Below are 72089 nucleotides of genomic sequence, written 5' to 3'. Positions count from 1 at the left end.
AAAAACGAACACCCAACCCAGACAAATATTTACAAACAATTACTCCTGAAGTTTCTGCATATTCTATATCCTTCATGTAAATTATTGTTCTGAGGGTGACTTGTATTACTGTATTATAGTACATAAATCTAAAAGTAAATTAAACAAAGGATATAAACTACAAGAATCACAATTATTCAGATAGTCAGTAGAGGTCCACACTGTACCAGGTTTAAGGATACTAATGCTAACAGGTCTGAAAAGTAAAGAAAAACGTATTTCTTTATTTTAAAAAGCTGACTCACAGTTAAATGATAATAGCTGTGAGGTGCCAGACAGACTTCCTTGAGAAGGTTATTATAAAACTGAGGACCCCTATGTGAAATGCTCTTTCTTTCTTTCAGTTGGTCTCGAAAGATGCTACAAGATCTCTCTACATACTGAGGTCATTTGATATCACTTAATTTTATTCACATTTTCATCTCTGACAACTGCAACAAAGAAGTGGGAAAGGACTGATTTACCCCCAGCTGAATCACTGAATGAATGCAATGAAGGCTGCTATGGTATCTGTGGATGTGCAGCCTTCTACCTTGTTCACAGTTGCATAGATCTCAGGCAAACTCTTGTATAAAAGATTAAAACAGTACTGTATAAACAATCACACTCTTGATTAGCAAATGCAAACATAGAACAGCTTCATAAGTCACAATTCTGATTTATTTGTTCTATTGTTTTTCTAAGGCTTCAAAGTTGGAATCTTCATTAACTTGGTCTATATCAGGGACGTGTCAGAATGTCTTCTTTATAAATAAGATGGGCACCTTAATCTGAATGCAATGGCCAGAATCCTACTGGTGCACTATGCTGGAGAAACTATGCTAGCATAGGTGCGGATGGCAAGAGGGAAAAGGTCATGGGTGCAATGGCTGTGAAGGAAATAAGGCACTGGAGAAGACGGCTGCTCATTGGAACTGGCAGATTTTATCTCCATTTCCAATCTGGAAAAACTGCAACCACTGACATAGTAGTGAGGATTCTAGTGAATTTTATGCAGTGAAGCAAGCAGTTACCACAAATGGCAAGATGGTTTTGCATATGGAAGGAAATGTCCATTAATGGGATGGTCCCTTCCATAAATGAAAACCTTTTTTCTATGAAAGAAATTGCCTATGGTAAACATTTAGAATCCAAGTCCATAACTGTTTCTAGGCTATTTAAGCTCTTAAGTATTTGAGCATTCAATAACATACTGTACTTTATACAAGAAGCTGAATTCATTAACTTGCCATCTCCTTTCCTAAAAGGCTTCCACACTTATTAGGAGTCAGATTTGTTAGGGGTTTTCTCCCTATAAAATCTATGCTGTCTGTTTTCTCCCTATAAAATCTATGCTGTCTGATAGTGGGTTGTGACTCCAAGTTGGCAGTATGAGCTTTTGTAGACTTCAGTCTACTTCCTCCTCAGTTGTTCATCCCAGGCTTGCACCTAGGCTGCATTATTACGGTGTTCTCTTGAGCGGAACTAACTACCTTTTAAGATACAATACAGATGGGAGACTGCTAGGGAAGACAAATTGCTGTAAGCTAAATTTGAGAGGAGGGTGCTGGCAAAACATCTCTGAGTATTCCTTCCCTAAGAAATCCTTATGAAATGGATGAAGTTGCCATAAGTCAACCAGTGACTTTAAAAGCCCATACCTAGCTGGTCCTTGGTATCCGCTGGGATATGGTTCTAGGACTCCCCATGGATACCAAAATCTGTGGGCGCTCAAGTTCCACTCAATACAGTGGCATAGTAAAATAGTGTCCCTTACATAAAATGGCAAAATCAAGGTTTGCTTATTGAAATATATATATATATATATATATATATATATATATATGAACATTTTCAAGCCGTGGATGGTTGAGTCTGTGGATGAAAAATCCTTGGATATTGAGGGCCAACTGTACACATATACACATAGAATGTGTGTGTATGCCTATATGACTCAATCTTGTGCTCAATTTTATTACTAAACTGCATTTAGATTGTGTTGTTTATTGGTTTCAGCACCCATGTTCTGTGTTCTACTATCATAAAAAATGAGTTGGTGCAAAAGACAGGAACATGAAAGTAGCAGTAACACCAAAATGCTGGAATGACCTAGTACAATCAATTCCCCTCTGTTTAGATGGACTGTTAAAAACAGCTTCTATTAAATAAGCAGTTTATATTTAGTGCTTTCCTGATTATTCATTCACTTTGTAACCCACTTCAGATACAATAGGATTTGAGAGGAGTGTAAAATAAATGTTCAAAAAGATGCTCCAAATTTGAGAAAGATTCAGGCAATGGAATTCTTCTTGCATAATTGGGCCTTGGGTCCTCTCCCCACTACAGCCCCTTGTGTTCTTCTCCCACTGCTGTTCCTGAGGTCATAGGACCCTCACTATTAGTATGCAGTAGAGCATAGATTGCAAAAAGTGGTCTTGTGCAGGTGGGAGAGCCTTTCATCTTGGTTAAGATTTCTTTTTGGTTCAAACTACTTTACACAGGATCCAAAGACTGATGGAATTTTTGACTGCCCACAACACTGTTTTGCGTAAGAACCATCATGCTTTTGCTTGCAAAGAACAAAGTTTAGATTATCTGTGATAATCATTTGGGGTAAAAATAAGTTTCTTTTCTAACACTTTTATGACAATTTTATCAGTTTCAGTGTGCTTCCAAATATTTACAATGCTGTGCTTGAGTGGAAAGTACACACAAAATCTCAAACTCTCATAGCCGGAGAATTAATGCTAAAGACTGTCTGGAGTACAAAGGTTATGAACTATAGGTTTTAAGGTATGCTGAATAGAAGGCCAGAGGATGTTCCTTATGAAATGAGGGGTTCTATGCCCTGATTGGGAAAGCCAGTGTGGTATAGTGGTTTGTGCTTTGGACTATGACTCTGGAGACCAGGGTGCAGACTGCAGATCCCTGCTCAACAATGGAAACCCACTTGTTAACTTTGGGCAAGTCATATTCACTCAGCCTCAGATGAAGGCAAAGACAAACCTCCTCTGAGCAAACTTGCCAAGAAACCCCCCTTATAGGATCACCATATGTAGTAAATATCCTGAAAACACACAACAACAGTGCTCTGAATGATAGCTGTCATTCGGGGGAGGAATTCATTAGACAGTTGTCTTCAATGTTAATATTGTGTTAGAGGGTGCATGAGAGTGCATAGCTGGATTTATAGCCTTCTTGGCCAACAAATGTGACATATCAATTCAAGTGGGGGAGACAAGAAAAATAATAATGAATAATTTACTCAGCTGTCATTTCAAATTTCTAAAATGTATATTTCACATCTCTAAAGCATTTGTGATCACATTATTGGTCTGATCCCAGTCAGATGTTACATTGACAGAATTCAGGCAACTCATATGAAAAACATTGTGTCCGAATGGAAAACTCATGTAGCGTTTGAAGAAAAGAGTTGTATTGCTGTTAAAAGGAAATTGTAGCTTGTTTTTATTTTTAGTTAATTTCCCCCCTCAGTTTCAAATTCTGAGGAAAGCAGGCTGGCTAACTAAGGCCTAATTCTTCAGGGGCCGCTTCATGTCTCCCAGAGACTGCCAATATCTGTTTGTTGAGTGATGCAACAGTTTGCTGATTAAACAGTTCACTGTAGAGTTTGGAACAAATACTGTGGACATTTAACCAATTGAACAATTTATTGCTGTAATTGAAGGGTTTAGTTGGTGTTTATTAACTAACCCTCCTGCTATGTTTACGAACTTATCATGAGAATAACCCTTGGGCCCTGACTTTAATTTGTAGGTATTCCATAGGTGGTGTTGATATTTCAGTTGTCAGTGGTCAAGGTCAGGACTTTACTTAATCCTGGTGGGTTTATTCCCCCAAATTCATCATAAATTGTAGTCTTTTGTTCTTTCAGTGGGTGTCCAAAAGAATGACTTTCCTTTACTTTTTGTTTTTTGCAGTGGAGGATTGTACTGTGAAAGGTAATCTAAATCATTCTGTTTTATCGTTGGAATGTGCTTTTATTTTTTATAAGATTGTCAGTGCTTCTGTCCCAATCATTATTAAAATAGACATGTTAAACAGGAGAGTGACATTACTGCTGTGCTGTACAGCAGGGGAGCCAGTGTAATGCCTGAGATGCACATCACTTCTTACACAGATCTATTCAGCGTAACAATGAGTGCTAGTGACAATACCAAGTCTCCTCCCCCAGCTGTTTAACTAGAACTAATTGGCCATTCCTAAAGAGCAATTAGCAAGGTTATTAATCTATTCTTGACAGGTGTGAAAATTGGTTTCTTCTAGTCCATTCAGCAGACACCAAGTCCAAACAACCATGGAGAAGTCCAAATTGTTTGTCCTTTAAACTCCCAGTGAATCTGTCAAAAACTGAATAGCCCATGCTTGTCTACCCTGTTTCCCCATAGAATGTTAAGCCAAGAAAAGAGAGAGTCAGAGGCAGCATAATCGGAGTAATAAAGGATGAAGACCGTTGCTGTTTCATTTGTTGTTTATTGAGACCGCACCATGGGGATAGACAGTGGTTGACTGGGTAGTACCCCATCCACCAGAGGATTGAGAGATGGGAGGTAACAGCATGAACAGATGGGATACAAGTTCTTTCTAACTTAGTTCTTATTTCATGAGGGGAAATCTGTTGGAAACCTGTCAATATAAATTAAGTATACTGTAGGTCAAGGAAAGCATTCCAGCTGACAGAGCCAATGTTGTTACAGCCATGTTTCTGGATGGATGAGTTTAAAAACAGAGTAGTGTATATCAACTATGTGATGGTGGGGATGGTGATCCTAAATCCTGAACTGTGTTATTATATACAGCAGGCAATTGACCATATTCATATATGATGCCACCGCAGGCAAGATACTTCAAACCTGGATTCAGACACATAACAGTAAATTCCTTCTCCTCCCCACCCCCTGATTAATTTAGCAGCTTGCACTTGCAGGTGGAGCCTTCTTCAATATTTCCAATTTTTCCTTTAAAAAAAAGATATTTCCCACATTTCTTCAGATTTCCCTTCCCCCGGCAAGTCTGCACATTGCTAGGGTTTATCCTTGGAACTAGACAAGGAAATGTGTATTTCCTCCTTTAATTACAAGGAACTTTCACAGTGCATGAATAAAAGAAAAATCCTACCCCAAAGACATACATCTGTTTTACATAAGATGAATGCATTTAGGAGTGTGAGAAATTGCTTAAAGATTATCTTGATACTGAGAATATGTAGTTTATTTACTTTATAATTATCTAGGGTTTTCTTTTGAGAACCTCTCTATAATTTTCACTACTCAGTCAAAGAAGTCTGCAAAGACATCAATTGCTTCAACTACCCACGCTAGAAAGAAGAAAGGAGACAGATTGTGGTGGGCTATACTAGGGCAAAACATAATTAAACATCTGCAACCATGGTATTACTAAAGGACCATAAAATACTCTAACTCCCTATCCTAGTGCAGCTTAATGTCAGAAGTAGGATGCTGTTCTCTGCTCTTTCCACTTGTTATGTGTAATGTTTCACCCAAAATCAGAAGTGAGGGCTAGCAGTTCTACTTCTCTTTCCTATTAATTGCTGTTTCTAAAAGCCTTGGGTATATCTGAGTAACTTATGAAGTTGGTCTAGTAATTTCCCCCCTATGCCTATATATAACTATGGGGGTGCAGCCCACACCAGGTGACACCCTGGAAGGGGAGTGGCAGCCAGTTGGACCCTCCACCCCACACTTTCCCATGCATCATCCTCACATGCGCTCCCACCCTCGTTCTGTCTTCTCACTCCCACCCTGCCACCCATGCTGTCCCATCCGTTCCCTCATCAGGAAAAGGACAGAGGAGCATGGGGGAGCGAACGTACATGTGCTGCTTCCAGAAGCCCTGCCACCCACACTGGCTGACATCTTGTGGAGGGATGCCACTGGCAGGGAATGTCAAGAGCACCCCCCTCCCTACTGGGTATCAGTTTACTCATGAGAAAAATGGTGCTCAGCAGGGAGGGAGGTTGCCCAGATCACCCTTCTCCCTGCTGGGTGCTGGTTTACCCATGAGTGAGGGGTGTGTCCTTTTGGCCCTGCCCATGCAAGCCCTGCCCCTGCACCAGGTGAGACTCTAGTCAAGAACGCCACTGCTACACACCTCAAGATGCTCATCACGACCGTACTCTGCACATAAATTTGCCTATCCCTCCCAGAGTTTGGGGAAGTTAAATTTTGTATTACAACTCCCAGAACCCCCTTAAGAGCCCTAAAATAATTTTGCCAAGCATTCTACTGGCATGGTTACAGAAGCCTCCACAGTTCCTAAGTGTGGTTTGTTTTCAAAATGTAATTCCACTTGTTTTTATAAGAAATGTAGGAGCAGTACATGCTATGTACTGGCTGACATGCTCCTGCATGTCAGCATGCTATCTGAAACCCCAGAACATGGGTTTCCCAAAAGTGCCCAAAAGTGAATATAATGTCCAGAAGAGCCAGGAAGGTGAGGCCCAAAAAAGCTGCCTTTCCAGCAGAGACTTGCCTGTGGCCTTCAGTATTGCCCTTTAGCACAGGATTGGAAGGGGGGCAATTCATTACCTTTCTTTACTGCTGTCTTTTGCTCTTCTGTTTTGTTTGCTTTTCCTTTGGTCATCTCTTTGCTTTTTCACTTTTTTGATATGTTTTTTGTTCTACCCTTTCCTCTCTCTGCCTGAGATTGACTTTCCCTTGCTGTCTACTTCTATTTTATTCCTCCTAAAGTACTTAGACTTTTCTCTTAAGCTTTGCTGCCCTAACATTTTTAAGTACTACATTTAAAAAAAGGAAATTTATACATATCCTGTGTTTGGCTCCCTTTCTACTATTTTGGATGCTATTTACATTTTAGCATCTGAGCACAGGGAATACTGATCCTCATTGTTGTCATTATCAGCAATCTTCATAATCCTGATCATGTTTTGAAAAGAAACATACAGACTTTAGAATCTTATGGTTTAACTGAACATGATATAAAATTAGACATAAATAGATCTTTTTATTGAAGGTACACAGCTTCTAAAATACAAGTAGCATTTGAGGAGGAGGATAGGTGGTGGACATTACTGGTAGCACATCGAATAGCAGGGTGTGAAATTCTGTGTTAAACCACTTTTTTGTTTGTTCTTGTTTTCTTTTTTATTTTGGATTACTGTGTAGGCCTACATCGATACAGGGCTAAATCAGAAAATTGAATGGCAACATGCATTTCAAATGTTATGGTGACTAGCTTAAGTAATAAGTGCTTTTTTGAGGATTTGTTTCTGAATGGCTTTTCATGCACTATAAAATAAAGTGATTAAAAAGAAGCAACTGATTATGGATACTGTTCTAACAATGTACAATGAACTGTTAAAGTTACAATGTTTAAATTCAAACTGTTGTTTCAGTAAGATGGTTGGAAAAATGGTATGTGTATATATGCACATGTGTGTATATACACACACACATATACACACCCTATGCGCACACACGCACGCACACACACACACATATATGCATAATCAATTTAGAAAATCAGAAGTGCTTTTTTAAAAGTTACTTGGTTTAAACCAGCATAGAGAAAGGAAATTTAATTCTTCCATCCCCTGTCTCAGCCATGATGAAAGTTGCTTCTTTGAATCTGATGTTTGGAGTGGAAGGAATTCTCCCATTGGTGGAGGGCTGGCTGTTTGGGGACGCATTAGATCTGTTTTTTCTATATCGGATGTGGGCTGGACTAGACTGTCTCTGTGATTCTGTGATTTTCTTTCTGTTAGCATGGAAGACCAGCAAGCATGTTACGTAGTAACAGGCTTTCTTTGTACAACCAAAGGGAAGCAGTGACTCTAAAAGTGAGAACAGAAGAGGAAAAATAGAATTCCTCTGTCCTGTATTTAGAAAGCCAGAGGAAATGACAACAAGGAAAAGCAAATGAAGATGGAAGAAATATTAAAAGGGTGAAGAGGGTTTTTCTGCACAAGGATATGGAGTACTGACTCCTAAGGGGGTCACTTCAGCTGTTGCTGGTCTTTTTGTGGTGTTTTATCAAAGGACATTTCCAGAAGATCAGTTTTCTAGAAGTGACTATGGCATAGCCAGAGAGTCTTTTTAAAATTTTGCCTGTGGGTCAGCCAGAGGTCATTGAAAAGTGAACTCTGGATCTTTGACTGGATGAGGGAATAGCAAAACTGTTATATTATGAATCAGATATGTTGCTATATTATGAATCAGTTTTGTTGCTGTTGGGTTTTTATTTATTTTTATTTTTTTGTAAAATTAGTTGGGATGTAACTGAAAAGCCCCTCTCCTTGGCTAGGAGTTATGTGTGTTTACCTCTCAAGTGTCAAAAGAAATTATTAATTTTCTGTGAAAGAAATGTGACAACAGCTTGAACTATTGTGATGGAGCAAAATGTATGGGACGTATGTTGTACATGATTGGCAAAAAGAAACAGTGGCATAATTGGAAAAAGAAATAGTATTTTCTTGTATTTTATACAAGAAATAAAGTTTGTCTACAATGAACTATCAGAAGGCAAAGGTCTCACTATCTCACCTATACATGAAAAAAGTTGGTTTTTCGAATATTTTGGATTTAAGAATGCCAGATAAGGAATTCCTAATAATTACCTAATTTTACCTGTACTTAATTGTAATAATTCTTAATGTTAAATGAGACCGTACGTCTAAGTAACTGAGTTTACTGTAACAAAAATTCCATGAAGAAATAGAAAGGTCTAAAAAATAAATCTTAGCCATTTCTTTGACCAACTAATTTACATCATGAGAAAAAGAGAATCTTGAAAATGAAATGTTAATTTTACATACTATGCTACAAAGAAGTGGCAAGCAATTGTTTTAGCAGTATAAATTGAAATTAAAAACAAAATGTAATTTTCATTTGAGGAAGAAAAAAAGGGCATGGTTCCTTGTTATTTTAAATGTTCTTTCAGGTGCAGTCATTTGTGTTAGAAGCATTTTACAAAAGTCGTAATTCCAATGCTACTATTTCCAATTTTGCCTAAAGTGAAGCATACACTGGTTGGTTAATATGAAAAAATGAAATGAAATAATAGAAGATTGACTGTTTTGATCAAAAAAGGGGAGGGCTTAAACATTATTTAGCATCAGCTGGAGGCTTGTTTAATAGGAATTGCCCAGGAAGAGACAAATTCTGTGATTGTTTTCTCTCCGGAAGCCATGCCTAGGTGGTGAAAGTTTACTATTGTTGCTTAGATAAGGTCTGAAAGCAGTTTTCCTGAATGTCTTCCTTGCCCTTCTATCAAATGTTCTTTATGAACACAGAGCTGTGGACAGACATAGTCCAGGCCCTTTGACAGTTTTTGGAGATGGAGCAGTGAGAACTCTGCAGCTGTATTTTGGATGCAAGCTGTTATACATCTCTGGCTAGAAATCTAAACTAGTGATCCAGGGGTCACAAGAGAGACATGGTTTGCATTAAGAAGTGACATTCACATTTATAACAGTGAGAGCACAACTGTTCACCAAAGGATGATATTTTTTCCAGACTATTACCTGCTGAATTAACACCTGAGGTTTTAAAAAAATCACAACAATCCTATTTAAAAAAAGGCAGAAAAAAGATACATGTCTCTGGACCAATTTAATTTGGGCTTTCATCTGTGATGTAGTAGGGACCACTTTGGTGGAACTATGCTTGTAATACAGGGGGACTGCCACAGCCACTCCAACCACAGTGCTTTGCCTTGGGGACACCCTAGACCAAGGCATTTGTAGTCTGAATGATGGAGAGAAAGCTATATGATAAGCAGTTTTTAACCTTTCCACTGCATTTATCCCTCTTCTTCCTGGCTGTGACATTTTCCTCACTCAGAGGGTAACCACTGAGGCACACCACACTGGTAATATAGGGCCCTCCAGTGAGGTGGCTGTCACTCATAGAATCATAGAGCTGGAAGAGACCGCAAGGGCCATCCAGTCCAACCCCTGCCATGCAGGAATACACAATCAAAGCACCCCATCTAGCCTCTGTTTAAAGACCTCCAAAGAAGGAGACTCCATCACTCTCCAAGGAAGTGTGTCCCACTGTCGAACAACTCTTACTGTCAGAAGGTTTTTCCTAATGTTGAGGTAGAATCTCTTTTGCTGTAGCTTGCAACCATTGTTCTGCATCCTATTCTCTGGAGCAGTAGAAGACAAGCTTGGGTCCATCCTCAATATGACGCTCCCTCAAATACTTAAACAGGGCTATCATATAACCTCATATAATATCACCTTCACCCTGCTTCTTGGGATAACTGCTCCCACTGCCTCAGGTGTCTGCTGCATTCCCCTTAATGGCAGGACTGGCCCTTAGAAAGAGTTTCAATCTCAGATTGGTTGCTATCATACACACACATATTATGACATTGCAAAATGCCGACTGAGAGTCACCCATACAACTTTAACAGAGGGTTGTTTGACTACTTGCCCCGTGCTTCTTAAAGTCCACATCATAATAGCTTGGGCGTGGGACAGACCACCCGAAAAGTGCAGTTTGCCGGTGGCATAATTTCCTCCAGAGGGAAGCCACCAAACCGTGCAGCTTCCATCCGCAAGAAAAAGAAACCAGAAAAACTGGGTTCTTTTTGCACCAAAGGTGCAATGTAATGAGTGAGACACTGGTGCACTCATTACGTAAGTGTCGCATGGCAACATGCAGGGCTTACTGTGCAGCACTTACGTAACAATGGCGGTGCCCATGTACACAGGGCGCCACCATTGTTATGATGCCATGCCATGTTAGGGTTATGTGGTTGTCATGTGGTCCCTAACCCTAAAATTGGAGCCAACACGGTGCTTCATGCCAGTTTGTATCGGGCCATATTATTCTTCTATCATTTTGGTCTGTTCAGTAGTTTATTTGTTCTATCCATCTATGACATATATGTCTCTAAATATTTCTTATTATAGGTCCTGGAAGATATTAGATGATAATCTCTTGCAAATATTATTGAAATGAGTATGATTTCATCTATATGTATCTGTTTATAAAACCAGTCAATAAGCCTTCATATAAGAGGTTGAAGTAGAGACTGAAATAGTTTGCTGCTTCTGTGTTTTTGAGCCCATGACTTCCAAAATCAAAGGCCTACCCCAATAATCCTAATGGATTGACTTCCAAAATTCCTTGGATTTGTAATACTGGACTTGTTTCTCTCAGAGGCTTAGCTGGATTTCCTGCAGATAGATTTTCAGGTTTATAAACTGTAATACCACTTAGACCAGCTGTAAAATTGTGGTGGATGACTAATACAACATTATAGGAAGGGAGCAGTTTACCTAGGAAATCTTTACCTAGGAAAGTCCTGTGTATCAAATACCAAGGGAGTAGAGATGGGGAATGGACTTTTCAATTAGTTGGCTGTGTGGCCTGATTGAACAACTGCCCTGTGGCTAACAAAGCTTTGTCTGTAGTATCATCTTGCTCTTCGTCCAACAGGGCAAATAGAGTGATTCTATGGTTGGTCATTAATGGCCTAGTCATCGGGTGGGGGTTTTGTTCTTAAAAGGGGGCTTTGTCTTATCCCTGCTGTTTAAGCCCCCTCCAAGCACTCCTCACCTGTCATATCTGTCATACATTTAATTCATCACGCTCTGTGGTCAAAAGCTACACTGATAGTATCAAAAGGAAAGGAGGGGGCTTCTTATAACTTTAGCGATCAAAGGAGATTACCAAGCAAATAAGATTTTAATGAAGAAGGCAGGTTTGTAGAAGGACAATTTACTGCATTGTGATTCAATAGCTTCCATGTTTTTTTTTAACAGCCTCATATTCCTGCTGCTGTAAAAGAAGACATGCTTCTTGTTGTTTTAACATATAAACAGCTTATTCTTTTAAATATGTACATTTTATTAAAGGATTTAAAATACATGGCTTTTGTTTCCTTCTAAAAAGAGAAATTCGTAAGAACATTTCAAATGCTGTTTTAAAATCTGATTACTAGATCTTGCTTTTTGCTGGATATTTGTTTTACCTATAGGATTAAATAAAGTTTGCCCTCTTAAATTATTTGCATGCTGTTATAACCATAAAGATTACAAATTTCAGCCATTTCAGATGGAAAGTAGATAAAATTGTCATGTGTCCTCTGTGTGTGTGTGTCTGTGTATAATATATATTCATTTAGCCAGGACCTAGATATAGGTACTTGCTTATTTATGTAAAATAGTACACTTCCTCTGTAGTAGTGGCTTACTCTAAAACATACTGACCTCTGTATTAACCCAGTCATTAACGCCAATAAAAAAATAAGCACCAATCTGTATATCAGAATGATAAGTATTCTTTTTAATTTCCATTTTTTTCTTTGGTTTTTCATTTGACGACTTAAAAACCATTGATGGATTATCTGCAACAGATGCTAATGCTGCTGAAGGTTGAGTGCAGCCTTGAATGTCCAGAGTCATGGGGAGGGGGAATCAATTAACTGCAAAAATATTGAACTGAAAACACACATAAGAAAACCAGCAATTATTTAATCTTGCTATAGTGTCCTGCCAAATGGGTAGGCCAACAGTACATTTTGTCTTAAGGACTTGCTTTCGGGGGGTGGGGGGGTGGATAGGGGTCATGAATAAAGGATCCAGTTGATTGTAAGTACCCAGGAAAGCAAATCATGTCACTTTTAATTACAATATTGTCACCAAAGTTCTGTGTGTGTGCCTTCAAGTCCCCATGAATTTCATAGGGTTTTTGTAGGCAATGGATACTCAGAGGTGGTTCTGTCAGTTCCTTCCTTTGAAATATAGCTTACAGTGTTTGGTCTTTGTTGGTGGGTTCCCACCTATACTAACCAGGGCTGGTAGCTTCCAAGATCAGACAGAATCTGTTGCCTTTAGAGTATTTAGGCCCCTGACAAAGTTATTTGTATGCTTATCCTAAAAGCTATGCTGGGCATTATTTGTCAAGTGATTGTGTGTCAGTGTAGTTAGAGTTACGCATCCAACCTTGCTGAATGTAATATCTCTATGCCAAATGTTATATGTCTATGCCAAAACTGCATTCATATTCAGGGGAGTTGTGTTAGCCATATAGCAAAGTACAATAATTTCCAAAGTCCACAAAACAGTGACACCTTCATGGCCGGAAAGAGGAGGGACCTATGTCCATAGATATCCCTCTAAAAAACATCAACACCTTGAGAAAATGCAATCCTGTGACTAACATGATCACTTTATAATTTGTTTCTCCTGTATGATTCTTAACATCTTTGCCTGAAGAAGAAACCAGTGGAGCTTTGAAAACTTGCATCATGTATTTTGTGCATTGTAGTTTTAACAAACGTTAGATTTCATGCAGAATGATGTCCAGTGGTAGTTGATAGTGCACAAATGTCTACAAAATACACCAAGATTTAATAGAAATATAATTCATTTGAGAAACCTAGGAATGTCATTGGCAACGCCTGAGACACTCTGATGATGTTGAAGGAATGTCCAGTATATGAGAGAAATCCATGGCATGACCCTTTTACACAGCACCTTCACCACCACCTCAGTGCACCACCACAAACAGCTCAGGGTTGAATAGGAAAGCCAGTTTTCAGACAACATAGAGGGTTGCAGGGAACAGTAGTGGGTGTCTACATGCACAGCATTGGCTGTAGGCCCCGATCTAGAGGTGCTTGAGAAAGCAATGTAACTGCTAATACAGTTAAGGATTCCGTTTTTCTTCCTCTCCACCACCACTCATCTTAATCACCAACTAGTTGCACCATGCTATCCTTTTCCATCACTCACCCACTCACACCAATATTTTTGCACCGTATTGTTAAGACTATCCCTCAATGTATTTTCCAATCTGTATCTTGAAGTAAACATGGGCTGGATAGGGGTTGCAGATCCTGATGGAGAGATTTTCATATGAAATGCCATCACATCCATTCAAATGTCTACTTTATTCTGACTCCCTTGTTCATTTAACTAAGGCATATCTATATTTTATCAAATACTGGATAGCATCAAGTATAAATACAGGAAAGATATATGAATTGTACTGAATTAAATGTAGTTGGTTTGGTGCTCCCCTTTATAATGCTGGCAAAGCCTTTTTTGATCTCTGTACAATATGTGTAGTAGCACCATCTGTTGTAAAACATTGTCCTTGTGTCTCAAGAGCTCATTGGCTGAGGAACGGACTGCATGAACTAACAGCCTTCTTTTAAAGTCTTACTACTTGCCAATATAAATAAGATCAGTCCAGTCTAAGAATTGGGAAATGTCATTAAAAACAACAACAAAGGAAAGCCCATATAAACACACTGAAGTCACAGGACAGAACAATCCACCTTGTTTATATGTACACTACTAAGTTTAGTTTATTAATGTCTGCTGGGAATACACTTTAAAAAATAGTTCTCCTGTGGTAAGAATCTTCCCATAAAATGCTTAGTCCCTTTTTGAAAAAAGCTAATATTGAATGCATGAAGATCAAGACACTCCAGCTTTTTTTTTAGGTGTAAAGTTTTTATTTTGAAAGCAAGGGAGCGTGCAGGTATTTGCCTTCTACAGAACAGTGTCACTGTGCCAAGACCCAAGGAATGTATCAGTGTCACTTCACAGTTTGTGATTTTTCACTGTAGCCAATATTTGATAAAAGGAAGGAGTGGGATGGGGGTGTGTGGAGAGAAAGAAACAAGCTCTCCAGTGACGCGTGCCAAACTCGTGGAAGGTAAATCCCCTAATTCATTCTATTCTTCCAGCATTCCTTGGCGGGTGGCCAAGCTAAATATTTCAGCTGGATAAAAAATGTGCTTGTTGTACACAGCCCTTTCTTGACAGGATAGATGGCTGCAGCAGAGGGGGCTTCTCCAAGCAGATAAAGAGGTGACATGTGTGTGTTCCCTTTATCTATTTATTTATTTTATTAAAAGGGAGCTTTATGAGCTGTGATTGGATTAACAGTGAACCCAGGAGAAAGAGTAAAAACAAATTGGGAAACGGGTTTAGCACCCCCACCTTTTTTGTCATCTTCTTTTAGGATTTCCTGGCTGGCTGCCACCTTGAGTCTGTTGAATGTTCTTTAGATAAATCAATTAAAAAGGCTTTAATATTTGGGTGATTGGAGCACAACATATGGGCTGTGGTGCTGGTGTCATGTGGTGCTTGCTGTTAATTGAAATGATTAATGGAGGTGTTATTTTCTTTAAGACTAATTGACAAATATAATGTAATTGAAAGCATGGCAGGCTTTTGAAAATGCTGCTAAATTCTTCCTGAAGCTAGCATTATTTAACTGTTTTCTAAATCTAGCAAATAATAATGTTTGAAAATCAGTTACTGAATGTATTTTATAAATGAGTCTTAAAATTTAGTGCATCATGTCCTGCTTGGAAGTTTTAATGAACTTGATAATCAACCCTGTAGAGAACCAACATGGTGTAGTGGTTTAAACATTGGATTATGACTCTGGAGACCAGGGTTCAAATCATTCCTCAGCCATGGAAACCCATTGGGTGACTTGTCACACACTCTCAGCCTGAGAGGAAGACAATGGCAAACCCCCTCTGAAGAAATCTTGCCAAGAAACCATAAGAGTCACCATATGTTGGAACAAATTAACGTTACACAACAACAACGATTTTGTCCTACAAGGCCCAAATCTTATTAAATCACCCACTTGAGTCATATTCGCATTACTTAACATTCAGGTAGTGTGTTCTGAGTTGTTTTTCCATTTGTTGACCCTGTGTTTCCCTTCACAAAGGCTCATAGGGCAGCCTAGAGGCCTTGGCACTTTCATTGAGAGAGAGAGAGAGAATGGTGGGTTTGTTTGTTTGTTTGCAATCTTTATGAATAGGAATGAAAGGTTTACTTCTGAATAAGCATGTACAGAGGCAGAGGATTAAGTATGACTCAGCATGTCCACCTTGTGTGCCCACTTGCCTGCACATAGGCAATTTTGCTTGTCACCTCGCCCCTGCCAAAGAGCCAGACTTTCACAAAGTAGACATCTCACTGAGCTGACTGCTGGTGGAAGTGTGGAGCTTCTGGCTGTCATTGCCTCCTGCTTTTTAGGGTGAAGTTTGGCTGGGGATCAGCTAATGAGAAATCACTTGCCTGTAGCTCCTGCAGAAATATAGTAATTTTTACCTGCAAGAACTATAGAAACAAAGTAGAATCAAACATTCTAGTTTCTGAGGTTTTCCTGTTATACTCAACCTTCTATTACAGAATTGTGAATTGAGTGCATAGTCTATTCATAGGTAAGTTCCTGACTGGATTCTTGAACTTGGCTTATGAATGTATATGTCTGCTTTTGTAAAAGATTCAGGGAGCTATTTTCTAGTCCTCTGCAAACCTGCTGCTGCGACCTTCCTGCTGCTCAGCAGTGGTAAGGGAAGGGAAGGGAATTGTGGCAATAATTTAAACAATTAGGATGTAGCTGCTTTGGGCTCCCAGGGGAAGAAAAGTGAGGATGCATTTATTCTGTGAGTGCACCCTCTTTTCTTTCCCAGTCCAAGTTGAGCTCAGTGCTAGACCATCTTTGAATTGCACCTCTTCTCCCATTCCTACTGGTAATCAGGAGTAGCAGCTCCTGAGATTTGCCCAGGGTGTGAGGGACACAGAATTGTGTTTGCTTTTGAATTTGCTACAGAATTGTGCTTGCTATAGAATTTCAGCCATGTACCCCATAATAAAAGCCAGCTCTCCTCTCATGCAATAAAAGACACACACAAATATATACACACAAAGAGAGTGACGGAGCATATTTTTATTTTAGAATTTGCAATGGTTAGATCATGTGAGTGGGACTACCTGCATTCTTCAGGGTTCCAGTTTGCATTCAAGGTTCTGTACCTGGTAGTATTTCATGTAGTGGCCAAATACTCGATCTACACTACTGAAATGTGTGAACAGGCCTTTTCTTATACAAACATGTGACAATATAAGTTGTTCTTTTAACGTAGGCCTCAAAAAATAAGGATGATGCCATTCATTCTTTGTATTTTGTTGGTTTGGTTTTTACTAAATTATATGAAATGTCTAGCAGTCTGTGGCTGGCATCCTATTAGTGACACATGCAGATATAATTTTGAGTAACACTTCTGTATCTAGTTTTTAACACCTTAAGTATCTCCTTCAACAAGACCCTATCCCAGTGTGCTGCCACATCTGAAGCGTGTGTGTGTGTGCTGTCAGGCACAGTTCAGTCTTTTCAGTCACTAATTGGCTATGGAGATGCATTCTGGCCAGTGATACCCTTGAGGATGTGTTCAAGCTCCCCCTGAGCTCTAAGGCAGCTCCTTCTTCTCTCTGCTCAAGAACACCCAGAAGAAGCTTGGATGCATCCTCCCAGCCATTCAGAGGCTGGGCAAGGAGCTGCACCTTGCACCCCATTGTTGTGGTGCACTGGGACACAGACTCTGATATCTTCCATAAGTAGACGGCCTCAGATTTAAATCCACTAGCCTAATGTAAAATCTTCACCCACACTGTGTTATTTGTAGCACACGTTCAGTTAATTAATCTGTTGCTGAATAGCATTGCTCTTTTGTGAGATGTGTGCTTGATCCTTTTTGACAGCTAACTGTAGGTTACCTTTTGGTTCTTCGTAATCAGAAATTCTGAAATTGTGTGGGTGGGCACAAAAAGACTTCTGCAGTCAGTATCAAAGTTCATTCAAAGGGTTTAGTAGATACTGTACACTCTTCAGAACAATAGATACAATTGACTATTAATATTTATCTTTAGTTGTGTCTGAATGACTGGAAAGCTAATTAATTTGTCCTATTTGTTCTGATAGAAGAACAAGATGAGAGGCTAAGCAACACAGATTTCTTTGTGGGCTTCTGCTAATGACCAGACATTTGAAATGTTGGCTGGGCCTGATGGGAAATGTAGCCCAACACATCTGTAAGGCACTAGATTGGGGGAAGTTTGTTCTAAGCGATTTATGAGTGATTCCTTCCATTCACATGTAGGAGCAGTAGAAGATGTTTGTACAATGTTCACACGGCATGATGGTCACCTTTTCTCTCTATCCCTGTGCAGGATCCATATAGAAGAAAATGTGATGCTGTTCTCAGCAGTGTGCGTTTGTGTATGCTTGACTTTTACTTAGTTCCAACCAGCAAGACTTCAATCAAGCTTTCTTCTAAATATTTTTTTCAAAAGACTCCTTACAAAACATAGAAAGTTTTTCTTACTCTTTTGGATGTCATCTCTTAATACATTTAGTAGTGAATAAACACCCTGTTTATTCAGCAACAGGGGGAGCATGTGTATGTTACCTCTTGACTTATTAGGAGATAGACAACAATTGAGTAATGTGAGGAGGTGAAGAGTAGGGTCTGTGTCAGGAGGTAATTATAGAAGATTGTGGGATATAAGGTACAATTAAATGTTCACTAAATGCAACAGGTAATATATATGGCGGATGGAGAATACCAGAGCTCTGGTTCTTAGAAACCAGAGCTTGGAAATGTTCCTTTTTTGAGTACAACTCTTAGATTGCTCTAGCCAACATGGACTTTCCAAACTCTCTCAGGAAACTATTATAAAGCTTGGCTGAGTTGAAGATGAGAGGCTTTCAGCCCAAAGTAATCCTTTGTTACGAAGCCTAGGCATCTGTGTGGTTTTGCTGATGTGCTTTGTAGAAGGTGGTGCCAATTTTGCAGTCTTCCCACACATTGCCAGTCTTCCCCCCCTTAAAAGATCCTTTTATATCAAGAAAGACTCTAACTCATGTGGGGGAAAGTGTGGCCTGCTTGAAATGATTGAAGTGGACTGTGGACGGGAAGTGGCTGTCTTCAGGATAATGGGTGTTTAGAACAATTAATTCTACAACCAGACTTCCTTGCACCCACTTACCTTGCTTAGAGGAGAATATGAGTGGAAATATTTTAGTAGTATTGCACTCTTCAAAAAAAGAAAGACTCTAATTGGTATACTAAACTACTGTCCAAAAACTTAACTTCTGCCTAACACCAAAGGAACAAAATATACCAGGTCTCTAAAAGTGATCTCAAAGCATTTGAAAGAGGATGTAATTTCCATAATCATTTAAAAAACAATTTGGACAGAAGAGATCTATTATTATAGTCCCAGCCACCAAAGACTTGGACACCTTAATAACAACAGAGATTGAGCGCTGGACATCTTTTTCTTATCATTTAATAGAACCATAAACACCACACCTACCTTTGATAATCTTTGAAAATAAGTAACAATGAAGTAAAAAAAAGAGACATCTCCATATGCAAACAGATATTGTTATAGAGATTGCTGACAAGGAGATGCTGTCGTGGCACTAAATACTGTGGGACATGCATTACAACGCCGAAAAAGAATGACAAAATAATGTGCAAAGTTCCAGACAAAAACAACACTTTAGAATTATAATTAATACTCATACACATTCAAATAAAAACAGCTGGCACCCTGTATTACAGTAACCTAGAGTTACACATAACAACAATGAAAAGTTAGATTATGGTAAAAACAAACCCATCTTCTATAAAATGTCAAAGTTACATGATACACCAGTGTATATTGAGATTTCCATGATCCTTAAAGCATTGTGTATGTCTATGTTAAACTGAGTGCCACTTTTGCAGGCCTAACTTATATGCTTGAGTGCAGACATTCCAAAATGCCATCTACAATATATAGGTGACATCTACGTGCTTCAGTAGCCACAGGTCTGGAATCCTAATAAGAAGATAGTCATTGGCTAGACATTTTAATTTAAACATCACAATGATTGGAACTGAAATACCATTAGGTACAAGTTCATTAGAGAAAAGGGAGAACTACTGGATTCATAGCCTAGGACAGGGGATCCAAAACTTTGGACCTCCAGGTGTTTTGGACTTCCGTTTCCAGAAGCCCCAGCCAGCTTGGCCAGGAATTGTGAGACCTGCAGTCCAAAACATCTGGGGGACCAAAGTTTGGGAATCACTGGCCTACGATCATGCTGGGGGCTTTATGTTTGTCTAAGCATCCAGTTGTGCAAATTGTTCATTCTCTATATTCTATAACTGTCATTATAGCTTACTTTTATTCAGAGAACTTGAAGTATATGAGTGGCTATAAAATTTAAAATATTTCTGTTTGGTTTGTCACTCAAAATAAGTACTAGACTCTTACTATGTGGGATGGGGTATTTTGGTAATATATGTACTTATTGTATATACTCGACTATAAGTCGACTTTATTTATAAGCCGAGGGAAAGTTTTGGGGCCAGAATTATGGATTTTGATATGATCCGTGGATAGGTCAAGTGTAAAACTTGGAGGCTCCTTCAGTGTATGTATATGAGCTGCAAGAGGGAAGCAGCAATCAATATGAGGCTTCACTGTTTCAGTCTTCACTCCTGAGACAGTGAAGTGCAAGGGTGGGAGAAGGATTGTTAAACAAACAGCAATCAATCAGTACCCAAAGACTATCTGCTTGGCTCAGGACAGAAAGAAACTGCATGGGGAAATCTGGAAGAGCTGCTATCAGGTTACCATACTGACCCATAAAGTTGACCTAGGATTTTTGGGTCAGTTTTTGGGCATAAATTTTTAGATTTATAGACAAGTAGAAGATAGCTTAGACCAGTGCTACTCCAAAGTGGTGGTCCATGCATTGGTGCCAGTCCCTGAGCCATTAGCTGCCAATCCCTAACACATTACCAGGAAAGAAAGAAAGAAACAGTTGTAGCCAATGGGTACAAACACAATACCAGTCCCAAGCATTGGGGGGGGGGGGGGATTCCTTGCCATCCCCCAACAGATACTTTGAGTTATACTGGCATTGTCTGAAGAGGGAATGGAGATTAATTACTGAACAATTGCTTGGGCTTTCAAGATACACTTTTCCAGTTGCATCTCCACACCTGGTATTACCTAGCATGGGGGTGGGGCTTCCAGGGGTGGAGAGTACTCTTTTCCCCCATGCTGCCCTGTCCTTTTCCTGATGAGAAAAAGGATGGGATGGTGCAGGGGATGGGAGTGAACATGGAGGGAGTGTGGGGACCGCACAGGGGAGGGGAGTGCACATGGGAAGTCCAGTGACAATGTGTGGTGGGTGGGAGTGCATATGGGGGAGCTCAGGGACAATGTGGGAGGATAGGAGCATGCAAGGGGACAGTGCTGGGGGAGCACAGAGGGAGGTCCTGACCAGGTGTCACCCCTTTCTGAGTTGTCACCAGGTGTGGGTGCACCACCACACACCCCTAGTGGTGCCACTGCACTTTTCATTTTCATCATTCTATCTTGTGAGTAAGGGGTTGTGCACACTGACCATAAAGGCCAGCCTGGGGACAGAGTTGGGGTATAGTGCCCACAGGAGGTGCCTAAGGAGTGCCTTAACACCAGGGCGCCAAGGCTATTATGCCCTTTTCAGGGTGCAAAAAGGAGCTATTTTTACGGCTCCTTTTTGCGCCCTGGAAAGGCCAGATTGGAGCAGCAGCGTGCGGTTACAGCGGCCCCAATCCACCACCCCTTGGAGGCAGTCTGCACAGCCTCTAAGTCCACAGTACAGAAGTAACAGAGTATATGCATCATTGCTGTAAATCTTCTTGGCGACTCATTGAGTAGAAAGACAAAGTAGAAATAGAAAAAAATTGTGATTATCATGCCCTCCAGATGGAGTTTTCATAAATTTAAGATTAAAGTTCCTTTGATATGCACCCACAGTTTTAGTGCATGAGGTGGGTGCACGTGTATCTCCACATATCAGGTATCCCACCTTCCTTGTCATGACAGCTCTCATGATATTGATTATCTTCTGTGGTATTCATGAAAATTTTCTACTCCATCCAATAAACAAAGAACATTGAAAAGTAACAATGCAAATGTTCTGATAGATAGGCAAACTAACATTTATTTTTGGAGAAGATCACAGAGTGCACTTATATTACTGTCTAAGTGCAAATGTACCAGCCATAATTAAGTTAATGCTCCCCAAGTGTAAATGTAGCAGTGTCCATGTACCTTTCTGTTATGATATTTCTGTGGATTACGACTTATGTTTTAGGTACAATGTGTTACAGAAAGATTGTGGGCATAGATAGCCCTTGTGATGTACTTGCGTTGTAGATATGGGGACTATTTGAAGGTTCTTTTAAATATCATGTCATTAATGTTAAAGTGGTCCAACAGTGCATAAGAAAATAATTTCCAATTTAATTCTAGCAATATACATTTTAGATAACTCTAGAGGGTCTTTATTATATATAAGATGCACAGAACCTATGTTAGGAAAGCTTTAGCGTTATTTATTATGTATACCATAATACCTTTAAAACAGTTGCATAATGTTTAATAAATAAAAATAAATATATTGTACTTTTAAAAATCTAAATTTGTGTTTTAAATATCACATTGTTTGTATAATGGAAGAGTAGATCAGATGAAAGGATAGTCCTAGTTAGTCTTTTAATTTTGTGTTAAGATAAATATTTTTGTTTATTTTTGAAACGTTTGGGTAATCAGAATTATCAGGCCAGTCTTAGCAGAGTTTATTTTGTTAATTGCTCTTGTTAAGCCTAATTACTAAATGGGGTGGAGTAGAAAGAAAGGGGAGGGAGGAATACTCAGAGGAGGAAATTCTAAAATCCAAGACTCCCATTCCAGGCAGGATTAGATGAGAGTGTCAGAGTGAGCGGCAGAAAGCATGTATGGTGTGTGTTCATGGATGCATGGGTGTGTGGTGTGTGCATGGGTGTATGGTGTGAGTGAGTGACAACAGACAGACATATGGACTAAAACCTTGGGATGTGGAAAGGAAGACTAGAAACTTGTCCTATATGGCTAATCAAAGGTAATGGTAAATATCATAACGCAATAGATTTATATTTGTGAATTAGTTAATGGCAGTTTTTCAATGGTACAATTTAAATATTTTGTATGACAATACTTTTTTATTTTTATGTATTGTCCCCATGGTTATTTTAAATACTACTCATGCATTTATCTTTCAGTCGCTGTGGGACTCCATATTTCAGTCATTTTGGCACCTCATGTTTGTCTGTTTTTTAAAAAAATAACAAGGTGTTGTTTTGTAGCAGACATAACAAGTTAGTTTCTAAAACCGACATGCCTATAATGAAGGAGCCAACATTTTTTTCTTTTTATTATTTTGAGCCTTGGACATTCTGATATATTCACAATCTACTCCTCCAGGTAGCATTGCATGGTTTTCCCATTCTTTGGCATCATCCTATAAAACCATTTTTCACCTGATAAAAATATCAGTAAACAAAACTGTACAACATAGATGGAGTTTTAGTAGTGTTATCTTGTGTGTTTATGACTAGAAAGGTTTTTTTTTATTGCTGGGATACTAACATGAATTTGCATCTTGGTTGGTTTAATTACACTTCTTTATGTGTTGCTAAAACTTTTTAGTGCTGTGCATCAAATAACACTACATTAATACACAGTGGAGAAAATGCTACTGTTCTGTGACAAATGAGTGTTTGGGTGGCATGGGCAAGTAAGTTACATGAGTGATTTTTCCTGGCTAGTTGGAGATACTGCCGAGTAAATGTGTTTACTTTTTCCCCCCCACCAGTATTTATACTAGTTAATGTGTTGCTCCAGATAATTCTGTTTCCTGAGTCCATCTTTCAGCTTGCTCCTTTCCTTCCCAGTTGACAAATGGTTTGAGTTTTGACACAGTTTTATCAGCTGGGCTCCTGCTGGGTGCTGCTTGCTTTTGCTTTTATCATGGAAAGTAAATTATTTGCAATATTCTAACTAGCAGTTGGCAGGTCCAATTTAGTATGAACTGACCTGTTGTCTTTTCTTTGCAAAGCCCAGTTGTTACCCTAAATGGAAACAAAAGATTTGGGGCATTCTTTATAACAATCTGTTCCCTCCTTTTTACAGCAAAGCAGTTCTCCATTTATTTAGTGAGCTATAGCTCCATATGCTGAAAGATAAGCTGAGATGTCAATTGGAGTATCCTCATTGGTCTCTAGAATGTTGTGCCTTGTTAAAAAGAAATGTTTTTATCAGTGGAGTGGGGGGATTACATTGATATGAGACAGTAAGGGGGGAAATCAAAACTATACTTATAATGATCCCCCCTACAGAAACTCTTTGTAGAAGGGAGACTCTGTGGACTTATTTTTAATATTATTTTTATTTTATTTTTTATTTAAATGGAGATTAGTAAAAACATCAGTTGAGGAGTGATGCTGTCCTACCACTCACAACAGCCAATCTAACAGAAAGAAACCAGGAAACAGCACCACAGGAGGTTGGGTTGTGTGTGGATGATACAAATTTAATCTCAGTGCACTGAAGAAATTGTGCTAAAATTTTAAGTGTAGAGAAGCCTGTGATAATACAGAAAATGTTAGCTATATTGTGTAGCACTTTTCTAAAAAAATTATATTTTGTAAAAAAAATTCTGGCATGATAAAATAGAGTGGCATGGGACATAGTGCAGTTCTAATAACAACAAAGAAGGAATACTGCTGACTATGAAATATATAGTAATTCCATATTTTTTGTCGAAGAAATATTCTGAAGCAAATATGTTTTCAGATTTTTTTTAAAGACAGAAGGGCATTGTTATGATCATCTTCTCTGATCTCCTGGGTTGCAAACCCAAACATCCAGAAATTATTAATCAGCCTCTACAAGAGGATTAAATATTCTGTTTTGAATCTGGTTAAACCCAGATATTCAAAGTTTCCACTCTTATTATTCATATTAACAAACATAAATAATAGTCTGTCCTGTAAAAGCTAGATATGAATGACTCGGGATTTAATATGATGATTTGCAGATTGCATAAATTGAGATTTAGACAATTAAAGTACAAGGGAGTATTATCAATATGAGTTTGTTGTTGTTGTGTGCCTTCAACTTGTTTCTGACTTAAGATAACCCGATTTTCTCATCAAGGTTTATTCAGATGGGGGGGGGGGGGTGCCTTCCTCTGAGGCTGAGAAAGTGTGACTTGTCCAATGTCACCCATTCAGTTTCCATGGCCCAGCTGGAATTGGAACCATGGTCTTCAGAGTCATAGTCCAACACTTAAACCTCTACAGGATGCTGGGTCACCATCAATATGAGAGTGTATGGATGAATGGATAGGTAGATAAATAGAAAAGTGTTCAATAAAAAAGTTAACTTTAAAAGGCACTGAGAAAATTAATACAACAAACATCAAAAATGTTGTACACCTTGTGTGTGCTAACCCTTGGATATACAAGCATACATGAATGTGTTTGCATGAGCACTGACAGTCTAATATGCCAGTTAGACAGCCAGTACCAATATAGCACTGTGTATCAGTTGCAATTTAATCACTAGGGTTGACCGTGATCAACTGTTATTTGTAGAGCAGCGTATTGCTTGGAGTTCAAGAGATATTGACCAAGGCACTGAGTTGTTATGTCTTCTCTTCCTCTTTACACTAGCTGTCCTTCCTGCTTTGGAGGAAGGTAGAGAGGGGAAGGGGGGAGAGAGAGAGAAAAGAGGTCCAGATGGGAAGAAGACAGGTCCTGAAAAGACCACATAGTAACTAGGTCAGGTACTCCAGAGATTAAGGAAGCATGCTTCATCCCTGTGTGCAGGAGGCAGGGCAAGCAGCACACAATTACAAGGAATTAGAACAGCAACAAGTAGTTCAGATTTATCAGCTTTAATTGTCTATTGTCAGGACAGAGCTGCTCTTGTAGATCAGGCTGGTGCCAGTGCCTTAATACCTCTAATGGACTCTCCATTGTGGGATTATCTCTTCCAGGGGACAGTGTCTTTCTTTAAAAGTTATTGTTTTGGGATATGCAAGGACAAAAAGCAACAAAAATAAAAAGAAAAGCAGCTTCAATCTTTAGATATTTTCTAACACAGAGGGTCACATAACACTCTCTTTCCCCCCCCCCTCCCCTTTTGACATATTGTCTTCCTAAGGAAGTAGCTCAAGACTCTGAAGGTTTTCTGTCAGCAACCTGTATTCCTTTAGTGGAACTGAGAAACACCTATTTGAACATTAACCTTCTCCTCAGTGAGCCCCATTGGCAAAACAATAGCCTGTTGATAAAGGAGAAGATAAGAAAGAATGCATGGTTCTGGGGGGGGGGGGGGGGGGTCGCCTAGTTCTCGTTGTTTTAAAAGCTTTCCAGGATTTTGCAAAACAAACATTTAAAATTTGGAAAGGAGGATAAGTTGTCGCTATTTAAGAAGAACAGATTAATTTATCATACTTATACATGCAGTTTCACTGGCTGGAAAAGGATGCAGCCATTACTGCCAGAAATTAAAATCTCCCTCCCAGGGGAGAAGAAAGAAAGTCCCTACGACATGTGGATATGATGAAGGGAAATGAAGCTAAAACAGACATTTTCTAAATATGGCTTAGATTTTATTCTGCTTAATATCAAGAATCAGATTTTGAAATGAATAATGATTATAAGTATCGTTTGGATATTGTAGCATTTCCCCCTAATGTCATTTAGGCAAAAACAAGTTGCAGTTGCACAGCCTTGCATTTTAAGGTGATCTCTTATTGTTCATCTTTAAATGCAATGGACCCACACCTCTTTAACTATCAACCCACTTCACTTCTAAGAAACTTTTGTTTCTGCTTGCCTCTTTCTCACACATACATAATCTTGTTTTAAAGCATAATGAAAGTGTAAAGCACTGAATTAAATGATGATACAATGGACAGAAACACTGAGTTTATCTTAGGTTCAAATTACACTTTATGGATTGACTTAGAAAAAAGTATTGGCAAAGCCACTCCATGCTAACCACGATTATTTATGAAATATGAAGAACTAATGATCAAATTTTAAAAATCAAAAACAAAACTGAACACCTTTGGAAAATAAGTACAATATTATTAATACTAATTATGCAGCTGTGGTATTAGTATCCCCATGCCATGTTAACTGCTGGTTCAGCTAGCCCTCTAGGTGAAGAAAGGAGATGGAAGCACCATCAGTGATAGACTTCATTCATATTTATTAACATATAGGTAACTGGTCCACCTAAAAATGATCGGTTAGAAATTTCCAGCTGCTCTTGCAAAACTCCTGTTTCCAAGTTTTCGGGGGGGTGGGGGTGGAATAAGGATTTAAAGCAGTTTAAATCTGTAGCATAGAACTTCCAAGTTAATGCTCTGAGCATTTATTAAAACATGGGCATTCATAAACTAGACAGGACATCTCAGCACTGAATAGTTCCAACAGATTTTATGTAACCTTTTCTTAATGGAATTGTGAAATAAAGGTAGCATATAAATAGCATCTATGCATGCCAGAGCTACATACAGTGGACTCTTGTTATACGCTGGGGTTTGGTTCCAAGATCCCCCGTGTATAACAAAATCCGTGTATGCTCAAGTCCCATTAAATATAATGACATAGCAAAATGGTGTCCCTTATAAAAAATGAAAAATCAAGGTAAATGTATACTTTTTTGGGACATTTTCAAACCATGTATGCTTGAATCCGTGTATAAGAAGGGCCGACTGTACTATCCTGGGTTGTAACATCTGAGGGATATAGATCCAAAACACATTGTAGAAATAATTCAGTGAGACTGCTTTAACAGCCCTGGCTCAGTGCTAGGGAATCCAGGGAACTTTAGTTTATTGTGGCACCAGAGCTCTTTGTCTTGTACTGTTTTATACCTGGAAGTGAGTCCCGCTGAATTTAATGATGCTCACTTCTGAGTAGACACATGTAAGACTGCAATGCCAGTTAACTCATATAACACCTCTTTTACAAAATGTTTTTATTGATAGGGATAGTCCTTCTATATAGGAAGACGCCTTTGGGTCCAGCCTATGAGGTAATTAATTGTGGCACTATGCATATTTAAATAACTTGAGCATCAGAATCATGGTGTTTGAGAATATTGCAAGAGCTACACTTGGTGCGGCAAAGCATAGACAAAATAATATTGGAAGTGGTATGAACAAGTTATCCAGTATGCTCTATAAGGTACTGAAAGATGGCTATACTAATTTAGAGGTCTGTAGCTATGAGGTTTATAAACTCTAAATATTTGTGTTGTTAAACAATTATAACATTTCTGGTAAATTCTAAATGTATTGCTATTTTTCCTCGAAGAGGGAAATGTCTATCACATGACATTACCATGGATAATAGCATTCTTAAAATGACATTTGAAATCTGTAGTTTGCTCTTGAAATCCTTAAAATCCGTGACTGGAGCCTTAATGTTTTCCTTTGTGAAGCATAGTTCTTACCTGCAGCATTATTTCTCCCTCACACCCCATCAGACTTGTATCAAGATTTGCAGTAATGAAGATGGAACACTTTGAATGTAGGCAAAGGGAAGCTGTCTCTTCATTGTTGGGGTCCTTGCCAGAGAGGCTCCCCAAAATAATGTTTACAATCATAAAGGTACTTATATGGAGGAAGTGAGAGAAAAGTGAAGGGATTTGTTGCTGGGATTGATATGGTCAGTCAGTCCCTGGCATTGTTTGTGTAAGGAAGGGGAGGATGTGAAAATAGTTGTGCTTTAATCACTTTTGCACTTTAACACCCCCACAAAATCTTAATGAAACTTTTCATCAGTTGAAACTAATTTCAATGCAGAATACCTCCTTTTCTATCCCCCTTTTAAAACTAACATTTATACAAAGGCAGAAGGAAAATGAAAAAGAAAAAAAACCTTGTTGCTGCTGCTGCTGCTGCTGCTGCTGAAGCCTGAATAGCATCAATGTGCTGTTTGAGCTGAAGTGGCCGATAGCATCAAAGGAAGTGGGGTTGGGGTGAGGAGAGAGTTTCTGACATCACAGCCCTGCTGTTGCCATTCATGATTTGCTGTTCGGTTAGTGCAAAGAGAGAAATGCTGACTAATAAAGTTGAGGTTTCTGTGAACAGAGGGGAAAAATGAAAACATGATTAAAAAGTCCTCTTTCTGAAATGAACCACAGTGAGACTGCAAATTCCAGATGATAGTGCCTGCAGCGATGAGAGACTCATCTGCAAAACTAACAAACTGCTAATCACTTAACACTTTTCTATAGACAAATGACATGAGAAAAGTGTGTATGTAGATATATGTAGAACACTTGGGCAACCAATAGTTATGAGCATATGTAAAGGACAAAAAAAAACTCATGGTATTTGCTACCATAGAGCCAACCTACTTCCAATGTATTCATGCTGATCTTTGCTGTAGGGCCGGTAGAGACGGCCTTTAAGACGCCCTCGACACATGTTAGGGTTGCCTCTGGGTGGTGCTTCCAGATGCCCCTCAATTTTAGCACGTGATGAGGGTGTCAAAATGGCGGTGCCCTGTACACAAGGCGGCGCCATTGTTACACAAGTGTCGTGCGACATTCACACGGCATTCGCACAGGGCCACACAGCACTTAGGTAACGAGTGCAACAGTGGTGCACTTGTTATGCCACAGCTGCGGCGTAAAAAGAATCCACTTTTTGCAGGTTCCTTTTACTCCTCAGGGAAGCCACACAGTTCGGTGTTTGCGGCTTCCCTGCGGAGAGAAAACAGGCACTGACAGGGCACCATTTTTAGGTGCTCTGTACCACACCTTAGTTACCAAAGCACCTGTGTATTGTGCCCTAAAACTGTGATTAAGTAAGACTCAAAAAGATAAAGGTAGCCCCTTGACATGAATGTCTAGTTGTAACCAACTGTAGAGGGCGATGCTCATCTCCATTACTAAGCCGAAGAGCCAGCGTTGTCTGAGGACTGCTCTGGTGGTCATGTGGCCAGCATGACTGTGCCAAATGCTCTTACCTTCCCCTCCAAAGTAGTACCTATTTATCTACTTGCATTTGCATGCTTTCAAATTGTTAGATTGGCAGAAGCTAGGACTAGTGACAGGGGCTCACCTCATCATGCAGCATTTAGGCCTCAAACTGCCGATCTTATGATCTTACGATTGTCAGCATTGGCATCTTAACCATTAAGCCATCACATCCCATAATACATTCTATGGAAGGTAACTTACATAGTTATAAAATATCAGTAGTGATATTAGAGAAAATAATTTGAACACTTTGTCTTCTGAACAGCCACAATGTTTTCATACAATTCTTACAATTTTTAATGATGTTGCTTACTTAATGACATCTATTACAATATTTTCAGGAATGAAGACATCTCTGAGACCTATTCATGTCAAAACGAGACTTACATCTTGGTACATGTGTGGGGAGAAAGAGGTGGCTTCAGTATGACTAATTGCAATGCTTTTCTACCCCACTGGGGCCAGTTCCTGTTACCTTAACATCTTATTCACTGCCTCTCTAGGGCAGCTTCCCATGATTAGCAGCAATATAGGTAGGCAGTTATCATGTAGGTTGAGTTATATGGTTGATTTCAACTTTGTTAACATTGTCCCCCCACAGGAGATCAGTAACACTGCTATGAGAAGCATCCAGTTCAAGGAAACAGTCTGCACAATTTGTTCCAGCAAATGTTAATGGAGCAATGCACAGAAACATCCTTGGCCATTCTAATTTAGGAGGTTGCAGCCAGTGACCTCATGGCTGCCATTTTAATTTAAATTGATAACATGGAAAAGAGGTCATGGGTTGTTTTGTGCTGTATGATGGAACTGAACTTAACCAATGTTCTCCCCACCATCACACACTTAGATTTCTGAGTGATCACAGGAATGTGATTCTGTACCAACTCAGAGTAAGTTTTTAAGCAGCAACTCTGCAGTTAGCAGTCATGCTACTCTTTGTCAGCATCAGTTAATTACCCAAGTCAAGGTGGCTGGATTTCTTTGCTTTAAACGAATGTTTCTTCCTAGTTTATATCCAATTACCTTTATACCCGTCAGCTTGATGCCCTTACCACCTTTCTTGTGGAATTACGTACCACTAACAGTTAAGCCAGGACACTTGTTTGGCGCTGTTGTCCTACTTATGTCCAATGGTATGAGTACTTCTCTATTAGAAGATGCCAAAGGTCTTTACACAGATATGTACTATTTTCAGTACCATGTCACCTAGAATGACAAATAATCCCTTTCACCTTCTACTCTAAGAACTTAGGCGAGTGATGGTGTGGTAAATGTGTCGGGGTGAATGATCTTTAACTTCACAGAATAAAAGAGGTGATGATTTCTCTGAGTAATATAAATTCTCACATAAACAGGTACTTGTGTTATTGTATTTTTATAGCAAGTCAAAACAGGTTTCTGCCTACGTAAGAGGAAAGGCATGATAAAAACATGTCTGCAGATGTGATGTAAAAAGGAAAAGTAGGAGACTTGTCCTCCGGTGAACTGACTGGTGTTTGTAATATTGTGAGTGACTATAAATGGAGCTATGCATCCTTGCAAGTTGTTGTGAGCTGAAGGATTTCTCAGCAAAGAGCCAGGACCACTGAAGGAAGTTAGGCATCTGGTTTGTTTGGTAAAGAGAATTAGGAATGCAAGGTCTATGTGCTTCATAATAAACAAACAGGACATTGTATGCCATCATCACAGGATGTCCTTCCTTCAAGACAGCACACTAACATGGACAGGAGGGAAAAGAAATGACAAGAGTGCATGCCCCTCTAATTACTACCCACCAATACTTTTTTTTTCATTAACAATGTGAGCTTTAAGCAATCATGTTTCATATACATTTTAATGATGGAGCTTTTCTTTCACAACTGTTTAATGTATGAGTACCTCTTTGGGAAAGCATGGTTAGGGTGGCACTTTTTGGGGTTTCTTTTTATTTTAAAAGACTAGCACAATGTCACAATTACATTTCTATACTTATTTAACTGGATCTTACTTCTGAGTAGACATGTATAGGATTACATTATAAATGAAATTCCTGGCATTTAAAAAAACATGCAGGAAAGATATTAAAAAATAAGACAAACTGGGTGAAGCTACATAACAGTATTATATTAGAATCAGTATTAGTACTACTAAAATCTTAGATGTGTTTTGTTTTTTTAGTCTTCAAAATACTTATTTCAGAGATGGAAATAAACGACACATAGAACAATTGTCTTGTTTTCTACTAAGTCCAGTGGTTCTATGTAGCAAGTGAACATTTCTAAGAAGACACAAAGATTATACCGTAAATTACACCACCAAATGTTTCCTCTTCAATAGAGGCTAAGTTAGGTGCAGGCAGAATGTTAACATGCCTAAATGTAACAGGAAAATATGTATTGGTGTGACTTGTAGAAAGGAAAAATTCCTTCTGACTGGATCAGAGTTTCATTGGATAATCTCTGTGTGAGTTACAGGTATAGCCACACCCCCTTTGTTGTTGGCAGCCGTGACTATGAGTAAATCAGAGATGAGTGGCTAATGGGAAACCTGAAACAGGGAGGAGAAAGGAAGAGTCTGTTTGGTTAACACAGACTGAAAGTATTGTATCATTCAGCCCTCCAGTGTCTCAAAGAAGTTAAAGCAGTAAGTGCAGCAGCACCTGTCTGACAGCAGAGAGAGAAAGACCAAGGGAGGCAAGCACAAGAAAAAGAGTTAACTCTCTAAGAGTGTGAGTCAGTATTACTTGAACCGAACAAGCGGAAAGCAGGAGAAATGTTTACTCTGTAGATATGTTTGAGACTTACCTGAAACGCCGTGCTGCTGGCTGGAAATATTTGTGGACTGTACCTTGGTAAGCAATTTTCTTCCTTCTTCTGAATCCAGGAGACAGATCCTTTTATCACTTTTCTGAATGAATATGGCACCGAACATGTTGAAAATGGGAAATGTTTTCTCTTGGAGGCTGTCTCTCAAGCTTAAGGGACTTTGTTTTCTGATGAGTAATTCTTTTCACTGGTAGTGGCAACTGCCAGTTCACTGGGTTTCAGTATTACTTCTTTCTCCCAGCCTACAAAAGTGTTCAGTCTTGTTCAAATCATTCCAGAGTATGTGGAGTCAGTCTCATCAAGCCCATAAGTGTTCTGTGAAAAATGACCGAAGCTACCAAAGTTACAAGATGTGAAAAAGTGTGGAATTAAAGTGACTTTATTCTTTCAAACACTTTGCCTTGCACAAAATATTTATTTGAGTTTTAAATCTGACCCTACTTTATTTCAGTCCAAAAATCTTTAATAGAATTAGTAACACCGTGCTGGAGCTTGAAGTATTTAAGTTGGAAAGGTTGTCATTTAATCCAGTAACTTTATGCCAAGGAAAACAAAGTGATAGGTTACCATTATCTTTCTAATGGGCAAGTTTGCTGATCCTCAGATGAGCTAGCTTTTAGACCGAATGTTGTGTTTATTTATTTTTCTTAGAATACTAGTACACTGCTCTATTTTAGACATCCAAAGAAAGAAAGAAAACTGTCATGCTGTTTTATTTAAATGACTGTGGGGTTGTTTTTTTTCAAAGCGGGAGACAAACAGGAATAATAAGCAGTAACATTTACAGCAACCCTTTAAGCTAGACTTTTGTTATTAGACTTGTGGAGGGAAGACTGAAGCTGAGAGACAATTGTTCCACTTTGGATATTTAGGGCATGCCATAGCTGACTTTGAACCATGGGGCCTTTTGGCCCATCCTGAGAACATGTCACCAAACAGAATTATCAGGGAGCTTCATATCTTCAAAATTAAAGTTTATTTAAGGATTTTGTCTTTCCTTCTGTAGAAAGAGTAAGAAAACACAATTCTTTTGTGGTGTGGGGTTTTCCTGATAAATGTTTCTAGTTATTTCAGAAGGCTGTTTCTGGAGTGATGCTGACAGGATGCAATCTCCCTTAGCTTTCCATGCCAGAGGATAAGAGGATGTCAATTGGGGGGGGGGGGGGGGAGGGTTGTTTTTGAAAGTTGTTTGTGTGTTGGAAGCTGGTGGGAAAGTTCAGCCTTCCCCATTTGGAAAAGGATAGGCTGGGTTCCGCTCTTCCAGCCTGCACTTTCCATTTTTAGCTCATTCAGACGCAGACAGCAGTTCCTTCCTTTTCCTTTCCTTGTTTGTGACACTTTTCTAAGGGAGATTTTCCTCAGATTCTTTTGCACACAAAAGTCTTGAGTTTTCCATTGTCTTACTCTCCATTCAGATATTTAGGGAAGTTCCTATTCATAAGTGCACGCATGTAAAATTTTGGCATTATTTTGGTGGTGGTGGTGGTGGTTGTGATTGCCAGCCGCCACCTCTTGAAACTATTACTTCAGGGAAGATACCTCAGTATATACAGCAGTTCAAGCTGTTCTGTCCCTGATCCCTTCAATGTCCTCAGTGTGACACCAGATAGCCATTTAGAACACACTGCTAAAGATACTGAGAAGAGAATGAGAAGTAAATGTGATTTTCTTTTCCAGGCTGCCACACTGTGTAGATCATATATTGTGAATCACAGAGCACTGAGAAAAGGGACAAAGTTGATAATGAAAATGGACATGAAGGATGCTGACATGACTCTATGGACAGAAGCTGAATTTGAAGACAAGTGTACATATATTGTAAATGATCACCTCACGGAGCCTGGCACAGAAGGGTGCCCTATAACCCAGGCTGAGTCTTCCTTGCCAAGGAACTTGATTTTCAAATATGCTGAAAATGGCAAAGAGGTAAGAATGGGTTCATCAAGGATAAGTGCAACCTCATCCACCCAAATCACACGCTTCTTGAAATTGGGAACGTGCTTTTGATTTCTTCTTTCATACTTGGGCACCATCGGTTTTTAAGGCTCTTCTTCAGGATCACATTAAAAATGCGGGGAAAATTCTAGCAATTCTAGTATCCTGTATTAAGAAAATTCAAACACTTCCAGACTGGCACATAGCTCCTGTCTTTGATATATGTCTGTCTGTCTGCTTGTCCCTAAATTTCTTTAAATGATGGTGAGTCCAAAAATTTCATCATAGACTATTGTAGCTTAGAATTAACCCCTTTAATTAAAGAGCCAGATATGCCTAGTTCACCATATTCTGCTGTAGAAGAATACTGTATTAAAATGAGCTGAGATATATATTGCATTATTAAACTGAGTTTTTTGCTAGCTTTTTGTATCCTTTTGGTCTTCTAAGATGATGAGCCTCTGGCCAGATCATTCTGTCAGTACCCTGTATTTATGTGTCTTCTTTATCTAGGGCAGAATGCCTTTATTTGTAGCTGTATATTTCAGTCCAGGTCTCTAGAGTGGGTGCATTCCTTGTTGTTGTTTCAAAAGGGCTGAGGGGAAAAATTAGCCTAGATGAGCAATTGGTTGTCTGTTTATTCCTTCCTTCATATAGAGTAGCTATTATAGCTAGGCGTGATGTTCAGCTGGCTAATAATGGTAGGGACAGCCCAGCATTTTTGTCCCTGTCCTGCAACTTGTGGTCGAACTGCTATAACCTGTGCGTCTACTGTGGCTAAATAAACTGACCACAGTGCTAAGGAAGGGAGTAAATTCATACCTTCTGTGTAGTTATTAAAAGTATTATAAAACAAATAACATGGAAAGGCTCCCATACAGAACTAGGACCAGACCTTCAGCTGATATAAATCAGTACTCTGTTATCACTGTTGTTGGAGTTCCCAGAAAATTTGTAGAAGGCTAGTTATCCCATCCAATAGGCCAAAGAAAATAGAAGCTTTAAAAATGTCCCAGGTATCCTGAGAAGAAGCTGTAACAGGTGATGAAGCTGTACTATTTTGTGAAATATGCTTAGCAATTGACTGATCAGCCCAAGCATGAACTCAGATGAAGCAACTTGATGATAGTGTCTGTGTGTTTGAGTGCATCTGTTTGTGCGTGTTGAAATAGTCCCTTTGTTTGGTTTAAACTTAATTGCTACGTCATAAGCAAAGTTATTTTGTGAAGTCGAAGGCTTTCATGGTTGGCATCCATAGTTTTTTGTGGGTTTTTCGGGCTATGCGGCCATGTTCTAGAAGAGTTTCTTCCTGACATTTCGCCAGGAAATGCTGAGGATGCCAGCCACAGATGCTGGTGAAACGTCAGGAAGACACTTTTTTAGAACATGGCCGCATAGCCCGAAAAACCCACAAAAAACTACCAAAGTTATTTTTTTTAATTGCTTGGTCCCTGTTGACAAATTTGTGTGTATAATGTGTCTTTTTACATTATAGCATTCTTTTGCAATGATTGGCAAGATTGTTTCAAATAGTGGCTTTGAGTTTGGGAACAGTGCTTGCTGTTTCTCCTCAAGTGTTAAATATATGAAATGTATCAAGGGAACCTCTGGGTAGACAATGCCCTCCATTTGGTTTTCTTTCTGTTTTCTTATACAAAGTGGAAAGGAAATATTTATTCTGTCTTGAATCTGTAACATTTAATTTCCCTTCAAGATCAGGATATCTATACATTTATTTATTATAACCATGGCCTAACCATGCGTTACAAGCTTTGGGTTGTTTCTGTCTTGCAACATTCCCAAGAGAATGTTGGGTAGTACCAATATTTGATGGAAGGGGAATAAATAGGCAGGAAGAGTGTGAGCTGTTCAAAGCTACTTCTCATGGCTTGATTATATTGCTGATGTCCTGCGTCAGAATCAAGGTTTTCAGTTGATTGACACTGGTTCTTCCCACTAATAGGGAAGCAGCAGTAGAAATTTGCTTTGTTTCCCTGTGTAGTATAATGTTGATCTAACTCAGGGTAGTGTACAAAGAAATGTGTTCTGATCTGAACATTTTAAGTCTAGGTTGAGGCTAAAGAATTTTGGGAAATTCTGACAGCGGAACTCTTTTTCATTTTTTTCCTTTTTGTTACGATTACTCAAACAGCCTCACATGTAATGACACAGGCAATGAGCTGTTTTTACAGAGAAAAACATGCTTATGAAATATGATTGACGTCATTAAGCAATGTATTTAGAGTAATGTTCCAGAAGCCTGAAGATCTTCCTTGTATTCTGCATGTGCACTTTCGTGTGCCTGGGTTTTGGCTTTTCTAATAAAAGGTGGGGTTTTGTTGCTTTGCTAAACCTACAACCCCACCTTTTATTGAAAAGGTAGGACACACCACAGAATGTCAAGTGGATGGCTTTTGTTAGTGATTATCCTAAGAAGCTGTTTTTAGTTAAGTAGTTACAAAATGAGTTGGCATGATTTTAAAGCTACTTATTCCAGTTCTTATTGTTGGATGTTTATTTATTGAGGGCACTCATTCTATGGTATGTGCATGTCTTTGATTTGGTTTTCACAGCTAAACCATTTCTTTCTATTGAGATATGTAAAGTACAGACCATGAACAGGCAATTGATCTGTACTGTAAATAATTCAGAATAATATTTCTTTGAATGTTTCTATACCATTATTTAGCTGAATCTCCCAAACTATTTTCCATTTAAAATAACAGTGCTCAGTAGATTTCAAAGCAGTAGGAAGAGATGAAGATGGGGGGGGGGGGCGGGATGTAGTAGAACCTTTATGACTAACTGGTTTTTACTTTTGCATGAGCTTTCATGGATATAAACTCACTTCTTCGAATGCAGTACCTGTACAGAGTATTGTCTACAAAAAAATCAACAACATTAAAACAGAGTAACAGCCAGATATAAATTAAGGCCAGGGAATGAAAGAAGATGGATGATGAAAAACACCCTATACAAATAGAAGGGTTGGCCTCAAGCAAATCTTTCTGGAGGGAACTGTCCAAACACCGGTAGCTACAACAGAGAAGGTCCTATCTAGGATCATCATGAAGAGCCTACAGAATGGTTTCTACTGAAGACTATTGGGAAAAGGAGGTCCTCTGAGATAGCCTTGTTGTTGTTTTTGCGGCCCTTCAGATTGTTTCTGCGAACCCTAAAGTCTGAGGATCCTATCATGTGGTTTTCTGGCAAGATTTGTTCAGAGAAAGTTTGCCATTGCCTTTCTCTGTAGCTGAGAGAGCATCATTTCCCCAAGGTCATTGAGTGGGTTTCCATGGCTGAGTGGGGATTTGAACCCTGTTTTCCAGAGTTGTAGTCAGATTCTAAAACTGCTACATAATACTGGCTCTTTAAGATAGCCTGGCTGTAATTATTTAAGAGCTTTTAAAAGCCTTGAATTCAGCCTGGAAATTCATGTGGTTATTGTATGATTTGGTGAGATGCGTGCAAGTCCATTTACTAACCAAGCTGTAGAAGCTGAGAGCTGTCTTCAGAGGCAACCCACATACAATACACTTCTCATTATTAGAGCTACACTTAAGGAACTGGCATAATAATTTCAAATATTCATCATTTTTAATAATGCTTAAAAAATTATCCGTCCTATCCAAAGGAAGATCAACATAAGCAATACAAGCATTCAGACAAAATATGTTTTCCCATCAGCTACACATTTACATATCTTCCCTACATATAAAAACCAGCTGTTAATTTTGTTGCTGCTTATATGTACGAAGGAAACAATATGAAAACATTTCCTCTCACTCCACCCTTTTAAAAAGAATAAATTATAGGATGTAAACCATCTTTTCAGCTGCATCATTCTTTCACTGAGTGTTGTTGAAAAACAAAGGAATGGAAGCGTGTATTGTTCAAAACAAAAAGCTCAGAACAAGGCATCATGGTAACAGTGGGGAAGTGGAGGTTAAATTAACAGGGAGCTAAAATTAAATCATTCTTACTCCAACACCTGGCCCTGAATCCAGTTCCTACTTGTCTGAGGGTTTGCTTTGTTTAATGTTGTATCGGTGTTGTATTGGTACCCTCTAAAAGAAGTAGCAGCATGTGAATTTAACTACTGTAACTCCATCTTGTGCATGTTGTCCTTCTAATAAGAAACCTTATTCAATTTGGGTATCTGATATTCAAAGAAGAAACCTTATTAGACAACAGATACCCATAGTCCCTTTTAATAATAATAATAATAATAATAATAATAATAATAATATAGAAAATGTGGAATTCTGATTCTTGTCTAGAGGCTGCAGTTTGTCAGGGTGTGCTCTGTGACAATCTAGTGACAAAGACAAATGTGGTGAAACAGCCAAAAGGTCAGTGATGCTCATAAAGCATCTAGAAAGTAGCTTCTGTAAGGACATCTGAAGCATAAGAGTGTTGAATCTTTTCAAACGTGCAATGACGTGTTTATAAAAGGCCTACAGTAGCTATTCTCTAGCAATAATTCATTAGTACTCCTGGTTAGATTCAACAGTTTTCTTCCTAGCTTTCAGAAACATGGTGTCTTTTAAAAGTTGCCTTCCTTTGTTCCTTTAGATATTTACAAACTCCCTCAACCAACCCAAGGTCGTTCAAGGTAATAAGTTAGATAAAACAATAACAATAATAAATTTAAAAACATAAATACATTGAAACAGTGAACTAAAAACAGAAATAGGTATATTCTTTAGGATGAACCATAGTGAACACTGAAATAAAAGCTTAACCGAAAAATAGTCTTTGCACACTAAGTGGCAGGTCCATGGTAAAGAGGAAGCTGATGTAACTCCCCAAGAGGCATGAACAATCAGGGTGCAGCTGTGGAAAAGACCACATTTCTTTTATTTGCCAGCCAAAACTCTCCAGGTGATAGGAGATTAACATTCCCAGGTAATAAGAAAGTTCATACAGGAGGAGGCAGTCCTTCAAATAACCTGATCCCAAGCCAGTTAGGGCTTTAAATGTAAAAATCAGCTCCTTCAGTTGGCCTCAGAAACAAGCTTGAATGCAGAAAAGCTGGTACATGGCTGGTGCCATGTGAAATATAACATCCACAATAAACAAATCTGCCTGCTGCATTTTGTGCTTGCTATAAATTCTGAATAACTTTAAAGGATAGACCCATTTAGAACACATTTTGGTAGCGCAGATGAGAGACTACTAAAATATGGTACAGCTGACATACCAAACAAAACTGGGTGAAGACAGTCCTGCGTACTGTCATCACCAGGCCTTGCAACAGCAGTATTAGATGCAAGAACACTCTCAATCTGCAAACCTGATCCCTCAGAGGAATGGAGAAGCAGTGGCATCCCCAACCTGGGTGTCACCCAGTGTGTGGCGTGCTGCTGGAGGCGGGGTAGTGGCCTCAGCTCTCTCCTTTGCCACATCAGAAGTCTTCCCATCCCATGGAGAGGCTTCCTGTTCAAGCAAGTCAGGAGAGGTGGGTTTAGGCCTCTTCTTTGCCAGCATGGTGAAGGTCTCCTTGTGAGGTGGACTCCCTGCCCCATCTAGCTGGAGGTGGCAAGCTCAAGCTTCTCCTTTGATGTGATGAGAATTCCTGCCTTGTTGCAACAAGCTGGGAGGGGTTTGGGCCTCTCCTTTGCTGTGGTGGCAGAGATCTCTTCATGAGGAGGCCTTCCCCACCATGGCAAAGCCAGAACAGGTGCACTGGGCCCTCCTCACCCTGTAGTGGAAGGAGGGCTCCACCAGGTGTCACCCCTCTTTTGGGGTGTCACCTGGTGTGGAACACAGTCCTCACACTCCCTAATGATGCCACGGGTGAGAACAGATTGTGCTTCCATTTTGGGGTGAGTTTGCCTAGTGACCCACAAGACTTTGAACTTGATCCCCATTTCATACGCTCACTTCCAGTCTGACCATATCCACTTTGCAGTTCAAGACTTTCACAGCTTACATACAATGAGAGGTAGATAGGTAGGTAGAAGGAACAGAATATTATCAGCATATTATGGTACTCAGTCTTCCAACTCTGGATAACTTCCTCCAGGGACAGGAAGTATATAGAGAATGAGTTGTAATCCATGAAGACTTAAACTACAAAAATCTGGTCCATTTTAAAGGTACTGCAAGGCTCCTTTTTCTTTCCTCTCCCTTTTCATGCTACAGAGCAGTGTCTCTCAATCTAATTCTCAGCTTCAGAAGCATATGATGCTCAATTATCTGCCCCTGAAGCACCCAGAAAAAGGGTTGAACTCCCTCTATCCAGTTCTTGTCCCAAAACTAGGCCTGAAAATAGATTGAAAGGGATCTGAACAACGAATTTCATCATAGAGTGGAGTGCAACTTATCTCCAGTGTAGTAGCAGAAAAGTAATGCATAAATTCAGCAGAGAAGCATTTTTTAATTTCTACACATAATAAACACACACACTCAAACCTCTTGCTACAGTCTGTTAGTCAAGAAAACAACAGCTTCCCTTCATTTTCTGTATGCTGGTAGCTGGCTTTTAAACCGGTTGAGAAAGGATAAAATTTATATCAAGTGAAAATGGAATTCACCCTGTAAGAAAAGACAAATAATGTCCATCAGTGGTTTTGTGTACCTTAGGTTTGTACGTTTAATATATGAAGGGGAAATTACTATAGAACCCGAACTGATATTTCCATGGGTAGAAATAAGAGTAAGAATGCATTATTAATTCTACACTGCTGTACCTTTAGTGTGGAAAATGTACTGGCATGTTCATAATTTTTGCCATTTTATGCATATAACTATACCATACCACCTGTAGGACTCATTTCAAAAATCTATTTAAAATACTGATGTGAAAATTTGAAAGAGAAGAGATGCCAAAGCAGCATTCCTAACATTCATAAGAGCTCCTGTTAGTCTTTAGAGAGTTTGCAGTGTGTTATCTAGATGTTCTAACTTCCTACAGAATCATTACAAAGCAGGTGTGCTTAATGACACCTTGTGGACAAATCTGAAATGCCAATTTATGCCTGTATTTCAGTAACCAACCACAACTCCCTTTAGAGATTTGCAGTAATATTTCCTAAACTTTGTGTACAACCAAAACCCATTATGATCACTAAAAAAGCATGGTAATACAATATTACCAATTCATCATGATAGGAATAATTCTGCTCTTGCTTGTGAATCCTGCTAACCAATCTCTTTCTAGTCTGACCTAAAACTCAAGGATGTACTGAACTTTTCTAATGTTCAGGATTTCTGCTTTATTGCTACTTGGTTTTGCCTCATAGATAAATCACTGGAAGTACAATTTAGATATAAGCATTCTAAAATACATTTGTTAAAGCATCCACTTAATTACTGTTTATGAAGTACAGGACTATCTCAACATGTTGTGAAAGAGTTGTGTGCTGTTTACAGTAAATGTCAGAGCAGTGCTATGTCACAGTGGCCAAACACGGAAGGCCCTTTCTGTTCAAGAGGTTTTTAATGTTTGGTGCACATAGTCTAAATGTTTTCCCTTAAAACTGAACTTTTAGTGTACATCTTCCCAGTCACTTGGATGTGTGTGCATTTTGTCCCTGAATAGTTGTTCCCCCCCTCACATACCACACCCAGTATTGTAAAATGTAACTTGGGATAACACCTCAGGCCTCTGCTGACTAGATCCCTTAAAATATGCCATAATAAATCTTTAAGGTGCCACTGGATTCTTGTTTTCATTTCAACAGACAATAATAGGCATCCCTCTGGAAACCGGGTGTTGTTGTGATTGCCTTGGACTATGTTACTGTATGTAGTTCTCTGATGCATTCGTTGGCTGTTGCCTGTGAAATGATTGGTAACAAGCAACACAGCCTTTTATTTATCCCCCACTGATTGTGTTCACATTCCCCTGTCCCCTAACAATAGTCTCAGAAGTTGTGAAATTTGTATGACATTTTAAAAAAGAATCTGGAAAGACTAAGCTCTAGTAACTGTGAAAGTGTACGTTCATCAGGCACAACAGAATGAGAGAGAGAGAGAGAGAAAGAAAGAAAGAACCAGCAAGTCAAGCGATATAGTTGATGCTAGTAAAGAGAAAGAACATCAGTCCTGGAAGATGCATCCCATCCATCCTCTTAGGCCTCCAGTATGCTAACATACCCATTTGCCACCTGTTCCATCCTCCCACTCACTGTACTTCATGGAAATAGGATATTACATTATAATCTTCCAAAACACTCTATTTAGAGCATAAAATACTGTTGGAGCATGCTTTGAATGATTATACAAAAATCCCCTAACCGTTTCTGTTTGACAAGTTCCAAGTCATACTGATTCCTAGATGTTCTTTAAACTTCAGCATACATTTGAATTAAACATTAAATATTGTGCCCTCTTGCTTACCCTCTTTCTCTAGGTTAAACACTATGTAAGAGCAAAAACTTACTTTACAGTCAGATGTCAAGTACATTTCATATACTAGTTGTGAACTTTTCTTGAAAGTTTAACAGAATGTATATGAAGGTAGATGGGGAAAGCTAGAAGAACATCTGCCTTTTTCACCTCTATGAAAAATGCACAAGAGTGACAAAAATAAACACAGCCATTGGACATGTTACTATTTGTTCATACTCATTTCTGAAAGTCCCTCTTCAGTACAGATGCACTGTTTTCATTTCTTTCTTTTTTAAAAAAGGTTTCAAATACCGGTACGTCTATGAAACAATTGCAGCAGACTCGCCAGTCATACTCATGGGAGACAGTGTCTTAGGTGTCAGTGTTAACCTGTGTTCCATTAAGAATTTCTCCACCCCAACAACTTAAACTTTTTTTGCAGCCCAGGCTGCCCCCCCCCCCCCAGAACACTGGAAGTTGTAGTTTTGGGAAGGAAAAGGCTGTTTGACAAAGAAACACAATCACAACTCCCAGGATTCATTGGGAAAATCATAATAATGGGCTTTTCCTAGAGATAGGGCCTCAAGAAATTTATATGTTAGACTAGGTTTCAGTGTTGTGTAGCTGAACGAATCACAATAGGCAGGGGAATGGGCTGGAATTCCGTGAGTCAATAAAACTGACTGTAGACTCGGGAAATCTAGATGCTGTCCTTTTAAATAATGGACACAAGTTGCCATACTTGGAACTATGAGATGCTCATGTTCCTGAAGACATTTTCCAGGCAAAGGAGAATTAAAAGAATGACAGGGATACATATGGTTAAATGTCACCAATTTCCCCCCCTGCTGCCACCGCCAATTCTTGCCTATGAAGTAATAATGCTTTCCAAAAATAAAATGGAAGAGTTGACTCCAGTATTCTCATTTAAAAATATAACTGGTTACTATGGCACTATATCTGGTTATTTTGTAAAATATTTCTTGATCTTTACTCACTACTAGTTGAGCTCTACACTATTATAAATATACTTCAGTAAAAGGAGGAGGTCCTGTGATGTTTTTAGTTAATATGCTTTTTTCAGACTTAAGTAGAATGGCTCCATAATGCAATTGTATCCTCTTATTATTTTGGCAGGCATAATGAAACTAGTCAGTAGTGTGAGAAGAATATGACTCATTAGCTTTAACATGAATGTTTACTAAGTCTGTGGAACAAATGTCTTCTGTTCATCCCCCACTTTCCACTTAAGCTGCAGACATCAGTCTTTTAAAGCCCTTATTCATGTTTCCTGGTTTACTAAGATACTCTGTTGTTTGTACAGTATTTAGAGCAAACTAAAATTTAGCTCACTTTTTGGCAGCAGAGGCAAGAGGTGGGGAATGCAAACCCCAATTTTTAGATAGTACAGTCAGCCTTCCATATCCACAGATTGTTTATCCACTGATTCAACCAGGCATGACTTGAAAATATTTTTAAAATATATAAATTTCCAAAAGCAAACCTTGATTTTGCCATTTTATATTAGGGGGACCATTTTATTATGCCACTGTATTTAATGGGACTTGAGCGTCCACAGATTACAGTATCCACAAGTTACACAGGCATGCATTTCTGATAAGTAGTCAACTAATGACTGGTTTATAGTCCATGATATAATAATTGGTAGCAAGGAGGAAGCTGAAGAGCCACTTTATTTTGTGGGGTTTGGAATGAAATTGTTAGTCATCAGTGATTTTCCATATTCTTCTCCCATTCCCCAAATCCAGAGGTTTTTAATGGTATGTCTTCTACTTTTTTGCATGAGGAATTACTGTTATAATTTATACTCTAATTGAACTATAGTCCAAACTGCTAAATATTATTACAGAAACAAAGCAAATTACCTGATCAAACTTTATTCGATTTTGCATGTTATTTTCAATCTATAGAATTTTGAAATACATGTCAATCTTGATCCAAAGAAAGGGGGAATAGCTACTTTCCACTTTCATGGGTTACCAGTAACATAGCCCATTCCCTCCCCCCCAATAAGAATAGTTGCATTTTTTAAATCACAGTTTCTTCTACATCTTTTAACATCTGTGTATTTTTCAAACACATGAATTTTCTTTTAAGTGGTCTAATGTTGGGCTCTTCTTTTTTCAGGTTATTGGTGTTATTAGCAAAGATATTATCCCCAAAGGAACACGCTTTGGACCCCTGGTTGGTGAAATCTATACCAATGACACAGTTCCTAAGGATGCAAGCAGAAAATATTTTTGGCGGGTAAGCAAGAGCATCATATAAATCAAGGGTGGGCAGCCAGCCTTTTTACCCCAAGGGCTGCAGATCATGGGCCACTTGGAAAGAGGGGAGAGGTGAAATTGCTGGATTTCTCTTGGCAGCAAGAAAATAGTAATATTGATAGAGAAGCACCAAATTGATGAAGGGTCCCTCCAGCAAGAGTCCTTCCAGTGAGCCCAGGAAGGTTTGGTTCTTGCTACTATTAGTAGCAAGGAATACAAGCAGCATAACAAGGATCTTTTCCTGCCACAAAAGTGGTAGGGGCTCTCCCAGGCCACTTGAGGAATGGCCAAGGACATGCATGGGAGATAAATTGCTCACTCTTTGTACAAATGTATCACTAAGTAAGCACTTATTTATTTATTTATTTTCCACCTTTCTCCCTGGAGGAACCCAAGGTGGTTCACAGATAAAACCTTTAAAATTGTTATAGAATTCAAACAAAACATGCATATATAACATCACATAAAATACACACAATATAAAATATAATATAAAATCACAAAATATACACAAGTTAAAACAGACTAAAAGGATGCCACACTTCTCTTTTGAAATTTATTTGATTAGAGGAAATGGATGGTTTAGGAGTTCCTAATAAAGGTACAAATGGAGTGCAGGTTAATGACCTCCTTTCTCCTATTGCAGCCACATTTCCCAGTCCTGCTGTTTCCCACATATTAGAGATGGACTGAGAAAGTCTGAAGTAGGTAATCCACGCAGGTAGAGTTGGTTTCCCACTTCAGAGCTCCCCATCTCCCAAGGATAGACAGTGGTGAAGACGAATGATTGGGATGTGGCTGCCAATTTGCTCCTCATTTGAATTCAGAGTGGTGGCAATGACAATTAAAGTCCTATACAGCTTGTGGCTGTAATACCTGAAGGAAAGTCTCTCCCTACCTATATCTGACTGAGGTCTGCAGGTTTCATGTTCCTCTTTGTCCAACCAGCAAGAGCAATATATTACAGGATGACCTGAGAGAGGGCATCCTTTGGTGACCACATTTCTGTAATTGCTCCACTGGGAGCAATACATTGTAGGAAGACATGAGAGAAGACCTTCACCATTCCGAAATAGTCTTTTAAGCTGTTTTAACTTGTTGACTTGTTTAATATGTTTTTATCCAGATTAACCTATTTTATTACTTTAATCTGGATTTGTTTTTAATTTTTTAAATACTGATTTATTTGTATGATGCTCTATCATCCCATTATAAAGGATGGGACAGAAATATTTTAATAAATGGATAAAAGAAAATGTGATAGCAGGCATGGCCTGTTCTTCTCACCATCACATGGTGAAGTTGCATGCCAAAATAATGGCCAGTGCTAAATGAGATACAGGTGGAAATAGGTGCATAGATGGAGAATGGCAGCGGGAGCAACATCCTTTATTTATTTCCTAATAAATAAATTATTATTATTTAGTTTATTTAATTTATAACCCATAGGATACATCTTTTACAAAACAGAATACATCTAAAAATACACAATGCAGCTTAATCTTTTTAATTTGAACTTCCACTATATCAGATTTAAAACAAAAACAAAAAATATGGTTTCTATTTTTGTACAGTGCCAATCATTTTTTCAGCACGTACCACTTCATTTCCTACTGCTATGACCTTTGCCCAAGAACAATTCTAAAACTAATTACAGTACTAGTATTTCTCAATCTCTTGCTCTGCAGTTGATTAAATGACAAATTACTTTTTCAAATGCCACACTGTTGCAAAAGACTATTTACCTTGAGCTCAATTTCAATTACAGAAATTGTTAGGGCCACTTCCTAAAATGCTGCCAAGCCTGCTGTCTCAGGATGCCCCTTTACAATAATGGTGATAGAGGGAAATAGCACTTAATGTTGGGTTTGAACATCATTTGTTGGGAAGTTATCTCTTAACTTAATTTGCCTTATGAGTTTGTTGTGACTTAAAAATGTCTTTAGACAAAGAAGATTAATGTACAGATGTTTCACATGAATAAAATATTCAGGGACCTCAAGTAGCATTGCACTGTTTATGCTGTAATATGTCATGGCATTATTTATGGGTTTCCTTGTAGAAATACAAAGAAATATCTGTACAAAGAAGACTCAAACATATTGACTCAAACATATAATAAAATATTTTCTGGACTGTGCTCTGTCTGGCCAAAGGCTGAGGAATTCTTTGCCCTTCAAATGCTAGCATATCAAGGAGAAAGTTGTTACCTGTTCTTCTCCATTTTAATGAATATTCTGTAGGATTGTGTACAAATAGTCCACTGCCTATAACTGTCTTTACATATGGTGAGAAAGGACATGAGGTTTTCTTCTGTGCATCAAGGTCCATGCTGTAGCTGTGGTCTATAAACACAACTTACTGGAATTCTGAAGCTGCCTTGTTAAAACTAGTGTGCCTGTCTTATATTAACTAGCCAGGGTAATTCACTGTAACCCACAGCTGGTTCAAACAAGCTGGGGGTAGGCCAGTCATTAGATCACTGAAGTAATTCAGAAAATCTTGGAATAGGATTCTGACTACCTAACAGGATGTTGTGCCAGACTTTCAGTGAAAAAGCTGACGTCATGCTTGTGTTACTTGCAACTGTCTTAGTAAATTATTTTGTTGATTCTTAGGATTCACACAGCCTCAGATAGAGAAGGTTCTTTCCTAAGGGCTTAAAAACACATGCAAAGGAAACTGGGGAAGATAATTTCCCACATGTCATATGAAAGGCATCCTGATGTGGCTGGCAGGAACAGGAACATCTGTTGTGTGGAAGCATAAGTGCTACTTTCAAATTATACCTTCTAAAAACAGAAGGTACAGATAGGCTGTGCAAACTCCACTCCAAGGTGATGTCGTTTCTTGTAATTGCTGCATTATGACTCAGCATAGTTTAATCTTCCTTACGTTACATGGAAATATCTAGTAAGGTGGCAAAATAAAGTTTTACGAGGCCATGAGACTTGCTGCAGCGGTGTGTGTATGTGTGTTGAGGAAAACATACAGTAAATTGTGTTAGCATTGGAAAGGTGACTGGAAGTCACTTGATCTAACCTCAAAAAGTACCATCTATCTGTAACAGAAGTGCACAGCAATGGAACGCTTGAGTTCCTGGAAGTCTGCAAATCGGAGCTAACAGACTCCTCTTGAGAGCATGATTCTTCAGGCTTTGTTCCATCCTTCTCATAACAAAAACACCACAAAATCGCTCAAGCTTCTTTGATGAAGCCACATGTATTTCCTCAGCCTCAAATGACAGGAAGTAAGAAAGTGAATCTGGTGTTTACTGCCTGTGTTAAAAGGCCAGCTTTGTTGCTATTCCCCCCCACACACACACACACACACACACTTTTTTTAATGACTTCTTGGTTGATCCTTACATCAAACAGCATTCAGATGCAACTGAATGTGCATGCTTTAAAAAAAAAAAAGCACAGGGGAAATGGTTCAGTGTTGCATTTGGACATAGGAAAGCCAAACTCAAATCCTTTCTCAGTTTAACTGGGTGGCCTTCTGGAAATCACCTGACTAACTGCTGAGAATAAAATGAAACAAGGATGTATATTGCCATTTATCCAGAGCCCTTGGAACAAGGCAGGAAATAGATCTGAATAAATCATTTCTATTTGACCATGATGATTTAGGAACTATAAATAGCCTTTGGAGATTCTGGCTATAATGTGCCAGCCTATCTCCCACAGAGCGGTTCCTTCAGAAAATAACAAATGATCATTGTATGGATACAAGACTGTGTTATCTTTGCTCATTTTCATAATCCCAGAATCACTTCATTATTTCTTCTGCTACCTGATGCAGTCCTGTGTTTTTGTAAATTTACCTTTTCATGTAGGAAAGTATTTCTCTTATTGCAAAGTCTGGCCTGATTCCAGATCTCCATTTAGTTAACAACACTTACACTTCACCTTACCGCACCCAGTCCTTCAACAAAAGGCCTGCATTCCAAGCTTGAACAAGTGTTACAAGTGGGGGATATTTGCTTTGCTTAAAACCTGGGGGTGGTAGTGGTAAGAAATGGCAAGTGCAAAAGCTGTAGTGGTGGCAGGGTAGAGGGAAACAACAAAGACTTGGTTGTGACATAACTCCACTAATCAGTCTTTACCAAAGTGACTCACTGCATTATTGCTAGCACACAGTCAGACCTTAAGTCGATAATACCATCCACTTGTTGATCAGCAATCCTAAAGTAGCTTCTTAAAGCAGAGTTACGGAATGCTCACCTTTGAACAGTGTTCCATTTCAATGCTATAAGAAAACAAAGCATTAAACAAACAAGCATCAAAAGGTTATAAAGCATTTTTAATTTAGAACAACTATTTAACTAGGAATTTCTGTTTTATGTACAGTGGTAGCCTCCTGTTTAGAAAATAAGCTGGAGAACCTTTCTATGTGTTGTATATTTAACTCTCTTCGGAAAACTTTGTTTCCATTATATCTTTCTTATCCTCTTTTCTACAGATCTATTCTGGTGGTGAGCTTCTACACTTCATTGATGGATTTAATGAGGAAAAGAGCAATTGGATGCGTTATGTAAACCCTGCCCATTCTGTTCAGGACCAGAACCTGGCTGCTTGTCAGAATGGAATGGACATTTACTTTTACACCGTTAAACCCATCCCCCCAGGTCAGGAACTGCTTGTGTGGTATTGCCGGGACTTTGCAGAGAGGTTGCACTATCCTTCCACTGGCGATCTGATGATGATGAATATCAGTAAGTAGATTTGCAGCACACTTGACAATGGGTCTTAATGATATACATAACCATATGAGTGAGTCATCTCTAACACAAATTTACAGTAGGAAGCATTTTGAAAAGAGATGCTGTTTTCTTGTTTTAAAGCAACCTAGCTTAGCAAAAGAGCCAGTGTGGTGTAGTGGTTTGACTGTTGGAGTACAAATCTGAAGATCAGAGTTTGATTCCACACTCGGCTATGGGAACCCACTGGGTAGGTAGGAAGGACTCACTTTGTGTGAGTCACACTCTCAGCCCGAAAAAAACCCATGATAGTTTCACATTAGGGTCAACATAAGTCAGAAACAATTCGAAGACACACATCAACAGCTTAACATTAGCAAGCACTAAGTGTCTATATGAGTGTTAAGAAAAAGTAGATACAGGACATTCACTTGTGTATATTCAGTTGTGTGACTTCTGTACATTCATCTGTGTGACTTTGTGGGGCTGCGATGCAGTCCTTGTAGCATTTGGGTGTCAGAACCTGTACTAATGTTCAGTAAAGGACAGCATAACTCCTGTATCTTGGCAACAGAGTTTTGGAACTGCTGGGGAAAACGTTGTACGCATCATTAAGAGACTGATGGTGTTTCACAATTTCATGGTGGCTTTTAAGACTGTTACATATTAATATATGTGCTCTCAGGATTTTTTTTTTAGTTACTTTCAATGTCCGTGTAAGATTTTGTGATGGAAAATGAAAATGTTTGTTTTTTACTTGGTACAGCAAAGAAAAGAAGTTATCTAGTATGCAAACAGGACATAATTATGCTACTTATTATAGAGTTCTTTTTGGACTGGGAAGGGCAACCCAGAATAAGTTAAAAATCAAGATACTCTTAAACTCATTACTTAAAAAAGAACAACAAAGTGAACGATTATTTCAACAATCAAAGAAATGTCATAGGGAAGCTGAAAAAGCTTTCAGGATGCATAGAAAGAGAGATATAAAGGAATTTAACGTTACGGGATGTTTTGTGTGGGGAATCCCATGTTGCCTGTCAGGTGTCTTTGACTAACTTGCCAGACACTCCCAAAGCTACCTCCTTCATTGGCCTTGTGCAACCCCATTCTCCTCCCCAGTATGGGAGCTGGCTGGGCTGGAGAAGAACACTCTGCCCCTCTTGCCAGTCCAATCAGCTTCTGCCCTTATTTATTTATTTATCTATCTATCTATCTATCTATCTATCTATCTATCTGGAAAGGGATCCAAGGTGGCCCACAAATAATTTTTTTAAAAAAACTTTGTAATAAAATTTTAAAGCAGTTAAAATCATCATGCTAAAATCATGTAAAATCACATAAAACATACAGAAGTTTAAATGTGAATAGAGCACACACCTTCTATAAAACCTCCCTGACAACGATTATATATTAAAAGCCTGCCTGAATAAAAAAAACATTTTTGCCTATTGGCAAAAGGTAAGTAGGGAGGGAATAAAGGGCAGTTCTTTCTCCATGCAGGATTTCCTCTCTGTTAAACATAAAAATGCTGTCTCAGTCTGTTAGGTATGGGCTTAGTGTCTCTACCCATGCATAGGATAACAATTTAATTTATAGCATCAAGTAAATTTGTAACTTTTTTTTTGTTCCTTTGTTTGACACATTTAGCATTGCTCATTTAAACATTAAACAGGTGTGGAATTCCAGATAGTTTTGCCAAATCAGTCTTATGTCAAATTGAGTTAGAACTTTTGGGGTTCTACTGTCTAAAACGCCACCCTTCAGTTCTTTTGAGAAAGGGCAGGATAGCACTGAAATTAATAGACAAAGAAGCTTATTTCTTACTACCAGCCTGCTCCAGAACCAACTAAAATTTGAAATATCAGAATCTAAACCTGTGCAATGTAATTGACAATAGTTCAATTAACTGGTGTCACGACAAGGTCCACAAAATAGCAAAGTTAACACTACATGTATAATCAAGGGGGTTTCTTTTTGTTTGCTACGGAATATCAAATTTCCTGCTGCAGTATTGGAGCTTTGATTTCCCATTACAATAGTAATGGTAAGCCAAGGACCTCAGCAGAGCTGCTGAAGAACACTCATGACCCACTTTAAAATAATTTATGAACTAATGTAATGGTAATTATTCGTCTCCATTCCTACCTTCTGTGGAAAACTTTTTACCTCAGAATTTATAAGTTCTTTTTCTTTTAGCAAAACAGGCATCTTATTTAGAACAAAAATGTGATTCAGCATTATTAAAATTCATCACTGAAAATGTTCAGCAGCTTCTACTCTAGAAATGACTGCATACACCCACAGCTATTTTTTGAGGTCTCAGGGGAAAGAATTAAAATAAAATCTCACAGGCAGCTAACAAGGAATACAATACATAGGAGATGTACTTCAACCTAGATTTGGATAAGAAGATATAGAAAGCCCTGTGTATGTCTTTATACTCCTTAGACACAGCATTTGTGCCCCTACACAAAGGAGACCATAAAATTTGCAAGCCACAAAAAAGGAGGCAGATAGTTTTTATAGATAGGACTTGTGCTCATAGGACATAGGGGGGTATGCGAGGCTGAATGTACAACATATTATATGCATGGAGCATTTGCAGACTCAAAGATTGACCGACCAACACCTGTACATTACTGAAGTGCGCTCTGGTTTCTATAACCTATCTTCTGGTATTATCCCTACCATTGCCATTTATCTTCTTTAAAAATAACAAGGATTCAAGTGACCATTTAAGTTCCTAATAGACTTTGCCAAACGAGCGATAGGACTGGGATAAAATAGTACTAATGTCATTCATCTAACAGCTACACTCCTGTCCCACCCCTCTAATAATCTTTTGCACTAGCTGCTTTATTGAAGAGCCAATGGATAAGATGGGTGTGGGGAGACTTTTGCTTTAGTTGCCTCCACGAAAGTAAGGAACTAATACATTTGCTGACTCAGTAACTTCACATATGCACTAAAGTAAAGGAGTGGGCAATGGAATGCTACTTTAGGGCCAGTTCCTCAGTCCACCTGAGGTGGGTCACCCCCCACCCCCCATGTGTGCCAACATATCCTCTTTTCCCTGTTTCTCCTTCAAAATGGCAACTGGTAGTTACATTGTGCCACTTCTGTCACTATTTTGGAGTAGAAAAAAGGAGAAAAGATATTTGAGAGGGGCTGCATGATTCTGAGGGGGTTCTGGTATGTTTCCACACTTTGGAAATGCTTTGGGTGATCTCAGAGTGATTTTCATTCAAGAATTATTTCTTTTTAAAAATAAAATTGAGGATTCAGTAGACTTTGGGGGATTGGTAAAAGGCTTCAGGGGACACAAAGGTGGGAACTGAGGACACACGTAGTCCACAGGCTGCACTTTTCCCAGTTCTGCTCAATGGTTATTTCACATGTTACACAGAGATAAAAATAGGTTTGAAAGCAAGTGCACAATCACTAGATAGGAAGCTGCAGCCAGTAATGGATCCCAGTGAGTTCACCTACTATGATGCATTTGTTTTCAGACAAACTTCTCTTGCACACAATATATTGTATGAAGTGGCCCTAAGAATATTGGGTGTGACTTCCTGGTTCTCTTTTTCTCATGCTGTCAATCATCTGACAACCCCCTCCCCCCCATGCTCAAGAGCTTAAAGTTGCCATACATACATCACATTAACTTCCTTAAACATCTTTGTGCCATACGTGAGGCTGAAAGAAAAAAATACTTGCTTAAGTACACACTCTCACCCATGAAAGTTCTTGCTGAACAGGTCTCCCCTGTCCCAGTCCTACCACTCTGTTATCCATTGCTCATGGTGCTGAAAAGTTGTACACTATTTTTCAGGTTCCTCTGCTAGCAACAAGTAAGGTGACCCAATTGTAACAGCTGCTCAGCAGGCAGCTGTTACAGACACAAAGTAAAAAAAGCAAGGCCACGCAAGAACATTCCAAGATGTTAAATTCAGGATTACAGAGGAATCCTTTGAGAGTCTTCTTCATAGTCCTGTTGTTCACATGTGCCAGCAAGGCACTCATTCATCTTTTGGAGTTATAGACATTTGCTTATTAGAAGTAGTCAGGGGAGTGAAGAATACAAATCTGTTTCCTTAGTAAGACATGTAGGAGGCTGCCTGCCTATCTACAGATCAGAGCATCAGGTTTTACTATATTTCCATTGAATGGTTCCAGGGTTCTGTTAGCTACTAGCATATTAGAAAAGCAGATTGGTCTTTTCTGAAGGTTTAGAAGATCCATGCTAGCAATAGAGTACAGATACAATTTACATGTGTAATGTGCAAGTTCTCTGAAGAGTCTTTTATTTTCGTATTATAATATTGCATCCTCAGTATGCATGTGATCGAACTACCTCCTAACCATGACACACATTATAGCAGAATCAGGATCATATGGTATATGGTGTACATGAGGAGGCTGTATGTCCCGTTCTCTCACCATGTATATACCACAGAAAAACACTTTGCCAAGTTAGGGCCAGTCATAACATACCACACACTTCAGGGAGCTGGGGCTAGTCATAACAGCTCACAGTGTTTCATCAGTGTATGCGTGGTAGGAAAAAAATATTTAGGGTTGACATATTACAGGATAGAAGCATATATTTGCTGAATCTTATGTATATCCATTTCTACCGTAAATGTGGAGGCATGCTTAAAATAGAGGCATATTAAATTAAGGTTATTGAATCAGCACAAGATAGAGTGGAAAAAAGGAGGAGAGATTCCATTTCATGTAATGAATGAATTAATCCACCAAAACATTGAAGAGTGTGTTCCTTTTGTAATCATTTTAAGGGGAAGTCTCTAATGCTGACTGGAACAGTTGAAGAAGAATCATCAGCATTAACAAGTAAAATAGAACATTACTAAAGAACTTTTAATACCAAAAAAACTCAAAAATAAAATAAAGGCAGAAACATGAATAAATGTTCATTTTGTGCAAAGTATAAAACGGAGTCTCAGGCCTGTTACAGACTGATGCATGCATCCTAAGAATCTGAAAGCTGCACTCCAGTGCTTAGGAATGGAGTGTGGCTTTGGCGCGACCTCCGGACTCTTAGGACCCATGCATCATTTAAACAGCATACCTGCAAAGAGACCCGAAGGAGCTTTATTTTGGCAGTCTGTAACAGGCCTCAGATTCTCAAGATTGACACTGCACATCAAGATCATTAAAAGTGTCGCAGTCAATCAAAATTACTTCAAAAAGTTTCTCTTTGACAAGAGCTGTTTTATTACCCTGTTTCAGTTGTGTTTGTAAAGTGTTCATAAATCTTTTAAGTAAACTATCTGAATTTATGTATCTGTGTTTTTTATTATTATTATTTCAGCACAAAGCGATATTAATCCAAAGCAGCAAGCTAATGACAAAGATGAATTTTATCAGAAAAATGTTCCCCGAAGAGAACATAGTGTGAAGGAAATCCTGAAAACTGATTCCAGTAATCCTAGAGGAAGGGACTTATTCTATAGCCACATTTCTTCACATACTCAAGAAAAAGACTTGGAGAGCTTAAGAAAAAATTGTAGCCCTGAGAGGCCTTTCTATCCTCGAATTGTCTACCCAATCCGACCTCACATTCCGGAAGATTACCTGAAGGCTTCCTTTGTTTATGGGATTGAAAGGCCTAGTTACATTGCCCACTCACCTATCCAGTCATCTACCACACCAAGCCCTTCAGCCAGGAGTAGCCCAGACCAAAGTTTGAAAAGTTCAAGCCCTCACAGCAGTCCAGGAGTTACAGTATCCCCCCTAGCTTCTATGACTCAAGAACACAGAGAACCTTATCCATACTTGAATGGACTCTATAACTCAGAAGGACTGGGGTCATATCCTGGATATGCACCCTCGAGCCATCTTTCACAAGCCTTCCCCTATTCCAAATTCCTGTTACCACCATATGGCATGGGTATCAACAATTTCAATCTGTTTCCAAGGATGTATCCTTTCTACAGCAGCTTCCTTGGTGGAGGAAGCATTTCTAATCATATGTTGAACTCATCTGCCCTTCCAAGTTCCTTACCGTCTGATGGGAGCCGCCAGATCTTGCAGCCTGACCATCCACGAGACTTCCTCATCCCTACACATAACAGTGCCTTCTCCATCACAGGGGCTGCTGCCAGCATGAAGGACAAGCCATGTAGCCCCACCAGTGGATCGCCCACAGCAGGCACAGCAGCCACTTCAGAACATATAATGCAACCTAAACCTACCTCAGCAGTGTTGGCTGCCAGCAGCAGTGAAGAAGCCATGAATCTCATCAAGACCAAGCGAAACATGACTGGTTACAAAACCCTCCCATACCCACTGAAGAAACAGAATGGCAAAATAAAGTATGAATGCAATGTCTGCTCCAAAACATTTGGCCAACTCTCTAACCTGAAGGTAGGTCTTTAAAGGAAGCATTATTTCTCAACTACTCTCAGATTTACAAATAACAACAAAAGGTTCATTGCTTTCTTAGAAAGGGCTGTATTTTCTTTAATATGATAGCTAGGTTAACATGTTTTTTTTCCAGGTTAGTTAACTGGCCTATCTTTTATTCCTATATTGGGATAAAGATGTAATACATTTCCCCTATATGTAATGTCTATATCCCTGCACCTTTAAAGTTTTGAAAACAAAGGAGTCAAAGAGCATATTTTCTGTAGCTGGCTTGAATAATATTTCTTTGCAGCAGCTGAGCAAGTTTTGTATAATATGAAGTGGGCATCACCCTATCACTTTCACTCTTTCAGTGCTTCCTCTTTTGCTTTGTGAGCTTTTGTTAACTATACTAGAAAGTGAACTCATTGTGACGTCAACGGCTTTCCTGACTGGCATCCGTAGTTTTTTGTGGGTATTTGGGGCTATGAGGCCATGTTCTAGAAGAGTTTATTCCTGATGTTTTGTCAGCAGCTATGAAACACCTACTGGTGAAATGTCAGGAATAAACTCTTCCAGAACATGGCTTCATAGCCCCCAAAACCCACAAAAAACTAAGTGAACATTCTTGGGTTAAACCATTCAGATTAAAAACAGACATGGCATGCTGAGGAAGAGGAGGAACTGCAGCAGCAGCTGAACAGCTAGTGGTGCCAAGTAATGTATGTAGGAAGAAGTTACCAACTCAGAACTTGGTGACTAAGAAGTCAGAAAAGAAGCTGTGGGAGCTCACGTATATGACAAGATAGTAGTTAAAACAAATATCAGATGTGTAGCTCATTACCTGTATTGCCATTGAGGACTACAGCCTGTGCAGCAGAAATATTCTTGCACAATTACTGAGACACAAGAAACAAAGCCACCATATTGCACAGGTTCTCTTCATTCACTTGAGGAACATGTTACTCTCACCTCAAAATCTAATGATGAGGGAAGAAAGAATATTCATCTTGACTAATCTATAATAATAACATGTGACTAGAAAAGTGATACTTCTCCTCAGGTTAAAGCCAGCTTTATCATAAATTAGTAATGACTTGATAAAGACCTTTTTATGCAGGGTCCCAGAAGGCTTATAACATGTAACCACTCTGAGGGAGGTTTCTCATTGAGATGCACACTGTGTTTTTAACTTTTATAATTTTTAATCATAATTTTATACTGGTTAAATGAAATGATTTTAATTCTACTTAAAATTGTATTGGTAAAGTTTTAACTAATTTTATCTTTGAGCTGCTTTGGATCCCACTATGGGATCTCTGTTGTAATCCCACCTCGATCCACAGAGAGAGGCGGGAAATATAAATAAATCATATTATATAAATAAAGTAAATAATTAATTTCTATGAGTTAAACATTGTTGAATGGTCCTAGAACCCTGGCAAAGAGTTATATTATTTTATTGCATTAATAAAAAGTGCGGGCAGGGGAATTAAAGGCTTCCTAATATAAGTATTTCAACATTTCTGCTTCGTCATTCTTTTTACAGTATCTGGTATATTTGGTATTCAGTAAGCAAATAGTAGCATTGGCCCTGTCATTTAACTACAATAAATGTTCTGTCTTCTAAAAGGTTCACCTTCGAGTACACAGTGGAGAAAGACCATTCAAATGTACTACTTGCAATAAGGGGTTCACTCAACTGGCTCACCTCCAAAAGCACTATCTGGTACACACAGGAGAAAAGCCCCATGAATGTCAGGTAGGTAACAATTTGTGTAGAGTGAAATCCTGGTTTTAATACAAGGTGCATTTTGTGTACATGATGCAGAGTTGAGGCCATAACTGGAGCACTGGTTGATACCCATTACCACTGCTGAAGAGACAAACTGCTTTTCACTTTTAGAAGAGCTAGGTTTCTCTTAGCAGATGTAAACAAAGAGTGTTGATGTTTGCCATATTCTGGTTACATGTTTGTGAACCCTCAGTTGTTAAAAGGCTGGCAGTCATAATGTTACAATCAGTCTTAACATACACATTATTCATGTGGGATTTTTAAAAAAAGAAATACAGGAACTGTATGATTTTAATTGAGAAGACTAAGGGCTGAATGATGATGGATTGCATTTTTGGAGTCATTATGCTTTTGGATTTCATGCATTAAAAATCCACCAAACACGATCCTCATCCTAACATTCTTGTCTGTTCCCCCTTAATTAGGTTTGCCATAAGCGATTCAGCAGCACAAGCAACCTGAAGACTCATCTGCGGCTCCATTCTGGAGAGAAGCCTTACCAGTGCAAGCTCTGCACTGCTAAATTCACTCAGTTTGTGCACCTGAAACTGCACAAACGGCTCCACACCAGAGAGCGTCCCCACAAGTGCATCCACTGCCATAAGAGCTATATCCACCTTTGTAGCCTCAGGGTCCATCTAAAAGGCAACTGTCCTGCTGTCCCTGCCTCCAATCTTTCTGTAGAGGACCTCAATCGGATCAATGAAGAGATTGAGAAGTTTGACATTAGTGACAGTGCAGACAGGTTAGATGATGCTGAGGACAATGTTGACATGGCATCTGTGGTGGAGAAGGAAATTCTCACTGTGCTGAGAAGAGAGATAGAAGGAGCCACGCTGAAAGGGTCATTGCAGAGGAACCTGGGAAATGGGCTCGTCTCCTCAGGATGTAATCTTTATGAATCGTCTGATATGTCAATTGTGAAGTTGCCTCATGGTCATCCACTACCTCGGGTACCTGTAAAGGTCAAGCAAGAAACAGTTGAACCGATGGACCCTTAAATATTGTGGGAAGTGCATGGACTGAATGTGTACGGGTGAGAGTGTGTATGTGCACATGTGCATACTGATGCATTTGTGTGTGAGACAAAGAAGTGATTTTTTTTAATTTATGACTTGGCAAGTCAGGGTGCCTGTAGCAATTGCTTGTACATAGTGTCAATGCTGCAAAGCAATCTTGGCTTACAGTGGTTTCCTCTAACTCCAGTTGTTAAGAAGGAACTCCAAAGTTGTATTCTCAGGGCATGAAAGGAGGCAAGGACTGTTGATTGCCTCCCCTGCTTCCAAAAAAGACAATCTTTTATCCATAATCATTTTCCAGTAATTGTATTTCATAATTTATTATGCAATTTACCATCCAAAAAGCAATAGTTAGAAAAATATTTACAATGACAGAAACTTTCATTGTAAGTGAAATACAAGTGTTCTTTTTTTTTCTTCCTGTTGTCTTGTGGCCATTCTTTGTAGAAGTTATGCCTGCACATCTGTCCAACAAACCAAAAGGCTGCAGGTGGGGGGGGGGGATGTTATATACCTATTTCAAAAATGAGGTTTTTGTTTTGCCAAAGGTAAATCCTGGAAGTCCTTATAGATGCAGCAGTATTTTGTAATTAGACAAGGTGGTTAGAAATGTGAAATTACCCCAAAATGTATGCAGCAGTTGCAGAGAGTAAGTCATACTGGTATAGAGACAGATGAGAGATTTTCATCTGTAGTATTTCACACCTTAGATGAATAGGAAATTCTCTGTCAGAAATAATGTATAAAACAAGGAAAAAAGTGAAAGTTGAAAAAAGCATTTCTCAAACCAGCAGTTGGGCATCACAAAACTTTGAATAAGAGTTTTACAATCAAATGACTTTTTCTGCCCACAACAAACAGTATTGCTGCAGTTTTAGCCAGTGGGGTACTGTGAACAAATCTGGTTTTTTAGATTATTTGGGAAAGACCTCTGGGACTTCTTTTCTCTCAGCTCTCCACCCCTCCCTCAGCTGTTTGCCCTCCTTCCCTGGTGACAAAGCTTTTTCTTATCAAACCTAATTGGTGTCCCCCCTTCTCTCCCCCCCCCCCCGTATGACTTAAAATTTCTCTCAGTATTTGTAATTAGTACATTTTGTGGTTAATTTAATTAAAAATGAAGAGGGCATTGCAAAATTGTTGAACAACAGTTACCTCATTGAGTGTGTCCAGTGGTGCAGAAAATGCTGTTTTATCTCATGCTTTGCTACTTTAGAGTACAAATCAAAATGTGCAGAGGAAATGTTTAGCATGCTTTTTTTTCTTTTTGTAAATTGTTTTATTGTGCTAAGCCCAAAGATACCATGTCGGCATACAAGGTGTAGCAAAGAATACATGTATATTTATGAATATTTATACCAATATACCCTGTGTGTGCACGCACGCATTTATTTTTATACCACTTACGTTTGTGAGCCAAAACTGTATAAGAAAATCTGTTTTACCTAGCTTGCTTCACCCTACCAAAGAGATAAATTACCAATTTCAGAACCATGATACTGTACTGGTCAGTCATTCATAAATATATATGCACAGTAATTTTTACTGACAGTTGATTACTGCATACTGTTACGTAAACAGGTTTATCCACATATTGGCTGGAATTCTTTATAACAGTTATGAATGCATAAGCTAGCGTTCTGCACACGTGACTGTTACGTATTCAGGGTCCAAACAAGAATCAGCATTAGTTTAGCGGCTATGTGGAGACTATGAAAGTCCATTTACCAGGAAACAACTACTGTAAGCTACAGGGGTCTGTCCTTATATCAGTTGGGAGCAAAGGCTTCTGTTCCCATTCCACCTTATATGATCCATCTCTAGCATGAGGCAGAATTGTGGCAGAGACCCTGATTCTACCTATCACCCTGGAGATCACTCATGGGATGGGATGGAAATGGCAGCCAGTTTGCTCCCAAGCAACAAAGGATCAGACTTCCACTGATTACAGGGGATGCTTTCCCATAAGTGGGGATTGGGCTGGGATTCACTGAGTAGCACCATGGTTAGAGTGCTTATGCATTAGTAAATCCCATACAGGATTCTGGCCATTATTTCCAATATCTTTAACAAATTCTTTGAAGATTTTTCATATGAGTTCTAGACCCTGTTATATTCTTGGTGAAGAATTTGGAAAACACACAATTCAGATTTATTTTCCTTTATTGAAAAACAAACAACCCTTGATCTCTCTCACCTATGTGTATGGCAAAGAGTAGGGTGAGCTATTTAAAGTATTCTGGGAAGTCTACCATAGTTTCCTCTGCTTAGGAAAAGTTTGCATGATCATGTAATAGGGTCCTGTGCCAGGAGAAAGGCAGAGAATATTCATATAATAATAAGTAACAAGAGAAGAAGAGCCAGTGTTATTACACTCTTTTCCACTGTGTTCTGTATATATATTTGTATCACATAATAGTCTTAAAGAATTAGACCATTTCAGAAATGATACCATTCTTAAATGCCTTCATATTTGAATCACCAAACATATCTATGGTCTAAAAGCCCGAGGAAAACTTTAAATATAGCTTTTGAAGGAAGGATTACAGTTCATTACATTTCTGCTCCCATAAATTGTGAGGCAAATATATTTAAATGTAGCAATGTTTCATAAATGTAGGATTTTACTGTAGGAGAAACCAAAGTACCACTACCCCTATCACTGGACACACACTTGCTTTTAATAATTGCCTGTAGTGCTTTCTTGTATTTAATACAAATTTTACAAAGATTTATATGCATCAGCTTTAAAGTTTGCTTTTTCTCTGTTGAATCTTCTCTCCATTTAGGAACTTCACATGTGAATGTAGCAACAATCAGTGTTTCTTCTTCTATCTTTTTTTAAAGAACAGGCTCTGACCAAAGTTAACAGGCTTTTTACTTTGCTAGAACAAACTATCCTATGTTTACGTATTGGTTTACATTGTTATTTATGTGCAAAAATGTCAAAATGTAAATTAAATATAAAATGTTCATTGCTTTACTGATGATTCTTGTCCATTTATTAGATAATGGCTGGTATTTATTTCCAGCTTCTAGTCACCCTCCAAGCCTGTACATCAATGATAGAGTCCAGTTTGCTCCTGCAATCAGAACATAATATTATTTCATTATAATACATAAAATGTACACAACTTGTAAGCCCATAAACTTTCACTGGGTCCAACTGGGACTGGATTTTAGTCTTCACGTGCAGAAGTTCTGTTTCTGTCTGTGAAAGTGTTACCACCAAGCCACTCCTTAATTTTGCTCGTACTCACCATTATATAGTCTCCATGAGATAGTGAAAACACTCTTAATACTCAGAAAAGGCTGTTTTATAATATTGACTTTAACAAGCCACCACCACCCTCCCACACACACACCAGCAAATGTCAGCTTCTCAGTATATTTTATGGGACTTACTTATTTCTCAAACATGTGGTACAGGGCCCTTTAGTAGTGACACACTTTCACTGCAACTATCCATTGCAGAATTGCGGGGTTCAGTCCAGATAAAGACAACTGTATTTCTGCCCCCAAGTCTGCCAGTCGAATGTGTATACCTCTTGTGCTCAAGCCATTTAGACTCCTGTATGTTTTAAGCATGCCTAGCTTTCCTTCAATTCCATGCAAAGCACATTTGGAAGATCTTGTATTGCATACCTTAGGGCCTTTCTGAACTTTGTCTTAACAGCAATGACTGGATTTAAGGCATGACAGACAAGTCCTGGTACCTTATAAAGAAAGCAGATGTGAATGCATGCTAACTCTAGAAGAGTAAAGAAGCTTTCTCATCTTCCCCCTCTCCTTGCGTCAGCCAGAATTAAATAATAAGGTAGACTTTTCTCACAAAGCTAATTTCATCATTTGCTATTTCTGTCATTAACAATAGATCTAAAACAGGCTAGGCCATGTGGCATCCTCTTCTAGCTGAACTGATAGCGGGGGGGGGGGGGGGGGAGTCCATTTTATATTGAGACTCACAATTCTATATGATGTTTTAAAAGTATTTCTCTGTCCTTTTATATTCATTTAAACATCTGTCTGAAGAACTTGAAAAACTGCCAACACAGAACTGTGGAGTTAAGAAAACCAGAGCACCTTTGTCGTAAATGTGCCAAATGGTGCATGTCATACTTCTATATTCTACAGAGTGCTGATTTTGTTTTGTTTTTTAAAAAAACCACACAAAAAACCCAACAACCAAGCACACACATACACATACACACACACCTTAGATTAACCGTTACCATCGTAAATTATTCCTCTACTTGGCAAAGAAAGACTTTTGTGATGGAGAGTTTATGGTCCAAGGTCACTTGTAAGCTTTAGAAGATGTTTCATAAAACACATTACAGTCAAAAAGCAAAGCACATTAGAACCAGCAATCCCCTGAAGCTGTGATGGCTCTGGCAGCTGCTGTTTCTTTTGTTGTTTTGGCAGAAATGAAGCAAATCCGCCTCAAAAAGCATTGACAAACTTACTGGAGTTTTAAGATTAAAGAAGAACATTAATGGGATGTTAGACAGAAAGAAACATGTAGTACAAGTCATAACTACCTCCAATAAAAGTGAAGCCCAGACATTACAGATAGTCTTTTAACATGGTTGAAAGGCAGCAATCCCAAACTACTTTGGGTTACTACTCCTTTTCCTCTTGGGTGACAATTCTAGCACATACACACACACACACTCAATATGCCTATTTCTTGATATTAGACCAACTATTTGTGCAGTAGCCAGCTGGTCAGAAGTGCCTGCCACAACCGCACCCAGCTGGCCACTGCTGCCTCCTCTGCCTCAACTTCTCATGTGTGAAAGTGGCAGTGGCAGTGGCAGTCATATAGGCCTGTTCCTCTCTCTCACCTACCCCAGCTTTACAGCAAAAGGAAATATGGCTGCTTGGTTGCTGCTCTCAGTGTGACTTGATGCAAAGTGAGCAGCGACCCAGTAGCTGGTCACCTTGGGAGCAGCAACCGAGAAGCCTCTTTCTCATACCTTGCCTTGTGGCAAAGGCCAGTGCAGGCGAGAGGCTTCTTGGTAGTAGGCTATTGAGTTGTTGCTCCAAAGGTGACCACGTTCAAAGAGAGAAGCTTCTCCCTGGTGAGGAAAGACTCAGTCCTTCACTGGGGCAGAGAGGGGCACAGACGATTTCCCATTTTCCTTCCCAGTGAGGAAGGACTCTTAATCCAAGAGAAGCAAAGAACACTTTTGAAGAGTCAACCCTGGATACACAAAGGACATTTTTGAAGAGTCAGCCCTGGACACTTCCCCAAGAGATGTGCCTTCCCCACACAGCTTCAAGTTGAACACACATGTCCAACACACACACATATACATAAACATTGTTTCTTCTGCCACTCTTCTCTCAGACTGAGGAAAGAAAGCAGAAGCAGCAGCACAGCCCCAACCTGCCATCCAAATCCAGGCAAAACTCACAAAGCGTAAGCAGGGTCCCAAGTGTGAAAGTTCTTTTTTGCCACTGTTTCTACCCTACCACCACATACTCATAACCCTTCATCTCCTCCATGGTCCTAAAAGCTGTTGGTTCCTCTTGCCGTTCTTGTGCACCAATCTTTTTACTGTAGCTCTCCCTCCCCATCCCTGTTATCTCTATCGCCCACCTTGAATCCCATCATGGAAGAAAGGCACTGCCCCCTTGCTGCCTGCTTTTCCCTGACCTCCCCCTGGATCTTTCCACCACTCCCAGAAGGGCATACTGCCAAGGTGTCTGCAACTCTTGTGAAAGCCAGATTCTCTGTTATAACACTATCTGACATGTCTAGCAAGAGAAAGATTCTGGAACTGTCAAGGATGTAGCCATGAGGTCACTGTTCCCCCAAATAAGAAAAAAAAAAACCCTCAATGATTTTTTTCCTTCAGTACCCAAATTTCTAGCATTGCAGAGAGACACTGATAATCACTCACACCTAAGTCTCTTACATTTGCTGTGTTCAAATTGTCTTGGCACCTTTGCCTGTCCCTTTTCTTTGGGTACATAAACAGTATTTCTAAATTGTTCAAATGACATTTTAAATTAGTGAAATACAAATTATGTGTGTGCTTTATTTGTTTTTAACTTTTGTATGGCTTTTAAATTATTTTATGGTGAACATTTTAATGTACTATTTTTGGAAGCCACCTTGGGTTCCATCTTAGGAGAAAGGCAACATATAAATGATGTAAATACAGCACACCCACACTATAGGAGGACACGCCATATGCGACTTCCAGCATATGCAGGAAGCTGCACCAGAAAAACTCCTATCGCTTCCCAAAAGAAGTAATGGGGTGTGCGCCCACAGCACACACCACGCAGCACGCCACATGCACGAGCCCCATTACTTCTAATGGAACTCGAGCATACGTGTTTTTCCCTTACGTAGGGTGGGGGGACCAGAACGGATTCCCGCGTAAAGGAAGGGTGCGCTGTAAATAAATCATAACACTAGAAAGCTAGATATTTGGAGATTGAAGGAAAATTTAATTGGGGTGGGCAGAATTCTTATTTGAGAAGGCAATGTCCTGATCCCCATCCCTACCCCCAGTTAGCTAGACCCCTGTGAAATATGAGGCAATAGGATGCTTCCTGAGAGCCAGCATGGTGTAGTGGTTTGAGTATTGGACGAGGACTCTGGGGAGCAGAGTTTGAACTGCTGCATGGCCATGAAACCCCCTGGGTGACCTTGGTCAAGTCACTCTCTCTCAGCCTCAGAGGAAGGTAAAGGTAGCTCTCCCCCTGAACAAAGCTTATTCACCTAAGGGTCTCTGTGAGTCCTGAACAACTTGAAGGCCACAACACACAGGATGGATCCTCCTTCCTATGATGGAAAGGAGACACAGTACCTAGCTAGACCAAAGTTTTGTCTTCAATCAGGCATATAACAGGGGTTAAAGGGGAGAATTGGGAACACAATGACCAATGGGATGACTCATTAACAAGATAGAATCCAAGGTGACCTGGCTAGTTGTATTAGAAGAAAGTCTGGCATTCTCATAGATGTCTTATGCAGGATAATTCAAAGTAGCTTCTGAGAATACTGAAATAAAACCTGCCACTTTTCATTCTCATTCAGTTAGACAGCAACAGTGCTGTTTCCTACAGCGCTTACACTGCCTCATTTCCACCATGAGCACTTTGCTCCTTGTTTTTCCTTCTTTCTGCACCTCACAAGAAATGTTTGCCCACAGAATGATCTTGCCTTTATGGCTTCCATGGATTCGAAATGGTGCAAAAAGGTAGCAAATGGTTGGTTGGTTCTGTTCATTCATCCTCCTCCTCTATTGCTACTGCCAAATGGAAAAGGGGCACTGGCAGACTTTTCTGCCTCAGACCCTAGCATAACTTGACTAGCTTTGGTGCTAGACAAACATACTTTCCCAAGGATGAGGGGTGCCATTTACTGTTCTGCTTCAGGTAACATAAGCTCTTTCATGAATCGATTCTGATTCAATATCTCTGATGTATATTGACATGTGTATATCCAGTTTCTTACCCAGCTTTTGGGGGGCAAGTAGCTTACACATTGTAAACTGCTTAGGGAGTGCTTAAGTGCACTGATAAGTGGTATAGAAATGTACTTAGCAATAGCAAGTACATTATAGCAAGTACATTTCTATACCACTTATCAGTGCACTTTAGCACTCCCTAAGCAGTTTACAAAGTATAAGCTAGTTGCCCCCAACACTCTGGGTACTCATTTTAGTGACCTCGGAAGGATGCAAGCCTGAGTCAAGCTTGAGCTCTTTTGCTGGTATTGAACTCGCAAACTTATGGTTTGTGAGTGAGTGGCTGCAGTACAGGCATTTAACCACTGTGCCACTAGGGCTCTTGCTATCACTCCAATTGCTATTGCAGTCTTGTCCTTGCTATGTGTCTCTTACTGTTTCCACAAAGTATTTTTGAAGTTTGAATTTATTATTAAATTGTCATTCACCTGTGTTGGATCGTATCATATAGGAAGTTAGAGGCTTGTTGTGGTTCTTTCACAATGACATAATATCTTAAGCCAGCCCTAAAAATGACCAATGCAAAATGGGTCAGGTAAAGCCTGAAGAACGCATTAAGATTCACAAATATTTTGTCTCAATAATAAGTCCCCCTCAATCCTTCCATCCCAATTATATTTTGAGACACATTTGGGCAGTCTCATAGGGTGACATTTAACCTACCCCAGAAAGAAGAGTCTCTCAACTGTCAGCAAGTCTGAAAGGTCGAAGGGTGCATTTTTTAAAAAAGTGAAAACTGGCCTTATTAATAAGCAGTTTAAACACTGTGTGGTCATGAGATTTTAAAAAATAACACTCTTAGCATAGTCATATGGAAAATTGTTTTTGCAGGACCTTAGAGACCGAGTATGAGGCTCTTGTTCTAACCTTTCTTACAAAAATGAGTGCATGCTGTCTCTGTGGGTGTGAAATATCTTTGTTGGCTCTACTGGCAGGTTTCATTCTGATTTGCCTTCAGATACATGAAGAAAATTGGTGCTTAACTTACCACAACAGAATATTGATGGCGTGACCTCATCACAGACCTGCCCAGAAACCAGCAAAACCTTTTAAAAGAAGTGCCTTTTACAAACATGAAATGAAATGAGCAAATGAAGTCAAGGGCCTTGCCGGAACATTCCCTAAAAGACAAAGTCTTGATATAATACCAAAAGGAAACAGGAGTGTTCTTTTTTCCTCCTATTTTTCCTTCCAAATGTCCAGAAATATTCTACTTTACCTACCAGAGAGTAAAAATAACATTCAAACATTGCCTCACCACAAGCTATTTCCAGTGAGACAATGGATTCTACGAACAGAGAGATGGAGTAGCAATGGGAAGCCCTCTAAGCCCAGTGATAGCAAACTTTTACATGGAACACTTTGAAAATCAAGCCCTGGAAACAGCTCCGAAAAAACCCACAACTTGGTTCCGATATGTGGATGACACTTTCACCATTTGGAGCCATGGAGAAGAAGACCTGGCTGTATTCCTGGACCATCTGAACAACATCCACCCCAACATCCAATTCACTATGAAAAAAGAAAAGGAAGGAACACTGCCGTTTTTGGATGTCCTTGGCATCTGCAAACCAAACCTACGTTTGGGTCACACAGTGCACAGAAAACCCACACATACAGACCTATACCTGCACAAGAACTCCAACCATCACCCAGGACAAAAAAGGAGCACAATCAAAACACTGGTAGACCAAGCAAAACACATCTGCGAACCCCATTTCTTGGAAGATGAACTGAAGCACTTGGACCGGGCTCTACAGACCAATGGTTAGTCCAGCTCAAACATCAGAAGGGCTGCCAGGCCCAGGAAAACCCAGAGAAGTGAAGACAAGCAGCCACCCAAAGGGAAGGTATTTTTACCATACATCAAAGGAATTGTAGACAGAATAGGCAAAGTGGTGAGGAAGCACAACCTTCAAACGGTTTACAAATCGATGAAGAAAATCCAGCAAATGCTTCACTCAGCCAAGGACCAGAGAGACCCTCTCACAGCCGAAGGAGTTTACAGCATACCATGCAGCTGCGGACAAGTCTCCATAGGGACCACCAAATGCAGTGTGCAAACAAGAATCAAGGAACACGAGAGACACTGCAGACTGGGCCAACCAGAAAAATCAGCAGTAGCAGAACATGCCACAAGCCATCCTGGGCATAAAATACTGTTTGAAAATACTGAAGTGCTGGACCATGCCAACCACTACCATGTCAGGATGCACAGGGAAGCCATTGAAATCCACAAACACCTGGACAATTTCAACAGAAAAGAGGAAACCCTTAAAGTGAACAAAATTTGGCTACCAGTCCTGAGGAACAGCAAAATTAGGACTCAGCAAATGCAAATGAGAAACCATTCAGAGTCAGGGGCTTTCCCAGCATATAATGATCACCGCAGACATTAATCCTCGTTTGCATTAGCCTCCCAGGCTGAGGCCAGCCATCAACACAAAACAATACACATGCAAATCACTCCTGCATTCCCAGGCTCACACAGTATATATACACCCAATTTTTCCAGGCAAAGCATTCTCTGAAGATGCCAGCCACAGATGCTGGTGCAACGTCAGAAAGAAACTCTTCTAGAACATGGCCACATAGCCTGAAAAACCGACAAAAAACTAAGTAAAGATAATGTTTTATTGAACTCTACACTATATAGACCCCAAACTTTCAATGGGTTTGTCTAAGTACAGTGTTTTGTGAACTGGACCTGAGAATGTACTTGGACGGGAGACCTAAGAATGTTCTTCTCAGAATGTAGTGTTCACAGAAAAGTGATGTTCTGTAAATTTGTCAAAAGATATCATTGGCATATCCTTTAAACAGGGTTGAAGTCAGTGTGGTCTTATCTAACAGTCAAGCCAAAACCAGCAGCAGAATTGCAACCCTCCTCCATACAGGGCCTTCCATACACCCTTCACATCTGTTCCAGAGAGTCAGGGACCCTGTGGGGAAGATCTGGGAATCTGGAAAGGCATTACAGAGAACAAAATGAAGGCCCTGCTGTACAATGAGCAAAGGTCTCCTCATGCAATGTGAGATGAACCTCTGAGACTCCAACATTACAACATGTTTCCTGGTCCAGCCGCTCATTAGCAACTTGGTTGTTTGACTCCTGATCCACTGTAAAACTTTGTATTGGTGTCCTCACAAAGGTTTTTCCAGCAGGGTTAGTAGACGTTTTCCATTTGTCATTAATTTGGCATGGTGCCATCAGTATGCCAATGGCACTCAGCAATATTTCTCCCTGTCATCAAAATTGACTGGAGTGTGGAGGCGCTCAACAAATGTCTGGGTTCTGTAATGGGCCGGAGAAGGGGCAATAGACTGAGGCTGGCTCCCAATAAATGCTGTGGCTTGGCAATTCCTGGATATGGAAACTGAATAAATGTTCTGGGTTAGCACTTCATCTGAACAAGAAGGCATATTGTTTGGGATTACTCCTAGATCCATCTTTATCACTGGAAACCTAGGTCAACTCCATGTTCAGTGTTTGGTGCAAGCTTTAACTGGTCTGCCAGTCTTTCCTGGACAGACATGAATTAGCCAAAGAAATTCATAATTAGACTACTGTAATGTGTTCTATATTGAAGATATAGATGGCTGACTGGAGTTCTGCATTGACACAATATAGCACTAGCCTGGAAAGAATTGCACTGGCTGCTGCTTCTGGTATGCTTTCAAGGTGCTGGTGATTATATTCCTAGCTCTGAAACTGCTTCATACCTGAAGGGGCACCTCTCCCTCTATAGGCCTGCCCAAGCACTGAGATCTGCTGTGAGGACCCTCCTTTATGTTCCACCACTGGGAGCAGTACATCGCAGGAGGACGTGGGACAAGGCCTTCTTAGTTCTGGCACCCCATTCCTAGAATGCCATCCACTTGGAGGTCTATTTAGTTTCTTTACTGCATCAAGTCAACACACCACTTTTAATATTTAGGGGCCTGTTTATTTTAAATACACATGTGCATGGTTTTATCTTTTTGGCTGTTTTAACTTGTTAAATTGTTTAATAAGTTTTAGCCTTTTTCTTCCTTTATTGTTTAAAATCTGGAATAGTTTAAAACTGCTTATATTGTTTAATTGTATAGTGTCCCCTTGGTATCTGCCGGGGTTTGATTCCAAGACCCCTGTAGATACCAAAATCCATGGATACTCAAGTCCCATTAAATACAATGGTGTAATAAATACAATGGTGCAGTGTGTTTTAATACTGTAACAGTTTAATTCTATTTTAATGTTCAATTTTGTGTGTTTTTAATTGGATTCTTTTAAATTGTAAGTGATTTTGAGTTCCAACTTTGGGGGGAAATGGGATAAATATATAACAACAACAACAACATCAATTATGATGTGATGATGAAATGATGTAACTTATATAAAATAGCAAAATTATGGGGGGGGGGGTGCTTTGGAATGTATAACTGTTTGGAATATTTTCAAGCTGTGGGTGGTTGAATCTGTGGATGGAAATTATGTGGATATGAAGGACTAACTACACCATCCTGAGTTACTACAGTATTGGGCATGATATAAATATTTTAAAACTGGAAAGACAAAAAATGGGATACACCCAGTGGTCGCTCTCAGAAAATTATGCATATGGCCCCATTGATTTAAAATGGTCAGGCTTGATCTGTGTGCACAAAGAAATGGATAACAACTTGACTGGTCACAGTTTTGAACCTCATCCTGCAAACCATAGCAAAGGTTGGTCCTACCATTAGCCAGCGTTGGACAACCAGTCAAGCACCAGATTATGATACAAAGAAATGACAGCTTCCCTTCCCTGCCAAGAGACAACACCCCACAAGCTAGTCATGACTGGAGATTGGAAACAGCCCTTTTTTTGGGGGGGGGGGGGATTACAGCTCTCAGAATCCCCCAGCCAGCATAGTTATGATCTGGCTTTATGTGCAAAAGAGTGTTATAATCTTTGGCTGAAAGCTTACACAGTTGAGCATAGCATAAGATTTCCTCATGTGGAAGTCAGTAGTGGCTCACCTAATATATTTAACACCTGATGCAGACCATTTTTTAAAATAATAATTATTATTATTATTTATTTCTTACCGGCCTCTCCCCCATGGATTGAAGCAGGGGAAAACAACAACCCCCCTCCTCTCTTCAGCAGCCTTCTACAAGTCTGACAAAGCTTCTGATTAGGTAGGAAAGGGAGGCAACTTGTTTTTCTGTGGAGTCAGTAAAGCCGCCAGATCTGTAAGGCACCCCTTCCCATTAGTGGCCACTGTTGGGAATGGGCTGCTGCTGCCACCACCATGTAGTCTTTCTAGGTCTAACAGAGCTTCTGGCTGGGTGTGAAAGGGAGAAGAATTGCTTTTCTGCTTGGCCAGCAGAGCCACCAGACGCAAAAGGCACCCCTTTCCACCAGTGCATTGTGTGACTCCCCCTCCCCTCTGAAGTGTCACCTATTGCAGTCCACACCCCCTACTGATGTTCTTGGAAGTCAGATACAACTCCCCTTGTCACCACCAACAGGGCTCATTGTTGCACTGTGATATCCCTCTCCCCTTGCACTGCCATTCCATTTGCCAGTGAAGAATGGAGGAGAGGAAAGAAACATCTGGCTAATCCAGTAGCCGGACTAAGAACATCAG

General features: G+C 39.4%; 1 protein-coding gene across 1 annotated transcript; it reads left to right on the top strand.

Moving 5' to 3' along the window:
• The first annotated feature begins 32380 nt into the window (after positions 1 to 32380).
• On the top strand, positions 32381 to 61905 carry PRDM1 (PR/SET domain 1). Its single transcript, XM_089530663.1, has 7 exons — positions 32381 to 32564; positions 34216 to 34464; positions 44959 to 45078; positions 49563 to 49815; positions 55139 to 56193; positions 57806 to 57934; positions 58393 to 61905. The coding sequence occupies exons 2-7, from the start codon at positions 34282 to 34284 to the stop codon at positions 58966 to 58968; spliced, it is 2316 nt and encodes a 771-aa protein (XP_089386789.1). The 5' UTR covers positions 32381 to 32564; positions 34216 to 34281; the 3' UTR covers positions 58969 to 61905.
• Positions 61906 to 72089: the final 10184 nt, after the last annotated feature.

Source organism: Sceloporus occidentalis, unplaced genomic scaffold (genome assembly GCF_023333645.1).
Source record: "Sceloporus occidentalis isolate IW3139 unplaced genomic scaffold, rSceOcc1.0.p SCAF_6, whole genome shotgun sequence".
NCBI classification, from domain to species: Eukaryota; Metazoa; Chordata; class Lepidosauria; order Squamata; family Phrynosomatidae; genus Sceloporus; species Sceloporus occidentalis.
This window is presented reverse-complemented; position numbering and strand designations above follow the sequence as displayed.

What these genes read in the sequence shown, in the direction of transcription:
- PRDM1 (XM_089530663.1), top strand. Translation starts at nt 34,282, where the DNA reads ATGAAAATGGACATGAAGGATGCTGACATGACTCTATGGACAGAAGCT. An exon ending in TCTGATGATGATGAATATCA is followed by an intron (nt 49,816 to 55,138) that starts GTAAGTAGATTT and finishes TTATTATTTCAG; the next exon opens with CACAAAGCGATATTAATCCA. An exon ending in GCCAACTCTCTAACCTGAAG is followed by an intron (nt 56,194 to 57,805) that starts GTAGGTCTTTAA and finishes GTCTTCTAAAAG; the next exon opens with GTTCACCTTCGAGTACACAG.